This window comes from Pteronotus mesoamericanus, unplaced genomic scaffold (genome assembly GCF_021234165.1).
Source record: "Pteronotus mesoamericanus isolate MK-2021 breed Mesoamerican mustached bat unplaced genomic scaffold, CSHL_Meso_final scaffold_1135, whole genome shotgun sequence".
Classification (NCBI taxonomy): domain Eukaryota; kingdom Metazoa; phylum Chordata; class Mammalia; order Chiroptera; family Mormoopidae; genus Pteronotus; species Pteronotus mesoamericanus.
Window position 1 is genome coordinate 31,892 of NW_026555300.1, and position 56,314 is coordinate 88,205.

Below are 56,314 nucleotides of genomic sequence, written 5' to 3' on the forward strand. Positions count from 1 at the left end.
CTTCCCCAAAGGTAAACCAAGGCAGACCTAGCAGAGCCCTGGCCACGTGGCTCAGGTAGCTGGCGTGTCCACCAAACGGCTGCCGGTGGATTTCTGGTCACGGCACACAACAAGGTTGCGCGTTCCGTCCGCGGTCACAGTGCGTACCAGAGGCCACCGATGAATGTTTTTCTCTCTTCCTCTCTCTCTCAAATCAATAAAAATATCCTTGCATGAAGATTTTTTTTAAAGATTGGGAATTTTAAAATATGAGTAAACTGTAGAAAACGATGTCGCTTCAGCACTCAGTTCTCTCAGGGGGCGAGAGTAGGGCCTTCATGTGTGAGCTTAAGCAGAGCTGAACGCTGAAGTCAAAGGAGCTGCGTGTACACACCGACTTGATGGAGAGGCGAGGGCAGAGTCTCGGGGTGGAGCTTCCTGCGTTTGTTCTTAGTACCAACGGGGGACCCTGGCAGAGCACATCTGGGGTGGTCCCGGCTGGCACATGTGGATGTGGGTCAAGGGAGAGGAAGGGACCCAGGTTTTGAAGAGGGAACAGACCTGGCTGGGGCTCCCAAGTTTGTACTTCTGCTTGACTCCATCTGTTTCCTCACTCGCTCTTCATTAACTCATTCAACTACTCCTCATGCGTTCATTCTCACGACCAGGTATCCATTCCCCTCTTCGTTAATCAGTGAATCAATGCCTTGATCCACTGACCCATTTACTCATGTATTCAATATCCATCAATTGACCCATGTATTTCTCTATCCAATGTCTCAAAAATAGCAGTTTTCCCAGTGATTAGCACAAGACCAAGTGTTCAATGAACACTTATTGAGTGAACACTTATTGAGTGAACATAGTAGGGATTTCATTTTCTACTGCTGACCACGTGACCAGTCATTTTTGCCAGGCAATTCGCATGTTATTCCAAATCCTTTCTGACAGCCCTGTAAGAGTTTATCTAACCTGGAACATCAGGTTAGAGTTTGTGAGGTTAGATCACTGAGCGTCTCCCCCGCCCCTGCCTCTTCTGCCTAGCCCATGGCTTCCTCTTGAAAAAAAATCCCAACAAAACACCACCACCGCCTCTTCCAGTTTGCTGAATCAAGACTTGCGGATTTTACCGGCATTAGTTTCCTCTCTCACTTTCACTTTTATTTTTCTTCAATTTCAGTTGTCCCCATTTCTCCCCACTACTCTCCCCTGCCCTACCCACGCCCTCCCACATTCAACCCTACCTCCTCCTTGTTGTCTTTGTCCCTGGGTCCTTTATACACGTTGCTTGACTTGCCCCCTCCCCTTCCCTCCCCGTTACCCCCTCCCCCCTCCCCTCTGGTCACTGTCAGTTTGCTCTTTACGTCCCTGTCTCTGACTCCACTTTCATCTTTAAATGAGGAAGAGACAGGGGAATGTTTAACATTAAGAAATTGAGAAGCAATTTACAGTTTTCAAGGCAGTGGTTCCTTTTACTTGTCTCCTGGAAATGCTCAGAGTTCCTAAGATGCCCTAATGAGACTGTGATACAGTTGGCATGGTCTCTGTTTTTTGGGTTGTTTTTTTTTTTAATTTTTAGAATTGACTTGAGGCGGCAGGGAAGAGAGAGAGAAAGAAGCATTGATTTGTTGTTCCAGTTTTTCATCTACTTATTGGTTGCTTCTTGTATGTGCCCTGACTGGGGATTGAACCCACAACCTTGATGTAACAGGATGATGCTCTAACCGACCTACCCAGCCAGGGCCATGGCCTCTGCCTTCTATACCCTCTTGCCTTGCTAACTGTTCGCCCTTCAGGTCTCAGGTTAGATGCTGTTGTCCCTGCAAACGCTTGCCTCACCCACCTGTGCTTCCCTAGTGCTTTATCACACCCTCACTGGGTACTTGGTGCACTGTATCGTGATTCTCTCTCTCCGGGACCAGACCACAAGCGCCTCCCGAAGCACCAGGTTATTTTATCCCTACACCCCCAGGGCCTGGAACATGTCTTAGCAAACCTGCCCTGTGTGACTGCATGAGCTCACCACGCTGAGGGTTACAAAGCAGGCTCCATACTCTTGCCCTTCAATGGTGGCCAGAAGGGCAGTTCACCTGAACCTGTGAATGTTAGACGTGGCAAAGGGATTTCCCAGGCGTGACGAAATCAAGAATCACGCCCTGGCCAGTTGGCTGAGTTGGCTGGAGCATCGTCCCATACACCAAAGGCTTTCAGGTTCGATTTCCAGTGCGGGCATACACCTCGGTTGCACATTCGGTCCCTGGTTGGGGTATGTACAAGAAGCAACCGATTGATGTTTCTCTTCCTCCCTCTCTCTCTCTCAATCAATAAATATATCTTCAGGTGAGGATTGAAAAAAATCATGAGATGGGGAGATTATCCTGGATTTTTTGGGTGGTTCAGTGTAATCACAAGCGTTCTTGTAAGAGCGAGGCACAAAGATCAGAGTTAGAGAAGACAACACGGATGGATCTTGAGACTATCATGCTAAGCAAAATAAGTGAGATGGAAAAAGTCAAGAACTACATGGTTTCACTCATGTGTGGGATATATGACTAAAACTGAAAACAACACAAAAACCAACAATACAAACAAGTGAAAACTCTGACACACAGACAGCAGTGTGGTGGTTACCAGAGGGGAAGGGACACTGGGTGCGGCAGAGAAGGGTGAATGGGGCCACATAGCTGGTGACGGAAAGAAGCTTGACTTTGGGTGATGAGCACACAATGCAACGTACAGGTGATTTATTATACATCTATACACTTGAAACCCATATAACATTATTAACAAATATCACTCCAACAAACTTAGTATTAATTTAAAAATGTGGAAAAGTCCTGGCCAGGTGGCTCACTTGGTGGGAGCACACCAAAAGGTTGCGGGTTCAATTCCTGGTCAGGGCGTGCACTGGAGGCAGATAATCCATCTCCCCCCCACTTCCTCCCTCCCTTCCCCTCATTCTAAAATCAATTAAAAATTAAAATTAGAGAAAGAAAGGTGGAAGCTGAGGTCAGTGTGATGTAGGGTCCCAGGCCAAGGAATACAGGTGGCTCCAGAAGCTGAAAAAGACTAGAAATTGGATTTTCCTCCAGAGCCTCCAAAAGAATCCAGCCTCCCGACCCCTTTGGGACTTCCGAACTCCAGCATGGAAAGATAAAACATTTATGTTGTTTTAGGCCACTTAGTTTGTGACAGCTTGTTACAAACCCAGGCATCCTCACCCTTGGGACTTCCATTTTTGTCCTGTACCTCCTCCCCTCCATGTGCCAAGCACCATGCCACAGGCTGGGGACATTGTGTGGAGTGATAGCGGACAAACACCCCATCTCGTGAAGCTCACAGAGAAGCCATAGCAGCAACCAAATTGCTCCTCACTGTATCGATTAAGGAGCACTCTAAGCTGCTGTAACAAAGACATCCAAGAAAAACTATGTATATAATTTCATTTCTCCCTCACTTAACAGTGTATAGTTGAACAGTTTAGGGTTGCTTATTAACAGGTTTGCTTAAAAAAAATATTTTTTTTCTTTAGAGAGAAAGGGAGGAAGGGGGAGAGAAAAACATTCATTTGTTGTTCTAATTATTCACGCATTCATTGGCTGATTCTTTTGAGTGCTCTGATCAGGGATCAAACCCACAACCTTGGTGTATCAGGACAATGCTCTAACCCACTGAGCTACTGACCCAGGGCTCAACAGCTTTTATTCTATAAAAAAAACACAGCTTTGACATATGTTTCTGAGACACTAGGAAAGGAGGGGGGTGGGGGCGGGAGAGAGAGAGAGAGAGAGCGCTCACACAATATTTTTTAAGAGCAGGACCCAGAATTTGAATCTGTCTTCTGCTCATATCCCATGGGGCAGAACTTAGCCCATGGCCAGGCATAGCAGCAAAAGCGGCTGTGGACATATGGGCTCTAGCGTGTGGCCTTCCAAATATGGGAAGGGGTGTTCTGTTACCTAAAGGAAGAAAGGGAATTTGAATGCCGGGAAACCATCAGCTATGTTCACCACTGCAACAAACCTTCAGTACAATGCTGAATAAAAGTAGTAAAAGCAAACTCTTCTGTTTCTAACTGTGGGGAAATAGCACCCGATCATGCATCATTAAGTATGTTGCCTGATGTAGGTTTTTTGCAGATTTTTAAAATCAGGTTAATACAATTACTTTCTAATCCTAGTTTGCTCAGAATTTTTATTATGCATGGATGTGAGGTTCTGCTAAATATTTTTGCTGCATCTACTGAGATGTTCATAATGTTTGTTAATTTGTGAACTACACTGACATTCTGAAATGTTACTCAACTGTTTTAAATCTTGTTGAATTCAATTTACTAAAACTTTCATTAAAAAGAGAGAGCAAGCCCTGGCTGGTGTGGCTCAGTGGATTGAGCACCAGCTTGCAAACAGAAGAGTTGCTGATTCGATTCCCAGTCAGGGCACATGCCTGGGTTGCAGGCCAGATCCCCAGTAGGGGGAGCGGGAAATGCAACCACACATGGATGTTTCTCTCCCTCTCTTTCTCCCTCCCTTCCCCTTTGTCTAAAAAAATAAATAAAATCTTTTTTTTTAAAAGCGAGAGAGGTTTGATCTAATGAAGGAGATCTCTGATGGCTTAGCTTAAGAAGTGATGTAAGACTTGAAAGTTGAGCGGATGTGAACTAGGTGAAGAGGGGCTGGAAGAGTGTTCTAGGCAGAGGGAACAGCATGGACAAACGTCTTGCAGACAAGGACGGCAAGCGACTGTGCCGAAGGACTGAAAGTTGTGCGCTACTGCCACCTAGTGGCCACATCTTTCCCCCAGATCAGGGCGGAAATTCTGAACTCGCAGCACGTGTGCACTGGGACGATGGTCAGTGTGGCTGAAAAGGTGAGTGTAATGGTGAGAGAAACGTAGGAAGATGGGGCTCAGGCATCGGTCAGTTGCGTTATAATGACGCCTGTGTTGGGCATTTGTTATTCAGAGGGACTCTCTCAAGGAGATTAATCCAAGAAGCATTTTCTGCAAAAGCCTTAGATGAAATTCTCTGCATAGTTTCACATGCCCATTAACTTGCATTAACTATTTATTTGCTCAGCTTTTCTCTAAGCGGCAAATATGGCAATAAAATATCGTGAACACTGTTCTTAAATAAGTCCCATGAAAATAAGTCCCAGGTTTGCTCCCCGATCAGGGTACATATCTAGGTTGAGGGTTCGATCTCGGGTCGGGGCACATACAGGAGACAACCAACCAATATTTCCCTCTCACGTGGATGTTTCTCTCTCTCTGCCTCCCTCCCTCTCTGTCTAAAGTTGATAAACACTCCCTTATTAAAAATGTTAAAAATAATAAACTAAACTGGGTAGAGCGTGCCCGCTTTGCACACCCCACGGAGTCGCACCTGAGAGCCGCCGGGTACAGGTGCGCCTGTGACAGGCAAGCCTTGGGAGTGACTGTGTGTTTCGGCCAGTGCGCCGCACACGCTCCTAAACATGCAACACCTATTTAGTCAGGGGCACTGATCTCTTTTTCCCTTAGATTGTCAAACTGAGAAATGACAACAGCCAACACAACAAGAGCCGTCCAGTGTGAATGCCCCGTCTTGAACCATAGATGTGAAGGTCATATAACAGAGTTGCGTTTTACTGGCTGTGTAGCATAATAAGGTTGCATCTGATTGGTTAATTCTTGGTACCAGAAATCCTTATATACAAGTATAGGAACCTTATTCTTTTTTTTTTAAAGAAGTCACTTCGGAGCAAAAAACGGTAGGTAATTACTATTTTTTGTTGGAAACTGATCAGTTATGTACTTTTTTCAGGTTGGCAAAAAAAATTTTTTTCAGGGTGACGCAGAATTGTGTACTGCAGTTATGAATGCATGAGTGCTGGAGCTCAGTACAGCCAGTACTAATAATGCTGGAGCTTAATACTGTTGGAGCTCAAAACTGCTAGTACTAATACTACTGGAGCTCAATACTGCTAATACTAGTACTGCTGGAGCTCATACTCCTAATAACAACACTATTAGGACTAACTGCTGGAGCTTAATACCACTATTTCTGGAGTTTAATACTGTAGAGCATAGTACTGCTAGTACTGAATACTACAGGAACTTAATACTACTAGTGATAAAAGTTCTGGAACTCAACAGTGCAAGTTAATATTGCTGGAGCTCAATACTGCTCATACTGATTATGGTAGAAATTAATACTGCAGGAACCCAAGACTTCTAGTACTGGAGTAGATTAATAATGAAGATTTTAGTAATGCTAGTACTTAATACTTCTGGTACTAAAGACTGTGGTACTCAGTACTTATTAAGCTTTACAGGCTAGGAAGAAACACACACTTCACAGTTATCCCCCAAAGGTCAAGGGAGCTGAAGTATTTATGCATCAGCTCCTGGCAGATGCTGCCCAATGGCTGCTTCCAGGTCATGAAGTCCTCAGCGTTTCCCCCGATGGGCACAGCAGGGATTTTAGCCACCCCTCCGGTAGACACATATATCCAGAGGCACCAACATCAGACTCTACTCACGTGGACCTGCTCTGCCTTCCCTCCCCACAATCCTAGGGTTAGTGGCTGCAAGGGAAATTTTGTGTTAGCTCTTCAAGAGCGTGGCTGCCATCTCTAGCCATCTCTCCCTGGGGGCCAGAAGTCCTGCTGCTTCTCACAGCTGGATGTTATGTGGGCGCCTTGCCCAGTTCTGGTGCTCTAGGCTGGGGAGCCCGGCTTGGGATTTAGACCCCACGCTTCTCAGGGACAACACCCCCAGCCGCTGAACTCTCTCTCCGGAACTTCATCTGCTGCCCGCAGAGCCCAGCCAGGCCTCTCACGCCTCTGTACTTCCTCCCAGTCCTCATGTGGTTTCTTCCTAAGCCTTCGGTTATGAGGCTTCTCTTGAGCTAGCGCTCCGTTGGTTTTCAGGATGACTGCTGTCTGATTTGGTTGTAGCTCCAGCGGGGTCCTGGGCAGGATGTCAGTGTAGCTGCCACCTGGCCCACTGCCATCTTGGATCCCCGCCCCTACAACTTCTCAACTCGTCCTCATCAGCTCTGTACCCGCTCCCACCCTCCGATGCTCCCGAAGGCGTAACCCAGAATTTGTGCACATCACTGCCACTCACATCCTCTTGACCAGAGAGACCGACTCCGTCAGAGAGAACTGTAGTTGTGCCTCTGATTGTCCTGGGTCCAGCTGAATTCTGTCACCGTGTAGAAGGGGGCAATGGCTGTAAAATTTGATGAGCCATTTCTCACGTATTGTGCATATTTGTGAACATGTCTTCGCTTTGGGCGATGTGAACTCTGGGCTCAGTTCAGTCCCGAGGAAGTGACTTGAGAGGAGTTGCAATCAACAGGCATCATTTCCTGATTGTGACTGGGAGACAGAGCTGCGGGTGTGCCACAGTGGAGATAAAAACGGAACAAAGCCGTCACAGCATATCCTGGAGTCAAGAGAGCATTTTGACGTACCACAAACAGCAAAGTTCAAGGAAGATCCAGAAGAGAGGCTCAGGGGGCCGTGATGATCCTGCCGTCCCTGGCCCTGCTCTGTGTTGGTAAGTACGGGGTAGGGGAGGGGGCCGCGGAGGGTGGTGGCCAGGCAGGCCATGCAGGCAGCTGGAGTTGCTATGACTTGTGGGGTAGGTAGGTAATGGCATGGGAGGGAGAAGCTAAGAACAGAAACTTTTATTTCTCTTTTAATTTTAAAAAGATATTTATTTTTTAGAGAGAAGGGAAGAGATGGAGGAGAGGGAGAGAAACGTCAATGTGGGAGACAGACACAGATCAGTCGTCTCTTGCACGCCCCTAACCGAGGCCCGGGCCTGCAACTCAGGCATGTGTCCAGATTGGGAATCAAACCGGTGACCTCTTTTGGTTCACAGGCCGGCACTCAGTCCACTGAACCACACCAGGCAGGGCTGTTTTTTAATTTTAAAAGAAATTTCAAAATCCTTACCCAAGGATGTGCTTACTGATTTTAGAGAGACAAGAAAGGAAGAGGGAGAGAGAGAAAACATCAATGTGAGAGAGAAACATGGCATCGGTTGCCTCCTATTTGTGCCCTGACTGGGGACTGAACCCACAACCTTTGGTGTACGGGACGACGCTCCAACCAACGGAACCACCTGGCCAGGGCAAAAACTTTCATTTCTTGAATACCTATTACATACCAGAAGTGTGTTGGGTGCTTTACATACATTTTCCTTTATCCATGTGTTTCCTAAATTCAGTCGTTCCTGAACTTCCCAAGGGCATTTTGCCAGATGTATGTGATGTCTGTGTTCTTTCATAAGTGATATTCTTCACATTGCTTTGGGTTTTTATATCATTATTTTTTATGCTCAACGCTATTTTAAAAGATCTGTAGACACTTGTATTCATGGAAAATCAGTATCACTCATCCAACTACAACATAGTCGTCACTATAGTGCAAGCAGGGGAGGTCATACGATTAAGTTCCGGGAGCTACTGCTGCCTGACTGCAGGCACTGGGCCGCATTCCCGCCCCGGCCCTGCTCTTCTCCCTCAGAGACGGGCGTGGGTGCGAGGGGCTGGAGCCCTGGCTGGGCGGCTCTGCTGGGTACAGCATCGTCCGGATACACCAGGGTTGTGGGTTTGGTCTCCAATCAGGGCACATACAAGGATCAACCAGTGAATGCATCAACAGGCGGAACAAAAAAACGGTGTCTGTCGTCTGTCTCTTCTTTCTCTCTCTCATGGCCCCTCCTTCTCAAAAATCAACACATGAAGAGAAAAGGGTTGGCAACTAGCACCCGGCTCTAGTATTCGGTTGTGACACAGACAGAGAAGAGAATGACTTTCTCACGAAGTCAACATTACTTAGTCAATATTACTTAATCCTGTGTCTTTGGGTGACTTCAAGTTATGTCACGTCTTAGAAAACTTCTGCCAAAGAGTCACATCCCCAGATGGCCTGTGAGGAACTTGAGTTGGACAGCTGATGTGACACAGAAAGCCACCGGGCTCCTGAGTGAAGCTGAATTCAAATTCTGGTCTGCACACTTCCACTGGCCCTAATTTTCCAGAGGCATCCTGGGAAATTTAAGAGGTCCGAATCTGGGGGAACTTGGAGAGGAAATGATTGGAGGGTGAATGAAGGGAGTCACAGCTGGGAAAACCTTGGGGAAGGAAGCAAACAGTGAATCCCGTGATCTCAGCCTGTGTCGGCCACTCACTGACAGTCAGCTAGGCTCAGTGGGCTGCCAGTCCCATTTCTTGTTAGAACGGCCACCATCAAGGAGACAGGACAAGTGTTGGAGAAGATGTGGAGAAAAGAAAATGTAAATGGACGCAGCCACTTAACGGTTGTTTCTCCAAAAGTTAAAAATAGAGTGATCATGTGACTCAGCCATTGTACTTCTGGGCATATATCTGAAGGAAATGAAAACACTATCTTAAAGAGCTGTTGCTCTGGCCGGGTGGCTGAGTTGGTTGGAGCATGGTTCTGTACACCAAGAGGTTGTAGGTTTGGTTCCAGGTCAGGGCACATACCTAGGCTGCTAGTTTGATCCTCGGTCAGGGTGCATACGGGAGGCAACTGATTGATGTTTCTCTCTCACATTGATATTTCTTCTATCTCTGTCTCCCTCTTCCCTTCCCCCCGCCCCCCCGCCGCCACTCCCTGTCTCTCTAAAATCAGTAAGCATACCCTCAGGCAAGGATTTTTAGAAAAGAGATATATCTACACTCTCATGTTTATTGCAGCATATTTACAATAGTGAAAATAAGAAAACAGCCTAAGTGTCCATCAACGAATGCGTGGCTAAACAAGATGTGATATCTACCTACCTACCTACCTACCTACTGTAATATTGTTTAGCCTTGGGAAAGAAGGCTATCCGGCCACGTGCAACAATGTGGATGGATCTTGAGGGCATTATGCTAGGAGAGATAAGTCAGGCGCAGAAATAAAATACTGCATGTTCTCCTATTTGGAATCTAAAAATGTTGAACCCATAAAAACAAAAAGAATGGTGGTTACTAAGGGCTGGGGTGGGGGGTGTGTGGGGAGAAATGGGGAAATGTTGGGCAGAGGGTACACGCGTCAAGGTGTATAATGAGGATGTTCTGGAGATCTCATGTACGGCACGGTCACGGTAGCTGGCAATCCTCTACCATGTACTTGCAGGCTGCTGAACAGAAAGTCTCCAGATGTCCCCTGTAGACAATCGCTCTTACAATCTAATCAAACTAGACCCCCTGCTTTGATGTCCAGAAACACGTTTCCTGGAGCCAGGTGAATCTAGGCTACCAGCTGGGAAAGGTGTGGGGCATGTGCTTCACCCTTTCAAGTCGGCTCAGTGTGGGATTTCTGAGATGTTCTCTGGAGCACCAAGGAGGTTACTCACGGCCAACTGTCATGTCAGAGATGCATTCCGGCCGTTCTCTGGGAGCAGAAATACCTTACGGCAAAGAACTAAGTTTTCCACTCTAGGTGCCCCTTGGCACGGGACTGGGGTCTCCCCACCTCTTTCTCCCACTCTCGGTCTGTGTGGATCAGTGCAGAGGTGTGCTGAGAGGGGATTTTGAGAAATCCTTCTTCTCTATGGATCATCAAAAACCTTGGCAAACGGCTCTCTCTGTGCATTAGACTTCAACTCAGTCAGCACATACTGATCGAACATTTGCCAAAATCAAAGCACTGTCCTACGCACCAGGGGTGTCTTCTCTGTCCTCAAGGGGCTTAAATTCTGCTGATTCCAGATTTCCTCTCAGCTTTCCCAACAACAGGAGAAATAATAGGTGTCATTAAAATCAAAGTGCTTTTTCCAGACAAATGGCTTTTGTCACCATTGATGTCCCTTACACTCTAGAACCCATGATGCCAGGGGAAGGGATGGATCCTATGCCCTCCCTCTATAATGCTGACACACTCAGGAGACACCTGAGTGACACACTTACGGCGCTACAGATGTTCAGGGGTGGTCCAGTGTCCCTTGTCCTCCCCTCCACCATGAAATCTAGAGACAACATCGCAGGCTTTGTAGAATAAGATGGGTAAAGGATGGATGATGGGGAGAAATGGGTAAGTTCTGAGGAGCACTGTGAGACGAGAGGAACCTGGGACGGAGAAGTGGAACAAGTGAGCAGGTAGAGACGCTGGGTGGTAGTCTCCTTGGAGGTGTCCACGTCCTGACTCCTGGACTCTGGGAATGCGGGGCTTTACATGGCAAAGGACAACTCAGGTGGCAGACGGACCTAAAGCTGCTAATCAGTTGACCTTAGAGAGATGATCTTGAATTATCTGGTTGATCCCAATGGAATCACAAGATCTTTAAAGTAGTAAAGAGGGGCAAAAGAAGTAGTTAGACTCCACTAATCATTGCTGTGGAAAGGCCAGGGAAGAGGCCCCAGCTGGTGTGGCTCAGCTGGTTGGAGTGTCATCCCGTACATCAAAAGACTGTGGGTTTGATTCCCAGTCAGGGCGCGTACCTGGGGCGCAGATTCGATCTCCAGTTGGGATGTGTATGGGAGGGAACCAAACAATGTTGCTCTCTCTCCCTTCCTTTCTGTAAAATCAATAAACATATTTTTAATAGATTTTATTTATTTTTAGAGAGAGAGGAAGGGAGAGAGAAAGAGAGTGAGACCAACTTCAATGGGTAGTTGTCTCTCGCATGCGCCCACTGGGGACCTGGCCTGCAACCCAGGGATGTGCCCTGAATGGGAATCAAACCAGCAACCCTTTGGTTCAAAGTCCAGTGCTCAGTCCACTGAGCCACACCAGCCAGGGCTCAATAAACATTTTTTAAAAGTATTTTTAAAAAGGATGGGAGAAGACACCACAGGCCAAGGAATGCAAGCACTTCTACAAGCTGGGAAAGGCAGGGGAGAGATGCTCCCCAAAGCCTCCAGAAGAAACGCAGTCTTGCCGACACCTAGATTTTAGCCAGTGAGATGTGCGATGATGGATGTCTCTCATGAACCAAATATACATTTGGGTCGTTATGGGCCAGAAACTGTGTGGTAATTTTTACCCCAGCTCTAGGAAAGTAGTGTAAACTGCAAATTGACGCTGATGCCACTGGGTTCTTGGGGGAGGGGCTGGCGCTGCTCGGGAGTATCATAAAGAGGGGCTCATTCTCAGCAAAAGCCCTGGATCGTCGCCCAGGGACCAGGGCAGGGTGACGGCCTGGGCTCCAGGCAGGTGCCTGGGTCTCATGGTCGATTCCTTTGCAGGGCTGTGTGTTGGCCAAGGAGAGTGGACAATAGATGGTGAGTGTTTCTACACTGAAACCTTCCACCCCCTTCACTCCAACTTCCCTTAGCCCTTCTCTTTCTGTAAAAGCACAGGTCAGTGTATCGAATCCAGCCCTGCTCTCTGCTTCCTTCCAGAGTCACTCCTCAGGCCCTCCATCAGTGCCAGGCCCAGCTCGGTGGTTCCTGCTCAGAGTAACGTGACACTGCGATGCTCAGCTCCTGCCAGGGGGGTCCAGTTTGTTTTCTTGAAGGGAAAGTATTCGGTGGACACCTTGGGATTTGCTAATTCCCCGGAGGTCCTGGAGGAACTTCGTCTCACTGATGTACCAGCCAGTGCTGCTGGGGAGTACACCTGTCAGTATTACAGAAGAGTGAGCCCCAGCAGAAGGTCACCACCCAGTGATGTCCTTCTGCTACTGGTGACAGGTGAGGATGGGGTGCTCAAAATGACACATGCTCTTCCTAGGACAGGGGTGACAGAGCACCCAGAGGAAGAGAGTGGGGCAGGGGTTCTCATCGCCAGTGTAGACGGGGAGCGGGAGACGGAGAAAGACAGGAACAGAGGTGAGGACCATGGCTTCATCCAGGGCTTGTAGGAGGGGAGCCTCCTTCCGGGGGTCAGAGCAGAAAGAGGGGGAGATGAGGTGCCCGTCGCTTCCCACGCTCCCTACGAACCCCGCAAGGACACAACACTGATGGGGGACCCAAGGCTTCTCCCATGACTTCTATGCCTTCTTTCTCTTACAGGATGTTCACCTAAACCTTCCCTCCAAGCCCACCATGGGGGCAATGTGACTGCAGGGGCAAACGTGAGTCTTCAGTGCCAGCAGCCGAGACATGCGACTGACTTTAACATGTTTGCTCTACTGAAGAAAGGCACTCCTATGCCCACACAGCTCCGGAGTCAAGAAGGGAGGCAGACAGACTTCACCCTTCAAAGTGTGACTGTCGGTGACACTGGGAACTACAGCTGTGTGTACTACCAAGCAAAGGCTCCTTTCTGGGCCTCAGAGCCCAGTGATCAGCTTGAGATCTGGGTGACAGGTAAGGTTTTTACCATGAGGAGGACAAGACCTGCCACCCTGGAGTATGTCAGAGGGAAGCTCTGTCCCTTCCAAACTTTGGAGCTTGGGAAAAAAAATCACTTGGGAATAAGGAAGTTAGGGCTAGGACCCTGTGGTAGAGTTGACAAGATCTTCTGCTAACAGACAGAATGTGAGTGGTGGGCACTCACAGGAAAGGAGGCTGGGGGGCATTTGTAATAGCTGACCCCATTAGGAAAATAAGATCTAGCCACAAAGTCATTGCCTACCTCCTGGCAGGGCACCATTCATTTAGACTAAAGTGTGAATGACATCTCATGGAGTTATACCATAGGAACTTTCTTACCTTCTCCAGACAGACTCCAGAAAGGTGTTTTATGTTCATCATCTACCATTCATGCCTTTTAGCTCAACCAAGTGGAGGTCTTATTTTCCTGCCTAGACTTCTTTTTTAAGGGATGATTTTTTAAAATGTGGTAAAAAGGCATAATATAAAATTTACCATTTTAGCCGCTTTTTAAAAAAGATTTTTAGACAGAGGGAAGGGAAGAAGAGAGAGAGAAATGTCCACGTGTGGTTGCCTCTCACATACACCCCCTACTGGGAACCTGGCCTGCAGCCCAGACAGGTACCCTGCCTGGGAATCAAACCGGCGATTCTGGTTTGCAGGCCTGCACTCAATCCAGTGAGCCACACCAGCCAGGGCCCATTTCAGCCGCTTTTACGTGCACAGTTCAGTGGTGTTAAGTACATACATTCACACTGTTGTGCTGCAGTCACCACCATCCATCCAAAGGACTCTCTTCACCTTTAAAACTGAAACTCTGGCCCCATTCAACCACCCCCTCCCTTTCTCCCTCCCCCAGCCCCTGGCACCCACCGTTCTTCTTTCCGTCTCTATGAATCTGACCCGCCTAGACACCTCCACGAAGTGGAATCACACAGTGTTTGTATTTCTCTGGCTGGCTTCTTTCACTGAGCATAATGTCCTCAGGGTCCAACTATGTTGTAGCACGTCAGGATTTCCTTTTTTGTTTAAGGCTGAATAATGTTTGATCACACGGCCAGACCACCCTTTGTTGCTCCATTAACTCACTGATGCCCCACTTGGGTTGCTTCTTTCAGCTGTTGTGAATGCTGCTGCTATGGACACAGGTGTGCAAATATTTGTTTGAGGCCCTGCTTTTAATTTTTCTCAATACCCAGAAACAGAGTTGCTGGATCATAGGTAATTGTTTTTACCTTTCTGAGGGACCTCCACGCCGAGTGAGTATGTTGAGACCCCAGTGCCCGGATGCGGTGATACGGGGGCGGCGGGGCTCTGGGAGCTGAGCAGGCCCTGAGGGTGAGCCGCCAGGACCAGGGCTAGAGCCCTTATAGAAGGGCCCGGGGAGCTCCCTGGCCCTCCGGTCATGTTCTCCAGGACACCTGTACTGCTCTGTGGTCCACTTACTGACTCCATTCTGTTTTCCAGGTCAGTGTGCAGGTAGTCAATGTTCCCTCTAGGGACAGATAATTGGGGGGAAAACATTCAAACAACCGGAACCATCTGAGCAAGAAAGAAGCACCCATCACTTGGGTAGATGGTTCCATGGTCTGGAAGGGTATGAAGGGAGTTTTGTTTTGCAAGTAATTACAACCATTTGGATTTTAGTTGGGCCCAGTAATTAATAACACATTTTCCCACAGATTACTTAGCCTCTGTCTCAGTTTCCTCATCTGCTAAATGGGTTTGATAGTCAGTAGCATCTACACAGTGGATTTGCAGTGAGATTCTCATGAGTCACTTTACCAAAATCCTTTCCCAATCGTGTCCGGTGCATAGTAAATACCACATAAAATATGCTGTTACTTTCATTATGAACACCCAAAACTTCTCCCTCTGAGTTCCAAAACTGTTTTTTTAAGATTTTATTTATTTTTCAGAGAGGGGAAGGGAGGGAGATAGAGAGGAAGAAAAGAGGAAGAGAAACATCAATGTGTGGTTGCACCTTGTGTGCCCCTACTGGGGACCTGGCCCACAACCCAGGTGTGTGCCCTATATTAGGAGTCAAACCAGTGACCCTTTGGTTCACAGGCCAGCGCTCAGTCCACTGAGCCCCACCAGCCAGGGCCCAAAACAGTTTTATCAAGAACTGCATTCCTGACCCTGGCCGGGTAGCTCAGTTGGTTAGAGCATTGTCCCGATACATCAAAGTTGCAGGTTCAATGCCCAATCAGGGCACTTATAAGAAGCAAACAATAAATGCATCAACAAGTAGAACAACAAATCCATGTTTCTCTCTCTTAAAAAAAAGTGTATCCCTCTCAATAATGGTGAGTATTCTTATCATTACTAATAATTACAAAGATTGGTGGGAAATTATATGATATCTAAGGTCTTCCAGGTTCTAAAAAGGCCAGGGATGTGTCTCTCTTTAACTCAGTTTAATCACATGTGACAAAGTCAAGCACAGGTGAAGTGGCCTTTTCCAAAAGTGATGATAAACAGAGAGGCAAAATGGGAAGACAGACATAATAAGCTGGACCTGCTCTCCATAGAAAAGGGAACTTTTATTTAATTTTTGGATTATTCAACAACTGGTGATTAATAGATTTTCCCATTCTTCTATTTGTTCTTGGCATATGAGGGGCCTTATGGGTTTCTTACTCGACGTTTGTAATTACTGCTGCTTCCGACGTGAATATGCAGATACAACAGGTGCCCAGCCAAGTGTTACCAAGCCCAACCTAGACCTTTCCTGTCATCCTTCAGCCATGACCCAAGTCCTGGCAACTGCTACCAGGGGCCACCGACTGAGGAACAGAGGAGGATGTCAGGGCAGTGTGCTTGGAGGGCAGATGACAGGGTGCCAGTGCACGGATGGATTACTAGAAGCAGCCTCGGAGTTCCCCTTGGTGTGTTACCACAGCCTTTTATAAACCCTCAGTTTTACGCAGCTGTTGTAGGACCAGACCTTTGAACCTGTTGCCATACCGGTGTGTTGAGCTTGCAGAGATGTGAGGGTTATCTCATCGGCCAAGACAAGAGGTAGAGAAAGCCAGATGGGTGGCAGTAATCCTGACAGAAGGAAAGAGAAGTAATTGAGCTTAACGTCATTCCTTCTTTTCCTTAGACCACTGGCTCTCACCTCGGTGACAGATGGCAATGTCTGGAGATACTTCTGGGGGCCACAGCTGGGGATGTGGGGATGCTCCTGGCATCTAGGAGGCAGAGCCCAGAGGTGCTGCAAAACATCTTATGATGCACAGGACCCTCTCCCCACAAAGAATTATCTGGCCCCACGTGTCAATAGTGCAAACATTGAGAAATCCTGCCAGAAACCCATTGTCTAGTTCCCAGTTAGACACCAGAGTTCTTGGCAGGCACTTTAGGGGTAGACAACATACTCTCCTCCGATCCCTGCAGCCTCTAATCATTTAAAATATATGTCCCAAACCAGGGGCTATTCAAGAAATATTTGCCACCAAACTTGGCCTCATCCGTCTTCAAGGCCACTTTATTCCCAAGTTCAATTTGTCTCGTTTTCCAGTTATTCATTATTTCTGAATTTGAACAAGTTTAATGCGGCCCCTGGTTCCACAGAAAAGAGAACGCAGCGGGAGGGGTGGGCCGAGCTGACAGGAGGAAGTTAAGACAAGCAGCACCCCACTTCCTGACGGCGCCTGAGATGGAAACCAAGCCGCGTAGGGCAGAGAAGTGAAGAACCAGAGGCAGGGGTCACAGGAAACAGAGGAAATACATGCTTGAGAGTAAACTGTGAACGCCCCGTGGCAGCTCCCTTCTCTGAAGTAAGAGCTGAAGGAGGGGAGCTGCCGGGGCTCAGGGTGCACTTTGTCTCCTTCGGTCAACCCCAGGGCAGGGATGCCGCAGGTGTGGGTGGCGAAGCACTGCAGAGCGATGTGGCGAGTGTCACCTCAGCAGAGCTAGCAAAGCCTGTATGTGCTCCCAGCCACATTGTGTTACTCACAGGTGTGTGACCCCGTGCAACTCAAGTAAGTGCTCTGAGCTTTAGTTAATGTTTAAAAAAACAAAACCCACTCTTCCTCTATCCTCTCAGTGCAACAGGATTACAAAACAGCTGTGCGGCTATGAGGAAGAAGAAAGATTAGGCACTCAAAACATGTTAGGGTGGGTTTTTTACTATTTAGTCCTCAAAAGCACGATGGAAAATGGGCAAAATACTCCCTTTACCCTGAGAACCACAGTCATAACTGACTTAAGAGAATTCTGTCCAGCTGTTTTTGCCCAGGTTCTCCAGAGAAATATACCCAATAGTACATAATATGTTATATATATATATATATATATTTAAGAGCTTCCTTTTGAGAAAATTGAAAAATACTACCCAACAGAATAGAAATAATGTAACGGATAGTCATGCATCACTGCCCAAGATTATACTTGTCCACATTTGGTGATATTTGCCACATGCTGTTTTCTTCCCACAAACCAAGTCCTTTTTTTCTTTCCCCTCCAGTAGAAACTTCACCCTGACCTTAGCAGTATCGTTTCTGTGCATGTTTTTATATGTTTACAATATAGGTGCACATCTAAGACTATACTTTCAGGGATCATTTCCATAGTTCATTACAATATAGGTACACACCTTCAAGTAGTAGTGTTTTTAAAATTATGCATTAATAGTACACTACTGTGACGATTGTTCTGCAACTTGAATTCTGTCTTCTAGATAAAACAGAGCCTCCCAGGACAGCAGGAAGAACACTAGGTAAGAGGAGAGAGCCTCCTGGGATACAGAGCCCTTCAAACATGGGATGAGGCTCCCAGAGAGCTGTGTGTTGCTGGGAATGTCCTCAGGGATATTTCTGTATCAGTGATGCCAGTATATGGGGGTTTAATGCAATGTCTTTTGAGGTGGGTGGGGTTGGAGTCTGGCCCTGCCTACTCAGTAGTTGGGTGCCTTTGGAAAGCTTTCAACTCCCAGACCCTCAGCTTGTACCTCTATAAAATGGGTATCACGCTATGTCCCTTCTGGGATACTTGTGTGAGAAAAATGTAACGAGTTTCCAGCACATCACGGAAACCCAGCCCATGGTAGACATACATGGGCATCAGAACAGGTCTTGGGAAGCTGCCTGGGCCTCACCCCTGCTCCCCCCTCGTCAGGGACCACTGAAATCATCCTCATTGCCGCCTTCGCCGCACTCTTCCTCCTCGCAGCCTTCCTCATCTGCAAATGGATCTGCTGTGGTGAGTTCAGGAGAAAGGTGGATGAATCCTCTGAAGGAAACAGAGAAACATACCAACCAAGCTAACATCACAGGTTTAATCCATCCCCTTCTCTTTTTCCACCCCCAGGGGCAGCTCTAAACAAGAAGACAAAACGGTAGGCCACTCACGGACCCCGTCAGCCAACACTGAACTCGTCCTCCGCCCTTTCCGGGATGACTTACCCTTCTTTGTTAACTCATGTGCCCCAGACCAGCTCCCACGACCACCCCAGGTCTCTCTCCATGTTCTCTCTTCTTCCAACCATCCTCCACTTCTCGCTCCATGTCCTTTCCTGGATTCTTTCCCCCAACCACTTCCTTCTCTTTGCCTCCAAGGCTCTCCTGAGTACAGGATGACTTGGAGACCTGAGGGTGAGGTGTCCAAGCTGGGAGTGAGTGGAGAGACTGGGGTGGGTGACCTTGCTTTTCTCTTCCCAACCTCCTTGATCTCCAGTGCTTCACTCTGTTTCTCTCTCAGCTCCTGCTCTTCTAAGAAACCTGAAGAAGTTGTGACAGGTAATCAACCCGGGAAAGAAAGTGGTGGCGTGGCGTCCATGTGTAAATGTGTTTTGAGTATATGATGCATGTGTGTGTGCTGTGTGCACACATGGGTGTTGTGCACGGGAGTCTGCACATGTAGGGAAGTGGCTACATATACATGTGAATATGTACACACATATATTCAGTGCAAGCACATGTTGGTGAGTGTTGTGTGCACACACGCATCACTGCATGTGTGTGTGCATTATGTGTGAGTATATGTGTGCATGTGTAGACCTGACACCTGGAACCTGGGCATGAACCAATGGCAGATTCTTCTCTCTTCCAGATGCGTCTACAGCTATGATGAGCCGCTCTCCTGCCCTGGTGAGTTTCCCATCAGCGCCTTGCTCAGTCGAGGCTCTCCACTGCTCCCTTTTTAGTTCTGTCCATGGTTTGGACTTCTGCTTTCCTCCGCTCCAACCCTTCCTCTACATTTCAGGAGAACCTGGTCTGGATTCATCTATGTTCCTCTGGCCATGGGACCTTCCTCCCGTGACACCTTTGTGAGGACACTTCCCATTCCCTAAATGCGTTGAAGTTCCTCATAGGAGTAATGGGATGGCTTAATGGGCTCACAGCCACGGAAAGATCAGTGAAATGCCAGGTGTGGCATAAGCACTCAGTACCTTGAAGCTATTGTTATTATAACTACCTGTGGGACCCCAGGCAAGTGACGTTCCCACCCTGAGCCTCAGTTGCCTCGTCTGGACAATGACAATGATAATCCTACCCCTTGGTAAAAACATAGTTAAGATCCCCCTTTAAAGCACCTGACTCACTGTACACCACACAGCAGACCCTGCATCAGTTTTTGTAGCAATGTTCATAGTAGCCCTTCCTTTTTCCCTTTCTAATTCAATTTTTGAACAATTGTGTCAATCCCTGGCTGACTGGCCTAGTCAGTTGGAAAGTTGTCCCGTACACCAAAAAGGTTGTGAGTTCGATCCCCAGTTGGGTTGCGTATAGGAGGCAACTGATTGGTGTTTCTGACATTGATCTTTCTCACCCCCTTTCCTCTCTCTCTCAAAATCAATGAACATATCCTTGGGTGGGAATTTAATACATATTAAAAATTGCACCAAAATGCACATAAAATTCACCGTTGTAACGTGTTTGATTCGGCAACATTTGGCACCTTGAAGTGTTGTGCCACAATCCCCATTATCTAGTTCAAGACGTCATCGCCCCGAGAGGAAGTCCCACACCCTTTTAGCAGTCGCTCCCCAGTCCCTCCCCCGCCCCTCAGCCCCTGGCAGTAACTAATATGCCTTCTGTCCCTATGGATTTACTCAGCCTGGATGTTTCCTACTAACACTCATTTTGGTAACTGTTTGTGTAAGTTTTCTATTGCTGTGTAACAAGTCATCCCTAAATGTGCCGGCCTCGGGCAATATTTGTTGTCTCGTGCTTGCAGGCCAGCTCTGGAGTGGCTGAGCTGGGTCCCTCACTCTGGGCCTCACAAAGCTGTGATGAAGGTGCCGGCCAGGGCCTATCAGGGCGTGGCTAGGAGAGGATTTGCTCCCATGCTCACTCGGCTCGTTGTCGGCAGGATCCAGTTCCTTGCTGGCTGTTGGCCGGACACCATGCTAGTCCAATGGGCCTCTCCAAAGGGCAGCCGATGACGTGGCAGTGGGCTTCATCGGTGTGAGCGAGCCGGGGGACAATAGAGAAGCAGGCATCATGGAAGGCATTGTCCTTCATGACCTCATCTTGGACATGACCTCCCTCCTTTCTTGGTGTGCTTTTGTGTTTGCTCTATTCCTTTGACAGAGGAAAGATGCTGGGTCCCCCCTAACCCTTAGGAGGGGTGCTGACCCTGCAAAGGTTTGAGGACTCGCAGGCCCGGCCGTGGGCGCCTGGAGAGCCGTCTACAGCGCTGTCGTTATGACTGCTCCGTTGTTACCACGCAACACTCCTCCCTGGGAGACTGATTCTCTTCTCCTCACTCACCCTCAGGATGAAGGATCTCAGGAGTCAAGAGCTGAGGAACCTCACGGAGTGACATATGCTGAGCTGAATGCCAAAGCCCTGAGGGAGGGCCCTTCCAGCCTGGTGACGCAGCCTCTGGAAACCTGTGTGTACTCAACCCTTAAGACACAGCCAGGAGGAGATCTGGATCCGGGAGGAACCTCCAACAAGGGCCTGGACAATGGGGCAGAAGCCCCTTGGGCGACTAGACAAATGGGGATGCCTTTCCTCAAATCTCCAATGTAGACTTGTTTTCTTCTTCTAAAAAGATAAAATGTGTATCTTTTTAGTTAAGATTTATTTTTAGAGTGAGGGGAAGGGAGGGAGGGTAACACCGATGTGAGAGAGAAACATCAATCAGTTGCCTCTCGCATACGTCCCCACTGGGGATTGAACCCACAACCCCGGCATGTGCCCTGACTAGGAGTTCAACCAGCAGCCTTTAGGTTTGTGGGATGATGCCCTACCCACTGAGCTGCACCGGCCAGGGCTATTTTTTTTTTTTCAGTGTAAGGTATCGTTTACAGAGTGATATGCCAAGAGATGACTCGGGATGGGGGGAGGACGGTGGCGCTGGCCATGCCAGGAGGACCAACCACATGATTAGGGTGCTGGGGGTTTGAGCCAGGGGCTATCAGCCCAACCCCTGGGGACAGAGGAAGCCTGGAGACAGGCTCAGTCACGTGGGCAGTAATTCAATCGGCCGCACCTGTTCATGAAACTGCGCTAAAAATGCTGGATACTGAGGTTGGGGACGCTTCCTGGTTGGTGACACATCTTCATGTGCCTGGAGGGTGGACATGTCCTGAAGATATCGGAAGCTTTGCTTTGGGACCCTCCAAGACCTCATCATGTGTGTCTCTTCATTGAGCCAGTACTGATTTATTTTCTTTATAATCAAAGTGTAACTCTAAGCCTAGCACTTCCTTTGTATTCTTAGGGTGGCTCTAGAAAATTATTGGTTATGAGTGGGGATGGGGGGGGGGACTCCAAAATTCTCGGCTGTTGGTCAGGGTGGCCTGAGGACACCAGAACTTCCAGCTGGTGTCTGAAGTGAGGGCAGTCTTGTGGGCACTGCCCCTTTACCCTGTGAGGGCTGTGCTAACTCTGGGTAGTGAGGGCTGGAATTATACTGCAGCACCAAAGTGGATCCTTCCCCAGACCGGCTTTCAGATTAGACCTCAGCCCTGGCCGACACAGTGAATACAGCCCCTGAGGATCTTGATGGTTGTGCCTTTTTTCTGGCCCTCAGAACTAGGAGAGAATAGGATGTGTGTGTTGCTTAATGCCGCTAAGTCTGTGGTAATATTGTAACACAGCACTAGATAACTAACATGCTTACTCAGACCTGTGCGCCCTTCCATAGAACAGTGCCTGAGACAATGAAACGCTTCACCACTGGGGGGTGAGATAGGGAAGCTTTGAATGATTTTATGGAACAGGATATGAATGTGCTTTTGAGACTGAGCTGGGTTCCAATTTTTGCACCCGTCTCTCCCACTTCTGTGTCTTTGAGCAAGTGAACCTGCTTTCCTGTGCCTCAGTTTACCTATCCAGTTAATGAGGCCCAAAGGAATTGTGTCAAATACAACTCGGCAGGAAGCTCACAGAATCACCTGTATGGTGAAGTTCACAAATTGGTCAAGATGAAGGTAAATTGGGATTTACACTTTTAAGTGACAGAGGCACAAATATTTTCCAACAGTGACAAAAAGCAGTGAAGGTGGCTTGCTAAGTGGATAGAGAAGAAAAGCTGCCGTTTCAGACTTTCTGATAATTTCATTTTGGGGGGACCCACTGGCTCACACCCACATGTTTTCTAGGCATGTAAGTTTTCTTTTATCATCACCTGAGGACATGCTTATTGATTTTAGACAGAGGGGAAAGGAGGGAGAGTGGGAGAGAAACACTGATCAGTTGCCTCTCACATGCTGCCTGACCAGGGACTGGACCTGCAACCTCGGCATGTGCCCTGACCAGGACCTTGCGGTCCATGGGATGACACTCCAACCGAGCCACACTGGCCAGGCCTCAAAGATGCTTTTAAGTACAGAGAGCATGACCTCACGAAGTCACTGTGAACCCCAGACAATGGCGGTGCAGTACACAAACCCCATGTGTCCTGGAGGACTGGGCAGTGAAGACGGATGGAGCACGAAATGGCCTGAGCCACTCTGCTGATGGAACAACGCCCCTCTGATGTCAGAACCTGGCCATACAGTCAAGCACACCGATTAACAGCATTGCTCTGTCACGCTGCGTCCCTGGAGCTCTAGGGAGGTTTGAACCAGCTTGTCAGCATTACTTACTGGCAATTGTGGAAGTGACATTATACAGTGGGTCCTGTGGGACACCCAGGGGGCTGTGCCACCCAGTCCGGGAATGCAGCAAGAGTATGCCCACGTGCCTACCACGCAGTGGAAACCCCAGCCAAGGACTCACTCTGGGTTCCTGGTTCTGAGGGGCCTTATGAACAAGGCAACAGTTTCTGTTCCAAGAGAAAGAGCATCCACAGAGCCCTTGGAATGGGGAGAAAACGAGGACTCATGCTTGCTGAGTGGGGATCCTTTGCCTGGGATGCCAATCCTCTGTCTGTTTGTTTTTTAATCCTCACCTGAGGGTCTGTTTTATTGATTTGGGGGCAGTTGGGCGGGGGCAGGGAAGAGAGAAAGAGAAAGAGAGACATTGATGTGAGACCAAAACATTGGCTGCCTCCTGCACGTGCCCCAACCAGGAATTGAACCCAAGACCTAGGTACGTGTTTTGACTGGGAATCAAACTCTCAACCTTTTCATGCGCAAGACGATACTCCAACCAACTGAGCAGCCCAGCCAACGGCACTGATCCTCATTTTAATGCTGTATATGACACTGCTCTACTGTATCCTTTTCCTGCACTACACCGTAGGCTCATCGGCGTGGCCACATGGTTCTGCTGCTCTTCTGTGGCAACTGAATCTGCCTGCCAGTTAGTGAGAACTACTTGGCCCAAGTCCTCAGTTCCGTGACTGTGTACAACGTTTAGCAATGTGAATGTTTGCCCAGGATCTCCAATATTTTCAAGCAAAGTGCCTTCATTTCCTCAGGAGGGATCCCGCAAGCTCAAGTTTTAGGCATTTGAGAGGCTGCCTGAAATCCGATGGAGACACAGGAGGGCCTCCTGTGAGTGACACTCTGGAAGACCAGTGTGGCAGGGACATGTCGCAATCGATGGCAACACCGTGTTTCAGGAAGCTGGCTGTGGAGGAGGGAACTGAGAGGTTCAGAAAAACATCGTAACTGCCCACACTCTTGACTCAGGGGCGATGCTGTGCCCATCCCACATTTTCTCCCTTCCTCAGACGGCAAAACTGAAGGACGGCCTTCGGACAGGCTGATGTGACGCTATGATCTATAAACTGCTCCCCCTCCTCTGTTTCAGTAAGTCTGGTGTGGCCGGGAATGGGGACCATAGAAAACAATATAGCTGGTGAGGAGGTTTCAATTGGGGGTGGAAAAGAAATAATAACATCAGCTGTGGTTTACTGAGCGCCATGTATCGGACATCTTGCCAAGATACATACATTGCCTCTAAACCAGTGCTTTCCAAATTGCAATGAGTCTTGCTCCAACTTCATGGTTTTTGCTGAATATCTGGTAGTTTTCTTATCAACTGAGATGTTTTGCTTAAATAGAAGTGTTTAACATAGAAATTTTGTATCAATACTATGAATAAAAGTCCAGTGTCCAACAGAAGGGAACTATGAAATTCACTGAAAAGGAAACAATGTTACAATATTTTAACTATGCACTTATGGAGCTTCCAAGAAGGAAACCTGCTATTTGTTTGCTATAAAGACAGTTAGCCACGATGGAGATGTATCAGAGGCTAGCTCCAAATAGAACTTCCTGTCGATACAGTCAAAGGCACTATAAGAGTGATTTAATCCTTTCTTCTGCCTGAAATCAGCACATGACACCAAAGGATATATTCCACATTTTGGAAACATCACTGCCACCCTTCCAAAACCAACAAAAAAACCACCACCCTGGAAGAGAGAACTAGGTCAATTTTTATAGGTGGGGAATCAAATCTGAGTTTGCAAACTGAACTGGTCTTAGAGTGCACATGTGGTATGTAGGAAGTGAAATTTCAACCCAGAACTGCCCAGCTCCAAAAATCTTTCCTCCCAGCCATGATGTTACCTAAAGAAGTATGCATATATCCTAGGAATGTTTGAAAGGACTCGGGGTTGCTGAAAGCTAGAGGACATAAAGACAAGAGGTTCAGAATGCCCCTGGTATGGGGCTAGGATGCAACCCAAAATGTTTTCAAAAACCAATAGAGCTTCATATCCACACCAAAAAAAAAAAAAAAATCAGGAGAGCCCTGGCCTAGTGGCTCAGTTGGCTGGAGCATCATCCTACACACCAAAAGGCTGCAGGGTGCATATGGGAGGCAACTGAGTGAAGTTTCTCTCTCACATCAGTTTCTCTCTCTCTCCCTCCCTTCCTAAGATCAATAAATGTGTCCTTGGTGAGGATTTCTTTTAAAAATCAGGAGAGGAGAACCTTTCCTGGCGTGGCCCTTTGCACTTGCCTTTCTCCTGCTGCCACAATTTTTGGATCCCAAGTCTTTAGGCTACTCCACAGAGCATCCCTTCCCTCTGAGGTTTGTCTCAGAGAGACACAGGTGGGGAGGCAGTGAAGATGGCACGTGGTCTGGGGACTCAGCTCTTGCACACGCACCTGTGGGGCTCTGGGAAACACATCGTCGCTGAAGAGTCTCCTCACCTTTCAGGGTCAGCTTCACTGTGAGGTCCACGTACACATGACACATACTAAGGCACACAGTTCATGCTCGATAAATGGTATTTTTTGTGTTTATCATTCCTTTTATCATTGTTTTCCTCTTTTTCTGTGGTCAGGCACTGATTTTACTAGCAATTCCTTCCATAAATCTTCCCTGGACATGTGTATGAAAAATTGCATTCCTTTTTTATGGCTGAGTATTCCACTTATCTAATTGTGTATCTATTCTATTTATGCATAGAGCACGTTTTGTTTAGCCATCCTTCCGTTGACAGGCAGCGGGTCCTTTCCACTTTGTGGCTACTCATTATCTTCCTCCCTTCAATGAAGGTAACTCTTCTCATTTTGTCTTTGAGAGATAGTGAGTCTCTTAACAGACTTCCTATGGCTCCCCCAAGCAATGAGGTCTCTGAGCAGATTTTGGCTGTTACTTGGGTATGTCCTGCTAAAGACAGAGCTAAGGTCAGGTGACATGTTCTGGGGCCTGGGAGTGTAGGATAAATGTCACATGTCACACAGGCTGACCACTATCAAGCTCAACAAGGCTGTTAACCTCCTTCGAGCTAACAGAGCACAGCAGACCACTGTGGTGCACCTGTTCTCCCTCAAAGGTGCTCAGGCCCCAAGGGCCTTGAGGAGTGCAGGAGGGGTTGATGCAGAAGATGCCAGTATTGCAAAGACTGACTTTGCAGACCCCAGAATGTTCCATGAGCTGAGAGACAGCACATTCTAACTTTATAGGGTCGGAATCACAATCCCCTCAGAAGTTGTTTCACAACACCTAGCATATATTTGCCTTAATTTTAAGTCAGATTGATCCCCACTCTCTCAGGGCAGCTCATTCAGCCTCTAGAGTTTCTAAGTCCTTCAGACTTGAAAATCTCTTGCAGAGAAGTACCTGGGTTCTTGCCATCCACTTTGCCTGCTGCCGTGGAAGCAGGCTGGTGTTCAGCAGTGGCCTCTGATGTGCTATGCGGAGAGCAGAAAGAGCACCCACATGCCTGCCCAGCATGATCCGCTAGAAAAGATCACTGCTGTGGGCTCCACCTCCTCTTTGCAAAGCAGGGCCAAAGGACAAAGGTCCGGGCTCCAGGGTTTCGATGCTCAGAGGCCAGGCTCTCTCTCCACAGCTGGGGTCATGCCGTTTCCCAGGTGCAGCTTCTAGTGAGTTTGGTTGTCCATAGGCATCTCTCACCTCTTTACTTTTTTCCGCTCCCTGTGGATTCACTGAATATAAGAAATTTCTTTTCAATACATTAAACACACCCGTTATGTTCCTTTTTTCCTACGGTGGTAAAATATATGTAAATATTTATCCTTTTAACCATTTGTGAGTGTACAGTTCAGTGGCATTTAATTCCACATTTTTCTTTTTTTTTATAGTTGTTGGAGAATGTCCTTTTTTTAAAGATTTTATTTATTTTTAGACAGAGGGGAAGGAAGAGAGAGGAAGAAACATCAGTGTGTGGTTGCCTCTCATGCGCCCCCTACTGGGGACCTGGCCAGCAACCCCAGCATGTGCTCTGATTGGGAACCAAACCAGCGACACTGTGGTTCACAGGCCAGTGCTCAGTCCACTGAGCCACACAGGCCAGGGCAAATTAAACACATTCAGAATGTCATGCAACCAACATCACCCAAAACTTTCTCATCGTACCAAACATTAACTCTGTATCCATTGACCAATAACTTGTTTTCTCCTTCTCTCCCAAACTCTTAGTAACTAACATCTATTCTGCTTTCTCTATGAATTTGCCTGTCCTAGGTACTTTGTGTAAGTGGAATCATACAATGTTTGTCCTTTCGTGTCTTGCTAATTTCATGTGCACAATGTTCTCAAGATCCAGCCGCGTTACAGCCTATGTCAGACTTTCATTCATTTTTACAGCCGAAGAGTAGTCCATCGTCTGTATAGACCATACTTTATATATCCATTTAGCCTTTGATGGACACTTCAGTCTTTTCACTTTGTGTCTCTTTATTACTTTTGTCTACCAAAACATGAACTGCACTATTTTTGGTCCATGCAATTTTAGCACAAAGCCCTGGCAACGTCCCCCTTTTCACTACTGAGACACAAAACCGTCTAGTGTACACAGGGGAAAAGAGGAAATCTCTTACAAACACAGGCCTAACCGGTATCCACTGAGTTAGATGAATCTGTTTCTTATAATAATGTCCATAAACAGATTTCATATCAATTTTAAAGAGCTCTCAGGCAAAGTATACTCAGGCAAAACTGTACCAACCACACCAAGCAGGATGTATGTAAATGGGCTGAGTCGTACATAACCGCCTCCCCTTGGAAGCTTCTTCCCAAGCCCGCTGATTTTGAGTATCTATGCTCCCATCTCGATAACGAAGCAGGGCTCTCCATCTCAGCTCAGCGTCTGCGTCGCCCAGGAGATTCTGAAAGCTTGCCACCTGACACCTATTCCAAGGGATTCTGACGCAGTGCTGTTGTGGTCTGGCCTGCCCACCGCAATTTCTTCATTGAATTTATTGGGGTGACACTGGTTAATAAAATCACACAGGTTTCAGGGGTACGATTCTATACTGCATCATCTCTATGTTACACTGTTCATCACCCACAGTCAAGCCGCCTTTCAGCACTGTTTAGCCTGGTCTTTGCCCTCTCCTACCTCCCCCTACCCCCCTTGCCCTCTGGAAATCACCATATACTATCGTCTGAGTTCTGAGGCAGGGCTTTTTTTGCTTAATCCCTTCACCTTTTCCAGCCAGCCCCCTATCCCCACCCCTCTGACAGCTGTCAGTGTGTTCTCTGTATCTATGAGTCTGTGTCTATTTTGTTCATTAGATTCCACAGGTAAGTGAAATCATATGGTATTTGTCTTTCTCTGACTGGCTTATTTCACTTAGCATAATAATCTCCAGCTCCATCCATGCTGCCAAAAAAGGTAAGATTTTCTTCTGTTTTTAGAGCCACATAGTATTCCACTGTGTGACTATACCACAGCTCCACTCATCTACTGATGGGCCCTTGGGCTGTTTTCAAATCTTGGCTATTGTAAATAAATGCAATGAACACAGGGGTGCATATGTTGTTTTGAATTAGTGTTTCTCTGGACATATTCCCAGAAATTCAACTCCTGGGTCAAAAGGCAGTTCCATTTTTAATTTTTTGGGGTAACTCCCTACTGTTTCCACAGTGGCTGCACCCCTTGGCATCCACTGCCATGTTCAACAGCCCTCCGGCCCCCAGGGGAGCTCAGTGTGTAGCAACATAAAGAACAACTGGGCTGCAGCCTCTTACAAATGCAGCTGAATGTGCCACAGGGGAGGGACGTGAAGTCCTCCCCTTTCTGGAGGACCCGCTGGGATTCTGAGGCTTGTTTCAGGGTGCCAAGCAGCAATCCTCATCCTCTTTTGAGAATCAGAAGATGAAGAGAGATGATGAAGAAAGGATCAGAAACCTTTCCTATATGAGGCTGAGGTTGACTTAACCAGCCCTTTCCAATGATAGGGTTCACTGCATCTCTGAGTCAACCCTTACTCACCAAATAGATATTGGTGATGATGGCGAGGTTTGGGAAGTAGAGTTATGGCGAACCTACTGTATCTTTTCATCTCTTTGTAAAATCTCTCCACCATGTGCTTAAATTGGAGCACCTCACCAGTCAGTCCATGTGCATACGCTGAGGTCCTACTACATGCCAGGTCCTGTGTAGACATTGAGGGGAGGCTGAGGTGAACAGCACAGAGTCCTGCCTTCCAGCTGCTCAGACAGTGACATCTTGTGTCCTCCACAGTATGAGGTACATAGTCTTCTATGAATTCTCTTGAAAAATTACAAACATTTGGTTCTGTCTTAATTTATGTCACGTAAGGCACCAAGCAGCCTTTCTTATGGTGGTTCTTCCACGACAGATGAGACTGCCAATAGACTCAGAACTGCTCAGGGCCTCAGATAACATCAGAGGTGGGCTGGGGCCCCACTCATGTCCCACGTGTCCCCAGTGTCCCTCACGGTTTGTGCATCCTTCCTCAGAGTGGGGGATGAGGGAACTGGAAACTTACACAGCCTTTTAGTAGGAAAGGTAAGAAAGACTGAGAGCGGCTCAGGATAGAAGACAAGGACAGGAGGATTTGTGGAACCAAGGAAGACCCTGGTCATTCGGATCCCGCAGCAGCTGCAGCGGCTCTCACCGTGGCGTGGCTGTCTCCGATGGAGTCGTACAAGTGTTCAACGACACAAAGGTGCGCGTGTCCTTGACACTAGAGGAGGTGACGAAGCACAAAAAGGCAGAGGTCTTTCGCCTGAGTGAGGACAAGAACATCACTCCGGAGGAAGACGAGGAGCTCCTGGGAGATGGTGTGGGCCACATCGCCGACGGCCCCTACACCACCGTTGTCAAGATGCTGCTGGACAAAAATAAAAACCATGATGCAACCTATGAGACCAGAGAGAGCAAGGAGGAGAACACGGTGTTTATCTTCAGGGTCCCTGAATCTGCACCCCAAGAAAGCAAAGGGATCTACACCAGCTCCAAGGATGCCATCAAAAAGCTGACAGGGATCAAGCATGAATCACAAGCAACCGCTCTGAGGCGATCAAGGACTGCTGCACTGCAGCAAGGAAGATGTGGGGCCAGCTGTCATCTCCCTAGAGGGCAAGCCTTCGTGAGCCCCCTCCAGCCCCCTGCCTGGAGCATCTGGCAGCCCCAGGCCTGCCCGTGGGGGTTGCAGGCTGCCCTCTCCCAGCCAGACAAGAGGAGCTGGGGGACCCCAGCAAGGGAAGGGCAATCCCTTCATCCAGTAGCCAAAGAGCCCCCACTACCCCCTGGACTTTCCTCCCCACCGCCCCTCCCCTGAAAGTTCTGGCCTTCCCAAACTGCTTTTGATCTGCTGATTCCTCTTTGGCTGGAGCAGACCAAGTTCCCCCACGGGACCCCTGTTTGGGGGAGACCATATTTTTTAAACAACATCCCAACTCCCCTCACCTTCTTTCCCTTACTCATGCTGCCAGTTTCTGCGGGCAACACTGATATGCTTGTCTGTTTCTTTCTGTATCTAAATGTAGAGCCCAACCTTCCCCATGCCATGTGGTTCTCTTCCTCTTTTCTACCTGCTCATGGCCACACACAAAGTAGGCCCAATACGGGGCCTTCAACTTAAAAACACACAACAATAAAAAAAGAAATGGCCTCCAGCCTTGGGAGATGAGGGCAGCACAGAGAACCTCCGTGAGATATGACGAAGGGACTGGGACCAGAGCCGAAGCCAGAGTCCAACTCAGGGAAAACAGAAATCCCCAAAGCACAACCTCTGGGGGTCTTTCCTCACCAAGAGCCCCTGAGATGGTCCCTTGGGGACCAGGGCAGGGTGACGGCCTGGGCTCCAGGCAGGTGCTTATGTCGCATGCACGATTCCTTTGCAGGGCTGTGTGTTGGCTATGGAGACTGGATAGATGGTGAGTGTTTCTAAATTGAAACTTTCCTTCTCCTTCACTCGTCATTCCCCTTAACCCTTCCCTTTCTTTAAAAGAGCAAGTGAGTGTATCAAAGCCAGCCCTGGACTCTGCTTCCTTCCAGTGTCACTCCCCAGGCCCTCCATCAGTGCCTGGCCCAGCTGGATGGTGCCTGTCAACAGTAATGTGACACTGCGCTGCTTGACTCCTATCAGGGAGGTCAAGATTCTTCTCAGAAAACTAGGACATAAGGAGTACTTGCCATCTTCTGATTCCCCAGAGGGCATGGCAGAATTTTACTTCCCTGATGTAAAAACCAGAAATGCTGGAAAGTACACCTGTGAATATTACAGAAGATTGAGCCCCAACATAAGTTCGCTGTCCAGTGATACCCTGCTACTAGTGGTCACAGGTGAGGATGGGGTGCTCAGAATAATACCCGTTCTTTGTGTCACAGGGATGAGGGGGAATCCAGAGAATGGGAGTAGGGCAGGGAGTCTCATCGCCAGTGTAGAAGGCAAGGGAGAGACAGGGAAAGACAGGAACAGAGGTGAGGACCGTGGCTTCATCCAGGGCTTGTAGGAGGGGAGCCTCCCTCCTGGGGTCAGAGCAGAAAGAGGATGAGATGAGGGGCCTGTCACTTCCCACGCTCACTACGAACCCCACAAGGACAACAATGCTGAGGGGGAACCAAGGCTTCTCCCATGACTTCTACGCCTTCTTTCTCTTACAGGGAATCTACCTAAACCTTCCCTCCAAGCCCACCATGGAGGCAACGTGACCGCAGGGGCAAACGTGACTCTGCAGTGCCAGAAGCCCGGCCATGTGACTGAGTTTAGCATGTTTGCTCTACTGAAGAAAGGATCTTCAATGCCCACACAGCTCCGGAGTCCAGTTGGGAGGGAGACAGACTTCTCCCTGCAACGTGTGACTGTCGGTGACACTGGGAACTACAGCTGTGTGTACTACCACACAAGGGCGCCTTTCTGGGCCTCAGAGCCCAGTGATCAGCTTGCGCTCTGGGTGACAGGTAAGGTTTCTGCAAGATTTTGAGGACCTTTTTAAAAATTTGGTAGTTACAAAATAGTCACAGATATGTAAAGCACAGCATAGGGAACACAATCAATAATACTGTAATAACTATGTATACCGACAGGTGGGTATTGGGAAACCAGGGGAAACACTTTATCTAACCACTATGCTGTACAGCTAAAACTAATACAAATATTGAATGTAAATTGTAAGAGAAAAATGAATTTAAAAACATAAATAGCTCATCTGATTCTTCTGATTCTCACTTCCTAATTTCCACCCCTTTGTCTTTGCTTTGTATTCTTGGATCATTTCTCTTGCTGTTCTTCAAAATTATCTATCCTGACATCGTCACAATTCCTTTCACCATTCTCTGCATCTCTTAGTTTTGGTGGGTCTTGATAGAAATTTCTTCCCAACACCTCTCATTTGTTCTGAGAATGTGGCATTCCCAGCCTCATGCAGGTGATGGGTGTTTTAGGGGGGTAGGTGCAATGTCTTTTTTTAATCTCACAGCACTTAAGGGTAGAATTCGTCCGATTATCTTGTTTCCTGCCACAACACACTGTGCTTCAGCTCCCTACATCCTGTTTTTGGCCACTCAGTTTTCCCATGTGGTCAGTGAGTATCTTATAATTAGAGCAAGGTCTGTATGGCCAGCCAAGAAGTAGAGAGAGCTCTCCAACTTCTGGGAAGAAGGATAATTACCCATTTGTCCCCATGGATTTGGCCTTCAGGGATCATTGCTGTTGATGGGTTTAGAGATGGGCCTTGCACAAATTGGGAATTGTTACCAAATATGGACCCATTGGGAGGGGGGAGCAGATGCTATTACCAAAACAACACCCTCCCTTCCCCAAGGTCCCTCTGTTCTAGGTTCTTTGCCCACTGCCCTTGGAAATTATGGCTCTCAATGGCAGTGTGGTGAAAAGGAAAGGAACTATTTATTCAAAAGTTATACAGGTTTTGAATAATGGCTAAATGTTGCCATTTAATCTCAAAATCCCTTAAAACACCCACCAACACACACAGTCCTGCCTTTCCCCGCTTTGTCCCGTCAGGCCAGTCAGGGGTACCGTCCTTCAGAAGAAAAAGAACACAAGTCTGGAGCTCGGCTAAGCAGGCCTCTCACGGTTCCCGGCACCTTAATCTAAAACCACGTGACACCTTCTCATGGTCCACTAGCAAGAGTCCTTTCTCCCCTTTCCTCCCTACATGGCTTCACATTGTCCCCAACCTCTGCGTCCAGTTCTCTCTCACTCAGGCCCTGTAACTCCTTCCCAGCTACATCCTGCGTTAAAGTAAAGCAAACCTTCCTTGTTAGTCTTGTTATGCAAAATAACCATCTTTGCATGTGACAGTTTGAAGCAATCCTGCTCTTATTGACATGCAAAATGACTCTCAATGGCCCTGCTCCATGTCAGGTATGAAGCTGGCCTGTTATTGATACTCAAAACTCTTAATGGCCCTGCTCCACACCCCCATCCCCTACAGCACCCAGATTTGTGGGGGGTGGGGATGGGAGAATATCCCAAATCTTTTCCTTGGACACCCCAACTTCTGGACCCTGATACAAACTCCTGCTTTGGGGAGGCCCTGGATGGACCCCATTACAGGATGACTGAGGTGGGGCAGCACATATGCAGGCTTCTCTTGAGGAACCAGGACCAATGGTGAGGCTGAGCCATTTGGGACTGAAGCCAAATACATAATGGTCAAGTTGATTAGCTACTAAACTCAAAATTACCTACGCTCGCTGCCAGCATAAAGTTTTGTGCTATGAGGACAGATTCCGAAGCAGCCGCTGAATTTCAGTGCTCTGTGAGGACTGCTGGCTCTTTGTGTTGTTCAGACACAAATCCTAACATATAAAAGAAAAAGGGAAAAGAAAATGCAAGAAGCTGGAACTGCAAGAGGAAATAAATGAAGAGGGGTAAGATAGAGAATATAAAGATGACGACCAAAGAACCACTACCACTTGCTTTAAATTTTTGTTTCCATATTTTGTTTCTGGTGATTAAAACTTTAATGAATGTATAGCTGACCACTGCTCAGGAAACACAGGTGGGCACGTGAAGGTCACCTTTGGTAGATTCCCTGAGACACAGGGATGTCAGTGGTGATCCTCTTCTTTATCTCAGGTTCCCCAGGCGCCACAGCAAGAGATATCACCGTGGGTGACCTCGTCCGACTGGGTCTGTCTGCCGTAATTCTGGTTCTGATGGGGGCTTTCCTGGTGGAAGCCTGGTGGAGTCAGAAGGGGCCTCCACGTTAATTCAGGTAAAACGCTGAGCACTCCTCTCTTTGATGGGCTGTTCTGGCCAACCTGCACCATTAGGATTTTTGCTTTGCGTTATGGGCATGGATGGAATTTTAGGCAGCATTTTTCTTCACCAGATGAAACTGTTTAGTTCACAGTAAGAGCATATAGTATCTCTTCTCTTTTCCTATTAAGCAGCCATTAGAGCCTCGATCATTGTGGAAGAAGAAAAGAAGCAGGTACTACCCACAATACCTCTTGAAACATCCCATTTCGGGGAGGATGGAAAGAAAGGTCGGATCTTCCTGTTTGAGAACTTGCATTTGGGGGCTGCAAGAAAGGTTATCTTCCTGTCCTGGCCAGTGTGGCTCAGTTGGTTGGAATGTCATCCTGTAACCAAAAGGTTGTGGGTTCTGTTCCTGATCAGGGCACGTACCTGGGTTGTGCTTTGATTCCCAGTGTAGGCGTGTACGAGAGGAAACCAGTTGATGTTTTTCTCTCACATCAGTGTTTTTTCTCTCCTTTCCTCTCCCTCTAAACACAATAAAAAAAATGTCCCTGGGTAAGGATAAAAAAAACAAACTCCCCTTCTGTTCCTCCCTTGATGTCAGGTCTGTCCTTCTCCACCTCAGGGCCCGCAGCTGCCTGGGTTGCAGGGCATGACGAGCGCCTGATCCGGCCAACCTGCCGAACCCTAACAGCTCTGTGGGACCTGCATTCTCGGCCCGTCCAGGACAAGGCAACGATTTTCCTCTTCCTGTGCTTTTCACCTGGAGCAGATGGCCAGACTGAGCAGAAAGAATCGCCTCACGCATTTTGGGTGACTCAGAAAAATACTTAAATCTTCAGGCTGGCTGCGTAGCACACACAGCCTCCCATGCAGGATCTTTTTCCTTTGAAAAGGGAAGGGAAGATGACTTCCCTATTACTTCCCCTCTGTTCTGTTTTGTGCTCTTGACCAGCAATTGTCCAAATGTTGAAATATTCTGTATTTATCAGATCTTTTAAATTTTATGTCACATATTCCCACCACTTTAATTTGAAGGAATTCCAATTTATATCATAGTATCAATTTGCTCTTGAGTTGTTGCCAGTATTCCTGGTGCAGGTGTGAAATGTCATCCATTGTATTTTCATTTTCTAGAAGATCTGTTGTTTCTTGTCCATACATTCTTTTTCATAAATGCTTATTCTTAGTTTAGATTCTATCCTCTCCTGTAACTCCTGATATATGCTTCTGAAAATTACATTCTGATCATAATAAAAACGATTCTCTGCGACGTAAGTCCTCTGTTTCATTTGCTCCTTTCACTGTGTTGAGCCCATCAGATCGTGGATGAGTCTTGTTCCCTATCACCATTACAGCTCCAACGCTCCTTTCACGGCTGCAGCATTGTGGGTATGATGCGGGAAGGGAGCCTATTTTGTACACCGCTCTTCTCGGGGTGCTGGGAGATGACTGGGGCTCTTTCTGGGCTGTTTACCTGTTGCTGAACTTCTCAGTGTAGGGGCTCAAAGTATCCCCAGGCTCCAAATTTTTGTCCCTCCCTCTCAATTACTAAAACTCATGGCTCCTGCTGTCAATACGCCCCTCTGGCTACTGTCTGGCAAAGTGCACTCAAAACAAACTGAAGTCTCTCTGACGATTAGTGACACTGAGCATTTCTGCATGTCTATTGGCCACTATATGCTTTCCTCAGAGAAATGTCTACTCGATTCCTTCCCCATTTTTAAAATTGGATTGTCTGTCTTCCTGGCTTTGAGTTGTAAAATTCTCTATACATTTTGGAAATTAACACCTTATCAGGTGCATCATTGGCTAGTATGTTCTCCCATACAGTGGGTTCCCTTTCCATTTTGTTGATGGTTTCTTTTGTGGTGCGGAAGCTTTTAAGTTTGAGGTAGTCCCATTTGTTTATTTTCCTTGTCCTGAGAGACACATTGTCAAAGATACTGCTGTGAGAGATGTCGGAGATTTTACTGCCTCTGTTTTCTTCTAGGATTTTTATGATTACATGACATATATTTAAGTCTTGTAACCATTTTGAGTTTATTCTTGTGTATGGTGTAAGCTGGTGGCCTAGTTTCAATTTTTTTTGCATGTACCTGTCAAATTTTCCCAACACCATTTACTGATGCAAATCAAAACCTCAATGAGATATCACCTCACAATCGCGAGACTGGCTACCATCAATAAACCAACAATCAACAAGTGTTGGCGAGGATGTGGACAAAAGGGAACCCTTGTGCACTGTTGGAGGGAACGCAGATTGGTGCAACCACTGTGGAAAACAGTATCGTGTTTCCTCAAAAAGTTAAAAATGATCGTATTTATTGCCTTTTGACCCAGTGATCCCACTTCTCTGAATTATCCCCAAACCCCGAAACACCAGTCAGAACGAACATATGCACCCTCATTTTCACAGTAGCATTATCTAGAATAGCCAAAATCTGCCAACCGCCTAAATGCCCCTCAGTGGGGTTAATGCCCACCACGGGATTAATCCACCCTCCTGAACTCATTTAAACCTAATTAGCTCCCAAAGGCCCCACCTCTCTCCACCATCACCTTGGGGGTTAGGGGCTTCCATATAGGAACTGGAGGCTGAAGACAGCCCTCTAGCCCATAACTGAAATCTTCTGGAGATCTTGTGTCCATTGCTCATTTTGCATAACTATGGAAAATTCAGGCCACTGTAAGGCTTCCTGAAAACCTTTCACATATCCACAGAGAGGCGTGGACTGCCACTAACCTCAGTCTCAGCAGGTGTCTCGAGATCTCCCTGCAGCCTGAGAACTCGAGTGTTTCTCACAGGGCTGGTATGAGCTTATCGCCCACTCACCCTATCGACCCTGGAGGGCTGTCATGAGACAGGGTCTCACTGCCTCTTGGGTTCTGATGAGGTGTGAGGCTTTCTGCCCAGTTCCCCTGTGACTGGAGGTGACAAATAAGTATATGCTTCACTACGGGCTAGATTTGGCTCTTGTGGTATCACAGACTTGGTTCCCAGCATGGATTTCCTGAGTGATGGGATGACAGAAGCATCTTTGTTCTAACGACCCCACCTTTGGTGGCCCCTAGGTAGTTTCAGGATGCGTAATGGTCGTCAGAAAAACCAAAGCTTGAATAGAAAATCAGAGCTTTCAGCAACTGCCCCCGACCGACCTCAGGAGAGGGGAGAGGAGAGAGAAGGGATCGAGACTGTTAATCCACAAGACCAGTCATTCAATCAACTGTGGCTCTAGAGTGGAACCGCCATTAGAACCTCGGTTGAAACCTCCATTCAGGAAACAGTACACTTCAACTGAGCCCTGGTCAGGTGGCTCAGCTGATTAGAGTATTGTCCCCATATGCTAAGGGTGTGGATTCAATTCCTGGACAGGGCACATACAAGAATCAACCAATGAATGCAAAAATGAGTGGAACAACAAACCAATGTCTGTCTCTCTCTCACAAATCAATACATTTTTAAAAACTCTACAGGAATGACAAAGATCTGAGTCAGAATATTAATTCAGAGATCTGATTAAAGTGCTGAGTTGAAAGCATTTCCAAAAATATTGGTCTTGTTTTCTGGTGGAACATAGACAATTAGGTGAATATTCATGACACTTACTAAGTTGTTTTCTATTGAAATAAATCTACACACAGAAGTGTTATTGAGACAGTAGGGTCTTGTAAGAGTCTCAAGACTTTAAAAATCACAACCACAGCCTTTGAAAGTAACCTTCAAAGAAACACCTTTAATTGTAATGGGTTTTCCTTAGGTAAGTGGTGGCTTTGTTGACTTTTCTGCATTTTTAAACAGTAAGACAAGCCAGCCCCATCCAAACAACAGGAGCACATGGCTCTTCTTCCAAATGAATGTTGGAAAAGTAATAAAAACCGATGGCTCAGCTGGGTTCTTATTTTAGCAGAGAGATTGAGAATTTTGTCATATTTCAATCTATCAAATGCAGTTCACAGACGTCCATTTTGAGGATGTGGATTCTGATTTTAAAAAAACTGATAGGCAGCTTCGAAGATTACTGTGGAAATTTGAATACTGCCTGAATAACACTATCAAGGAAGTGCTGCTTTTGTGTTGTGATACTGCTGTTGTATATTTTTCAAAAGTTATCATATGATAAAGGTAGCGATATAATGAAATACTTTGGGATTGAAAAGATGAGTTCACAAGTGGAAACAGTCAGTACACTTCAACTATTACTTCAATACTACTATTCTAACTACAGAATGTCAGGCATCAGCACAGTCCTGAAAGACTTCCTTCCCAACAAAGGTAAACCTAGGCTGGTGCAAGTCCACTTCTGAACCTGACACTGCAGAACTGGGCCCAGCCTGAGTTTCTCAGGCACTCTGGGGGTCTTCGCTTGGGTTCCCCTAGAATCAGACCCCAAGACAAGGATTCAAACTCAAGTTGTTTATTCAGGAAACACTTCACTGAGAATAGAAAAGTTCCAAAGCCAGATTCTGCTGTGGACCACTGGAGCTTCATACTGCTGGGGCTCATACTGCTAGTTCTAGCATTGCTGGAGCTTAATACTGTTAACTCCAAAACTGCTGGAGCTTAACAGTACTAGCATGAATACTGCTGGAGCTTAATACTAACACTTCTGGAGCTTAATACCGTACAGCATAGTACTGTCAGTAGTGAATACTCTCGGAGCTGAATAGTGCCAGTACAATGTTGCTGGAGCGCAGTATTGCTAGTACTAATACTGCTGAAGCCCAAGACTGCTAGTACTGAGGTAGATTAATAATGAAGATTTTAGTAATGCTAGTACTTAATACTTCTGGTACTAAAGACTGTGGTACTCAGTACTTATTAAGCTTTACAGGCTAGGAAGAAACACACACTTCACAGTTATCCCCCAAAGGTCAAGGGAGCTGAAGTATTTATGCATCAGCTCCTGGCAGATGCTGCCCAATGGCTGCTTCCAGGTCATGAAGTCCTCAGCGTTTCCCCCGATGGGCACAGCAGGGATTTTAGCCACCCCTCCGGTAGACACATATATCCAGAGGCACCAACATCAGACTCTACTCACGTGGACCTGCTCTGCCTTCCCTCCCCACAATCCTAGGGTTAGTGGCTGCAAGGGAAATTTTGTGTTAGCTCTTCAAGAGCGTGGCTGCCATCTCTAGCCATCTCTCCCTGGGGGCCAGAAGTCCTGCTGCTTCTCACAGCTGGATGTTATGTGGGCGCCTTGCCCAGTTCTGGTGCTCTAGGCTGGGGAGCCCGGCTTGGGATTTAGACCCCACGCTTCTCAGGGACAACACCCCCAGCCGCTGAACTCTCTCTCCGGAACTTCATCTGCTGCCCGCAGAGCCCAGCCAGGCCTCTCACGCCTCTGTACTTCCTCCCAGTCCTCATGTGGTTTCTTCCTAAGCCTTCGGTTATGAGGCTTCTCTTGAGCTAGCGCTCCGTTGGTTTTCAGGATGACTGCTGTCTGATTTGGTTGTAGCTCCAGCGGGGTCCTGGGCAGGATGTCAGTGTAGCTGCCACCTGGCCCACTGCCATCTTGGATCCCCGCCCCTACAACTTCTCAACTCGTCCTCATCAGCTCTGTACCCGCTCCCACCCTCCGATGCTCCCGAAGGCGTAACCCAGAATTTGTGCACATCACTGCCACTCACATCCTCTTGACCAGAGAGACCGACTCCGTCAGAGAGAACTGTAGTTGTGCCTCTGATTGTCCTGGGTCCAGCTGAATTCTGTCACCGTGTAGAAGGGGGCAATGGCTGTAAAATTTGATGAGCCATTTCTCACGTATTGTGCATATTTGTGAATATGTCTTCGCTTTGGGCGATATGAACTCTGGGCTCAGTCCAGTCCCGGGGAAGTGACTTGAGAGGAGTTGCAATCAACAGGCATCATTTCCTGATTGTGCCTGGGAGACAGAGCTGCGGGTGTGCCACAGTGGAGATAAAAACGGAACAAAGCCGTCACAGCATATCCTGGAGTCAAGAGAGCATTTTGACGTACCACAAACAGCAAAGTTCAAGGAAGATCCAGGAGAGAGGCTTAGGGGGCCGTGATGATCCTTCCGTCCCTGGCCCTGCTCTGTGTTGGTAAGTACGGGGTAGGGGAGGGGGCCGCGGAGGGTGGTGGACAGGCAGGCCATGCAGGCAGCTGGAGTTGCTATGACTTGGGTAGATAGATAATGGCATGGGAGGAAGAAGCTAAAAACAGAAACTTTTATTTCTCTTTTAATTTTAAAAAGATATTTATTCTTTAGAGAGAAGGGAAGAGATGGAGAAGAGGGAGAGAAACGTCAATGTGGGAGACAGACATAGATCAGTCGTTTCTCACATGCCCCTAACTGAGGACCAGGCCCGCAACCCAGGCATGTGTCCTGACGAGAATGAAACCGGTGACTTTTTTTGATTCACAGGCTGGCGCTCAGCCCACTGAACCACACACCAGTCATACACTAAATTCAGTTATTCCTGAACTTCCCAAGGGCATTTTGCCAGATGTATGTGATGTCTGTGTTCTTTCATAAGTGATATTCTTCACATTGCTTTGGGTTTTTATATCATTATTTTTTATGCTCAACGCTATTTTAAAAGATCTGTAGACACTTGTATTCATGGAAAATCAGTATCATTCATCCAACTACAACATAGTCGTCACTATAGTGCAAGCCGGGGAGGTCATACGATTAAGTTCCGGGAGCTACTGCTGCCTGACTGCAGGCACTGGGCCGCATTCCCGCCCCGGCCCTGCTCTTCTCCCTCAGAGACGGGCGTGGGTGCGAGGGGCTGGAGCCCTGGCTGGGCGGCTCTGCTGGGTACAGCATCATCCGGATACACCAGGGTTGTGGGTTTGGTCTCCAATCAGGGCACATACAAGGATCAACCAGTGAATGCATCAACAGGCGGAACAAAAAAACGGTCTGTCGTCTGTCTCTTCTTTCTCTCTCTCATGTCCCCTCCTTCTCAAAAATCAACACACAAAGAGAAAAGGGTTGGCAACTAGCACCCAGCTCTAGTATTCGGTTGTGACACAGACACAGAATGAGAAGAGAATGACTTTCTCACGAAGTCAACATTACTTAGTCACTATTACTTAATCTTGTGTCTTTGGGTGACTTCAAGTTATGTCACATCCCCAGATGGCCTGTGAGGAACTTGAGTTGGACAGCTGATGTGACACAGAAAGCCACCGGGCTCCTGAGTGAAGCTGAATTCAAATTCTGGTCTGCACACTTCCACTGGCCCTAATTTTCCAGAGGCATCCTGGGAAATTTAAGAGGTCCGAATCTGGGGGAACTTGGAGAGGAAATGATTGGAGGGTGAATGAAGGGAGTCACAGCTGGGAAAACCTTGAGAAGGGAGATAAACAGTGAATCCCATGATCTCAGCCTGTGTTGACCACTTGTTATGTAGAGGGTCCCCCATTGGAGAACTGGCCCAAAACCCAGGGATGTGCCCTGAATGGGAATCAAACCAGCAACCCTTTGGTTCAAAGTCCAGTGCTCAATCCACTGAGCTGCGTCAGCCGGGGATCAATAAACATCTTTTTAAAAATGAAAAAAAAATGATGGGAGAAGAGGCCACAGGCCAAGGAATGCAAGCACTTCTACAAGCTGGGAAAGGCAGGGGAGAGATGCTCCCTAAAGCCTCCAGAAGAAACGCAGTCTTGCCGACACCTAGATTTTAGCCAGTGAGATGTGCGATGATGGATGTCTCTCATGAACCAAATATACATTTGGGTCGTTATGGGCCAGAAACTGTGTGGTAATTTTTACCCCAGCTCTAGGAAAGTAGTGTAAACTGCAAATTGACGCTGATGCCACTGGGTTCTTGGGGGAGGGGCTGGCACTGCTCGGGAGTATCATAAAGAGGGGCTCATTCTCAGCGAAAGCCCTGGATGGTCGCCCAGGGACCAGGGCAGGGTGACGGCCTGGGCTCCAGGCAGGTGCCTGGATCTCATGGTCAATTCCTTTGCAGGGCTGTGTGTTGGCCAAAGAGAGTGGACAATAGATGGTGAGTGTTTCTACACTGAAACCTTCCACCCCCTTCACTCCAACTTCCCTTAGCCCTTCTCTTTCTGTAAAAGCACAGGTCAGTGTATCGAATCCAGCCCTGCTCTCTGCTTCCTTCCAGAGTCACTCCCCAGGCCCTCCATCAGTGCCAGGCCCAGCTCGGTGGTTCCTGCTCAGAATAACGTGACACTGCGATGCTCAGCTCCTGCCAGGGGGGTCCGGTTTGTTTTCTTGAAGGGAAAGTATTCGGGGGACACCTTGGGATTTGCTAATTCCCCAAAGGTCCAGGAGGAACTTCGTCTCACTGATGTATCACCCAGTGCTGCTGGGGAGTACACCTGTCAGTATTACAGAAGAGCGAGCCCCAGCAGAAGGTCACCACCCAGTGATGTCCTTCTGCTACTGGTGACAGGTGAGGATGGGGTGCTCAAAATGACACATGCTCTTCCTAGGACAGGGGTGACAGAGCACCCAGAGGAAGAGAGTGGGGCAGGGGTTCTCATCGCCAGTGTAGACGGGGAGCGGGAGACGGAGAAAGACAGGAACAGAGGCTGTGAGGACCATGGCTTCATCCAGGGCTTGTAGGAGGGGAGCCTCCTTCCGGGGGTCAGTGCAGAAAGAGGATGAGATGAGGTGCCCATCGCTTCCCACGCTCCCTACGAACCCCGCAAGGACACAACACTGACGGGGGACCCAAGGCTTCTCCCATGACTTCTACGCCTTCTTTCTCTTACAGGACGTTCACCTAAACCTTCCCTCCAAGCCCACCACGGGGGCAACGTGACTGCAGGGGCAAACGTGAGTCTTCAGTGCCAGCAGCCCAGCCATGCGACTGACTTTAACATGTTTGCTCTACTGAAGAAAGGCACTCCTATGCCCACACAGCTCCGGAGTCAAGAAGGGGGGGAGACAGACTTCACCCTTCAAAGTGTGACTGTCGGTGACACTGGGAACTACAGCTGTGTGTACTACCAAGCAAAGGCTCCTTTCTGGGCCTCAGAGCCCAGTGATCAGCTTGAGATCTGGGTGACAGGTAAGGTTTCTGCAAGATCTTGAAGGCCTTTTTAAAAATTTAAGACTGGGCCTGGCTGGTGTGGCTCAGTGGATTTAGGGCCAGCCTGTGGACCAAAAGGTTGCCAGTTCAATTCCCAGTCAGGGCACATGCCTGGGTTATGAGCCAGGTCCCCAGTTGGGGGTGTGAGAGAGGCAAATGCAGTTTCTCTTGCAAGTTTCATGTTTCTCTCCCTCTTTCTCCTTCTTCTCCCATCTTCCTAAAAATAAAATCTTTTTAGCTCTGGCTGGTGTTGCTCAGTGGATTGAGCGCCGGCCTGCAATCCAAAGGGTCGCTCGTTCGATTTCCAGTGTAGGGCACATGCCTGGGTTGCAGGCCACGTCCCCAGCAGGGGGATCGGGAAATGCAACCACACACTGATGTTTCTCTCCCTCTCTTTCTCCCTCCCTTCCCCTCTCTAAAAATAAATATTTAAAAAAAAATAAAAAATAAAATCTTTTGAAAATTAAGATTGGTGGTTACAAAACAGTGATGGGGATGTACAGTATAATGAATATAACTAAAGTACTATAATAACTATGCACGGTGCCAGGTGCATGATGGAAAGACCAGGGGATACACTTTGTCTAAGCACTACGCTCTACACCTACAACTAATACAAAGTAGTACTGAATGTAAAGTGTAAGAGAAAAATGAATTTAAAAACATAAATAGCTCATCTGATTCTCACTTCTTAATATCCGTGTATTCTTAGAAAATTTCTCTTCCTCTTCATCAAAAGTATCTATCCTGCCCTCATCACAATTCCTTCCACCACTGTCTGTATCTCTTAGTTTTGGTGGGTCTTGATAGCAATTTCTTCCCAACACCTCTCTTTTGCTCTCTGAATGTGGCATTTCACAGCCTCCTGCTTTAGGGGATGGGTGCAGTATCTTTTTCTAACCTCCCAGCACTTAGAGGTCGAATTTATCTGAGATTATCTTGTTTCCTGCCACGACACACTGTGCTTCAGCTCTCTACATCCTGTTTTTGGTCGCTGAGTCTTTCCATGTGGTCAGTGAGTGTCTTATAATTAGAGCAAGGTCTGTATGGCCAACCCTGACAGGTGGAGAAGGCTCCCTCACCACTGGAAAAAGGGCCATTACCCATTTGTCCCCATGGATTCAGCCTCCAGGGATCATTGTTGTTGATCGGTTTAGAGATGAACTTTAGCATGATTTGGGATGACTGAGATGGGGTGATACATTTAAACGCAGGCTTTTCTTCAGGAACCAGGGCCAATTAACAAGGCTGAGCCATTCATTTTTGAAGCTACATATATAATGATCAAGATGATTAGGCACTAAGCTCAAATTTTCCTATACTTGTTCCTCAAGTAAAGTTTTGTGCCAATACAACAAATTCTGATGTAGCTGCTGGATTTCAGTGCTCTGTGGAGCACCACTGGCTCTTCGTGTTGTTTAGACACAAGTTTTAATGTATAAAGGGACAAAGGAAAAGGAAATGCAAGAGGCTGAAACAGAGAAAAAGCAAATAAATCAAGGGAGGTAAGAGAATATAAAGAAAATGATGAAAGAACCACCACAAACTCTCATAAGACTCCACACTGTTTCCAGTGACTAAAACTTTAGTGGAATTGCAGGTGACCACTGCCCAGGAAACACATGTGGGCACGTGAGAGCCACCTTTGGTAGATTCTTCGAGAAGCAGGGATGTCAGGGGTGACCCTTGTCTCTATCTTAGAGTCCTCAGGCACCATAGAAAGAGGTATCACCGTGGGTAACCTCATCCGACTGGGTCTGTCTGCTATAATGCTGGTTCTTATGGGAGCTTTCCTGGTGGAAGCCTGGTGTAGTCAGAAGAGGTTGCCACGTGAATTCAGGTAAAACACTAAGCACCTCTTTCCATTATGGGCAATTGTAATTACGCAGGGTTTTAAAACACCAACCTGTGCTATAGGGAGTTAAGTTTTGCAATATGGGCACAAATGGAATTTTATGTGGGATTTTTCTTCACTAGGTGTGACTATTCTGTTAACACATTGTACGAACATCGAGCATCTTTTTCTTTCCTATTAAAAAGCAGTGAAACCCCAGTCATTGTGGAAGAAGTAGGTACTATCCATAATACCTTTTCAAACATCCCTACATGGGGAGGATAGGAAGAAGGGGTGGTTCTTTCGGGTCAAGTATCTGTATGTGAAGACTGTGGGAAAGAATATTCTTTGCCTCCCCACCTTGATCTCAGGCCTGTCCTCTACCCACAGGTCCCAGAGCTGCTGAAAAACAACAGGGGCTTGATCCAGCCAGATGTGCTGAATTATGAGCTCTGTGAATCCTGCATTCTGAGCCAGTTCAGGACAAGATGATTACTTTCTTCGCGTGCTGTTCACCTGGGGCAGATGGCAGGGCTGAGCAGACTCACAACACATTCTGGATGACTTGAAAAATACAAAGTGGGGAAGGACTGAGGGTGGGAGGTGGGGGTGGGTGGATTAGAGGCAAGTGGTGGTGGGAAAATAGAGACAACTATACTTGAATAAAAAAAATTAAAAATAAATTTTTTAAAAATCTAAAAGTTCACCAAAATTTATGAAGTAGATCATAAAGGTTCAGAAACATGATAGCCGAAAAGTCAACAAAACTAAATAATTTTTAGCTATATTCTAGTTAATATTTTAAAAACAGAAACATCAATAAAACAATTTCTACTGAAAAAATTAATGGTATTATATTACTATAAAAAATACTTAAAACTTCAGTGTCCAGCTGGGTAGCATGTATAGTGTCACGTGCAGAGGCTGTGCAACCTCGGAAAGTGGCGAGAAGATAGGTTCCTGTATAATAATTTTGATTTCCCCTCCACTCTATTTTTGTGCTCTCAACGAGCAATTGGTGAAATGTAAAAAGTTCTCTATCACATGTATTTAAAATTTTACTTCATACTTTCCCACCATTCTACCTAATTTGGGAGAATTCCAGTCTATGTCATAGTATCAATTTGCTCTCAAGTTGTCCCCAGTATTCCTGGTGGAGGTATAAAAGGTTATCTTGAAGACCTATTGTTGTTTCTTGGTCATACTAATTCTTAATTAGTGTGAAGAATACTAATTTTTTATTTTATTTTTAATATATAGTTTATTGATTATGCTATTGCAGTTGTCCCATTTTTTTCCTTCCCTTTATTCCCCTCCACCCTGCACCACCCCTCCCCCTTCATTCACGTCCATGGGTCATACATGTAAGTTCTTTGGCTTCTCCATTTCCTATACTATTCTTAACCTCCCCCTGCCTATTCTGTACCTACTATTTATGCTGCTTATTCCCTGTACCTTTTCCCCCATTCTTCCCCCTCCACTCTGTTTTACTGTTCATAGTTTTTGACCTTTTCTTAGGTAAGTCCCTTTAACATCTCATATAATAAGGGCTTGGTGATGATGAACTCCTTTAACTTGACCTTATCTGGAAGCACGTTATCTACCCTTCCATGCTGAATGATAGCTTTGCTGGATAGAGTCATCTTGCATGCAGGTACTTGCCTTTCATGATTTTGAATGCTTCTTTCCAGCTCCTTCTTGCCTGTCAGGTTTCTTTTAAGAAATCAGCTCATGGTCTTATAGGAACTCCTTTGTAGGTAACTGTCTCCTTCTCTCTTGCTGCTTTTAAGATTCTCTCATCTGCCGCGACCAGCATGGAGTAGAGGTCCCTAAGGGGGGACGACAGAAGATTGAGAAAGACACAACACAACACAGTTTAAGGGAAAGCAGGGGCCAGGTGGAGCATTGTCCTCGGGTGGAGAGACAATGACCCTGAACCTGGTTACCGCGTTTATTTTAGAGGGCTGGTTACACATAAAGCTCAAGGAAGTTTTGCAGACTCAAGGACGCGCTGCAGGCAAAGATTGTTCCGTTCCCAGGCTATGTAAACGATAAAATATTTCTTCTGCAAAAGTTACAGTCACGTTCAGCTGAAGCGTGCAGTTATCTATCTCCTTCTCAACCCCCACGGGTCCTGGCGGCCGTCAGCTGCTGGCCTGCTCTGCTTTGCAGATGCGAGCGGTCAACAGGGCCTTGCCAGCACTTAACCTGAGCTTTGACGTCAGCCCTCACTGTCCTCCATGCTTATCTTTAATTTTGGGTAATTATGATGGGCCTCGGTGTGTGCTTCCTTGGGTCCAACTTCTTTGGGACTTTGAGCTTCCTGGAAGTCTTATTTCCTTCGCCAATCAAGGAAATTTTCCTTCATTATTTTTTCAAGTAAGCTTTCAATTTCCTGCTCTTCCTCTTCTCTTTTTGGCACCCCTATGATTAGGATGTTGGAACATTTAAAAGTTGTGCCAGAGGTTCCTAAGCCTCTCATTCTTTTCAATTCTTGTTTCTTCATTCTATTCTGGTTCAATGTTTTATCTCTTCCTTCTGCTCCAAATTGTTGATCTGAGTTCTGGTTTCCTTCCCTTCACTGTTGGTTCCCCATATATTTTTATTTCACTTTGCATAGCCTTCACTTTTCCCCCTACTTTGCAACCATGCTCAACCAGTTCTGTGGGCATCCTGACTACCAATGTTTTTTGAGCTCTGCATCAGATAGGTTGGCTACCTCCTTGTAATTTAGTTCTACTTTTGGAGTTTTGATCTGTCCTTTCAGAGACATATTTCTTTGTCTCAGTGCACTGGTTACATTTTAAGGGGAGACTTCACTATTTGCCAGGGCAGGGCAGCCATTGTTGTGGTGCTATATGTGGGAGGGGGTCAAAAAGGGAACAGTGCTGCTTGCTCAGCTCTCACCCTGCTTTCAGTCACTTCCCCCGCTACCCACAAGTGAATTGGGCCCTTCTAGTGCTGATTCCCAGGTGGGTGGGTTTGTGTATGTTCTAGGACCCTGAGGTCCCTCCAACAGACCTCCTGTGAGACTGGCAATTTCTCCCACTGCCACAAACCCCACAGATTTTTACAGCCATAGGTTTTGAGGCTTTATTTCCCTGGGCTGGATACCTGGGGTTGTGTGGTCTGTCTTGCTCCCCAGTTGTTCCTCCTAGTTTACCAACACACAAATGTGAGACCACCCAGTCCACCAGCAACCACCTTGCCACATGTCCTTTCCACCCTGCCTGCCCATCTCCACCCCTCCTACCAGCCCGGATGAATGTTTCTTCTTTAGCTCCTTAGTTGTCGGACTTGCATACAGTTTGATTTTCTGGAAGTTCTGGTTGTTTTTTGTTTTTAAATTGTTCCAATTTTGGTTGTGTGACAAAGCAAAGCATATCTACCTATGCCTCCATCTTGACCAGAAGTCTGTATGCCATTTTATCATGTTTAGGTTCATGTGGCTACCAACACAGTCCACATACTTTTATCAGCAAGGAAAGACTGTCACCACCCCTTAAGTCCATGATGCTCCTTTATTATTTAGGAAGAATGGATGGGGTTCCCCTTGTTAACTTGCATCCATAAGATTGTGGGACATGTTTCTGCAAATACTGCCAGAGAGAAGCCTCTCTCTGATGTTCACCAGCCAGTGAAATCCTTCTTGTGATCATAGGTAAGAAGAAAGTATTGAATACAGAGTCTTTTCTGACCCATCTATCTCTCCCATATAAGAGGATGAGTGAGAGGACATTACATGGTCTCTTCTCCAATAAGTGGCTTAAGGAATGCACAAAAAGTCTCAGAACATTGGTTTTGTCATAGCTTAATGAAAGAGAAATCCTGATTCTTTTATGAGACTGCCCAGAGTTGGGCAAAGATGGGCCTGTGTCTTTGGTTCACACATTCTAGAAAACACTCTTGAGGAGACCAGGAAAGAGAAAACTGAGCGTCTCCTCATTACTTCGACCCTCTTTGTCTTTAGGTAAATTAGGATATTTACCTAAACCTACCTTCCTGGCTCAGATGAGGCCTGAGGTGGCATCAGGAGAAAACATGACTCTGCAGTGCCAGAAGAAAGACCATGTGATTGCATTTATATCTGCTCTGATGAGGGATGGGATTCCAGAGCATATAGACATCCAGAGACTATCAGGGAACATGGCTCAAATGTGAGCACCCAGGACGGTGGCAACTACAGATGTGTGTCCTACCAAAATGAAAATCTTTTCTGGGCCTCGAACCTCAGTGATAGCTTAGCACTATATGTGAAAGGTAAGATCTAAATAGTTTTATAATTTGAAAAATTTCTAATTCTTCCTTCCTATTCTTTGTGTCACTGCTGTCCATTTCATTTACAAAGAAGCAGACATAAGCACACATAACTGAATGCACTGTTGCTATTATTTCCAAGTGTTATTTTAGCACTTAAGAATAAAAAAGAAAGAATAAAAGTTTTTATTTTGTCTTTACTTATTGCTTCTCCAATTCTCTTCCTGTCTCTACATAGATCTGAATGTGCTCTGTGACCTCATTTCTCTCGTTGAGTCTAAGCACAGCTGCTATTCTATCACTTCTTTCAGATTTTGACTCATTGTTAGGATGGACTGGCAACTTTTAATCTTACATGCTCAACCAGTCACTGGAAGTAAACATTTTATAATATTGATCTGGGAAAACCACCATGAGTTTCAGAGACTGAGTATTATACAAATATCATGGATTCACTCATGTTCAGACAGCAGGGACTTGGTCTTCTGCAGGGACCAGGACTTGGTTTGTACAGGAACAAGGGACCCAGTGTCAGAGATACGAAAATCATTCTTGTACAAAGATCAACGACTTGGTTTTATACAGAGACCAGAGACTGTCTAAAAAGAGATCAGAGACTTGGGCTGCACAGAGATCAGGGACTTGCTCTTGCAGAGAGATCGGAAACTTGGTCCTACACAAGAAACAAAGACATGGTCTGTTTATACAGAGATCATGAACTTGGTCTGTACAAGGATCAGGCAGTGTTCTGTAGAGTGATAAACTCAGTATTACACAAGGAAAAAGAACTTGCTCTGGTACAGAGATCAGGGAATTGGTCTGTACAAGGATAAGCAACTTGGCCTGTATATTGACCAGAAAGTTGGTCTTGTACAAATATCAGAAACTTAATCTGTGCAGAGACCCAACATTGGTCATCAGGACCTCAGTATGCACAAAGATTGGGGACTTGGTCTTATACAGAGATTGGGGATTTGGTTTCATACAAGAATCAGGGAACTGGTCTGTACTGAGATCAGGGGCATGTTGCTGAACAAAGATAAGGGGCTTGGAATATAGAGGGATCAGGCACTCCCTGTATAAGATTAAGAAGTCACTCTTATACATATATCAGGGACTTGTCTGTACCCAGGTTAGCAACTCAAATCTATATAGTTCAGGAACTCGGTCTGTACAGAAATAAAAAACTCAGTTATACGGAGATTAGGAACTCAATCTCGTACAAAGATTAAGCACATGATAAGCAGAAGGATCAGGGACTTGGTCTGTAACACAGGAGAAGGACCCAGTGTATACAGAAGTTCAGGAATATAATCTCTACAGAGATGGGAGACTTGATCTTGTACAGGATCAGGTACTCATTCTTGTGCAAAGATTTAGGAACACTACAGAGGAATCAAGGGATCATTGTGTACAGAGATCAGGGATGTGGTCTACACAAAGATCAGGGGCTCATTCTGTAAAGAGAGGAGGGACTTCTCTTGTACAGGGGACATGGGACATGGTCTGGGCATATCAAGAACTTTGTCTGTACAGAGACCAGGGACTCAGTCTGTACAGGAATCAGGGAATAGTGTGTACAGAGGTGAGGGACTTAGGGTTACACAGATAATAAGGACTCACTCTGCTACAGGAATCAGGAACTTGGTCTGTACAGGGACCAGGGACATGGTCTCATACAGAGATCAGCAGCTTGGTCTGTACAGAGATCAGGAAACTGGCATTTGCAAAGATTAGAAACTCAGTCTGCACAAAGATTAGGAAACCGGTCTGTACAGGCAAGAGAGACTGAGTTTGTACAGACATCAGGGAGATGGTCTTATACAGAGACCAGGGACTTGGTCTGTATAGAATCAGGGATTAGGCCTTGTACAGAGATCAGGTGTTTTGTCTGAACAGGGATCAATACTAGGCCTGTACAGAAATCAGGGACATGCTGTTGAACAAAAACAAGGGACTTGGGCTGTAGGGAATCGAAGACTCTCTCCTGCACATAGATTAGGGACATGTTCTATAGAGGGATCGAGATATCAATCTGTACACCGATCAGGGACTTGGTCCTATACAGGGATTGTGGTATGGTCTGTGCAAGGCCAGGAATTTGCTCTTACACAGAGACAGGGATTTGGTCTTATATTGAGTTTAGGGACTTTGTACAGAGATCAGGAACTTTGTTTGTTCACAAACCAGGGACTATACCTATACAGCAATCAGTGACTTGGTCTGTACAGGGATCGGCAACCTGGTCTGTACAGAGGAAAGGGAACTGGCTTGCCCAGGGATCAGTAACTACACCTGTATAGAAATCAGAGACTCAGTCTGCACAAGGATGAGCACTCTGTACAGGGGTTAGGAACTTGATGTGTATAAGGACCAGAGGGGAGAAATCAGGGACTTGATCTCACAGAGATCAGGGTTTGTACACACAGCAGGGAATAGGTTTGTGTAGAGAGTAGAGACTCCCTCTTATAGAGAGATCAGGGACTCTAGTACAGGTTTTCTACCAATGAATTCTCTTGATTTTTGTTTTCCTGGGAAGAGCCTGTATTTTGCCTTCATTTTTGAAAGGCATATCATGAAAACATTAATTTTAAAAAGGGTAAGTGGCTATGTTGATATCAGGTAAAGGAGACGTCAGAGCAAAGAAAATAACCAGGGACAAAAAGGAACATTACATAATGATAAAGATATGGATACACCAATGAACAGATTTTTTAAAACTTAAAAGAGGAAACAAACAAATCCACACACTTCTCCTAGTTAACTGAGAGAACTACAGTAAAATGACATTTAATAAAACCAATTTTATCATTAATTGATATAAACAACAGCTAAAATCTTATAGCATCTCATCAATGTTAAAATGACGCTGAACAAAATGATGTTATTCAAGGACTAGACATACTCAGCAGAAAAATGAACAAAAATATAAAAGAACAAACACAATGAACGAACAGGCTGTAAATGACATCTGTAAAACACTCCAATATGACAGTAGAATACACATTCTTTTCAAGTGTCCATGAAGTCTTTACCAAGGTATACCACATCCTGGGTCATAAAACAAACCTCTGATGGGAGGCCGCACGTTGGGTGCCAGATGATGGGGGTATCCCGTTCCCACAGAGTCCCTCCGGGTCACTGTGGACGGTGAAAATAAGTCGTTCCAGACACTTTTTGGTCTGCCAGGAAAACTGGGTGGCGAGTCCCTCTAGTGGAGAATGCCCTGAGCTCTTCTTTTGAAGTGGCTTTTACTGAGAAGATATGTGCAGGGGTATAGAGCATGCATGCAAAGCTCATCAATCAATGTCAAAAGGCTATGTTTACAGAAAACAAATAGAGATCACAGGTAACAACTGAAGGAACACAGGGATTTGCCTCAAGGCAGGGTCTGGTAGACAGGGTGGCACCCATTTGGCCCTGAAACCTGGGAAACTGATCACATTCTATGCTGGACCCCAAACATCAGTACTCATTAACTGGAGGAGGGCATTCTTAGCAGAGTTTCATAGGATTTAATGCATTCCTTTTCCAGGCCTAATTGTCCCCAGGAACCGCCTGATCCCGTTTAGAGCTGTACCTGCCTTTAGTTTCGAGCCTGAGCCAGGAGGGTGGAGCAGAGCAGCCAAGAGATAAGGAGACTCCTTTCAGAATGAATGAGGACTCTGGCCCTGACAAAGCCAAGGGTGAGGGTCTTTTGCTCCTTCTCCATGTCCCCCAAGTCTTTCCCTGATGGCCCCTATGTGACTGTGCCTGTCTTAGGTTGCCCTGCCATCAAGGGGTCTTACCTGTCATTGACTAACCACCATCCTCTGGGGCCAAGCAGGGTGATGTGACTGCCAGGGGGACAGGTTTTGTCTCCTCAGCGGCCTATTTTCCCAAGACCTCCTCACTCAGCTCCAGCCTTGGGGCCCTCTCGCCTGTCAGCAAGGCTACAGTCCCTGAAACCTCAACAAATTTATCTTTATATTTAGAGAAAAGGGAAGGCGAGGAGTAAGACAGGACGAAAAACATCGATGTGAGAGAGAAACATCGATTGGCTGCCTTCTGCACATGCCCCAGGGGACCGAACCTGTAACCCAGGCAGGTGCCCTGACCAGGAGTCACAACGGAGACCTTTTGGGTCATGGGACGATGCTCAACCAAGTGAGCTGCACCGGCGGAGCCAAACCTCAACAAATTTATATGTGGTTTTTTTTTTTATAATGTTGGCTGTAGGTTTTTCATATATGGCCTCAACAAACGTAAAAGAACTAACACTGAGAGTGTTCTTCAACCATGTGGAATCACAATAGAAATTAGTAACAGAAAGGTAACAGGAACATCTCCAAACACTTGCAAATTAAACAATATACACCTATATAATCCACGGATCAAGAGAGAAAGTCTTAAAAATCTTTAAAATGCAGTGAACAGAGTTATAAAAAAAATACATAAAAATTGGGAAATACGAATGAATAAATCAGTGAACATTTATTGCTCACATTAGGAAGAAGAAAAGTTTTTTTCTTAAGCTTACACCTTAAGGAAAAAATAATGAATATAACATCAAAAACTAATGAAGCTGAAACAGAAAAATACAGCAAAATCAAGAAAACAAAAACCTAATCATTTTAAAAGTTCAAAAATATTGATAGACCTCTAACAAGATGGTCAAAGATAAACCTAAGACACAAATTACCAACATTAGGCATAAAACAGGGTATTTCCACAGATCCTGCAGCCATTCAGTGGGTAACAAGGGACTCCTACAAACAGCTCTAGACATAAGTTCAACAAGTTAGATGAAATGCACTAGTTCCTTGAAACCCACAAGCAACCAAGATTACTCAGTATGTAATAACCTGACTCGTTATACAGCGAATTTTTGAAAATTGAATTCGGAATTTAAAAGATTCTGAAAATTCCACAGAGGCAGTTTTGTCACTTCTGTGCACAGGAATTTTTAACTATTTTTAACTCCACGGGAGCCCTGGAGTCAAAATGAGAGGACAAACATGAAAACAGTTGCGTTGGAGGACCCTGCTGCTATGGCCATGACGGTCACAGGTTGGAAGCCTAACCCCGCTGGGAGGTGGGGCCTTTGGGAGACAGCTAGGTCCTAAGAGTGGGGCTCACGTGAGTGGGATTCGTGCCCTTATAAGAAGGGACACAAGACACAGGACCTCTTTTTGCCATGTGGGGATACAGAGGGAAGGCAGCTGTCCATATACTAGGAAAAATGCCCTCACTAAGAACCTCACTGGGCTGGCACCCAGGGCTCTCCAACCTCCAGCACTGTGAGAAAGAAACGGTTGCTCGTTAAGCCACCAGTCTACAGCATTCTGCTACAGCAGCCCAGGGTGACAAGGACATCTACATACGTAGCTATATGTGGGACAGGGGAGGGATACAATGTTTTCCCTTTCCTGCAATATCCACTTCAACTTTGAGGTTTGTTTTAGGGTGACAAGTAGTGAACCTTATCCTGTTTGAAGCATCAAAGAATGAGAAGAGAGGAGGGAAAAGACTGGTAGAGAAAGCTTTCAAGACCATAGCTAAGTGACAAATGCAGTTCTTTCCCATGACAGGGCTTTCTCTGTCCTGAAGCCCAAGCTTACCCCATCAAATGGATGTGGGTAACTATGGTGTGGTCTTGGAAATGATGTTTACTTGGTTGGAGAAAGACAGGAAGTTATGGGGAGGTTATGACTTTTCAAACCCTTGAAAAAGCTTTGGGACCCATACTCAAACAAGAGCATTTCATCAGTCAGTCAACGTGCATTTGTTAAGGTCCTGCCATGCGCCAGGGACACAAGGGATACTGAGATGAACGGCACAGAGGCTCTGCCTTCCACACTAGTGACATCTGTGTCTCCCGTGAATAAGTGTACATTTGTAACCTCTCTTAAGATTTTACAACAAGAGTGATGTCAGCATAAATGTTCCTTTTTCCCCGCTCCCCTTCAACTAACTGCTTTACAATGAATGGGGCATCCATAACCTAACAAAAGCACCTACGCACAGCACACTAAGATACCCACTTGTGCACTCAGAGGAGGGTGCCCAGGATCTTGGGAGAGGCTGCGGAGTCAACGGAATTGTGGCACCGGGGGTGTGGATCAAAGAATTCAACGTGAGACCTGATACCATAAAACTCCCAGAAGAAAATGTAGGGAAAAAGCTCATTAATATTGGTCTCGTCGATGATTTTTTTTGGATATGATGCCAAAGCACACACAAAAAAGCAAAAATCAACAAATGGGACTACAGCCAACTGAAAAGCTTCTGCATGACAAAAAAAAAATTAACAAAATGGAAAAACAACCTACGAATGGGAGGTTTTCGCAAATCATTTATCAGATAACGAGTTAATATTCAAAATATATGAAGAACTCATACAAACCTCCCCCCCCAAACAATCCAATTAAAAAGTGGGCAGAACTAAATAACTGTTTTTTTCAAAGAGGACATCAAAATGGCCAACAGGCAGGTAGATAGTCAACTTCACTCATCAGGGAGATGCAACTCGAAACCACAATGAACTATCACCTCCCACCTGTTGGAAAGTCTACTACTAAAACAAGAGATAGCAAGTGTTGGAGAGGGTGTGGACAAACACTTGTACACTGTTGGTGGGAATGTACGCTGGTGTGGCCACTTGGAGAAACCTCAAAAAATTAAAAATAGATAATCACAGGATCGGGCA

The 56,314-nt window shown here is 46.6% G+C and overlaps 3 protein-coding genes and 1 pseudogene across 3 annotated transcripts; all 4 read left to right on the forward strand.

The window, feature by feature from the left end:
* The first annotated feature begins 7,306 nt into the window (after window positions 1-7,306).
* On the forward strand, window positions 7,307-21,225 carry LOC129081596 (T-cell-interacting, activating receptor on myeloid cells protein 1-like). The gene is made up of 10 exons (XM_054587267.1): window positions 7,307-7,524; window positions 12,170-12,205; window positions 12,326-12,616; window positions 12,938-13,234; window positions 17,928-17,966; window positions 18,365-18,448; window positions 18,557-18,584; window positions 18,947-18,984; window positions 19,298-19,335; window positions 20,968-21,225. The coding sequence occupies exons 1-10, from the start codon at window positions 7,491-7,493 to the stop codon at window positions 21,223-21,225; spliced, it is 1,143 nt and encodes a 380-aa protein (XP_054443242.1). The 5' UTR covers window positions 7,307-7,490.
* Window positions 21,226-24,211: 2,986 nt separating this feature from the next.
* Window positions 24,212-35,453, forward strand: TARM1 (T cell-interacting, activating receptor on myeloid cells 1). The gene is made up of 6 exons (XM_054587246.1): window positions 24,212-24,398; window positions 31,168-31,200; window positions 31,322-31,609; window positions 31,931-32,227; window positions 34,371-34,509; window positions 35,122-35,453. Exons 1-5 carry the CDS (start codon window positions 24,365-24,367, stop codon window positions 34,502-34,504), a joined length of 786 nt encoding a protein of 261 aa, XP_054443221.1. The 5' UTR covers window positions 24,212-24,364; the 3' UTR covers window positions 34,505-34,509; window positions 35,122-35,453.
* LOC129081578 (cofilin-1-like) lies at window positions 29,307-30,414 on the forward strand (annotated as a pseudogene).
* A 4,965-nt stretch (window positions 35,454-40,418) lies between the features above and the next one.
* On the forward strand, window positions 40,419-49,530 carry LOC129081597 (T-cell-interacting, activating receptor on myeloid cells protein 1-like). Its single transcript, XM_054587268.1, has 7 exons — window positions 40,419-40,562; window positions 42,447-42,482; window positions 42,603-42,893; window positions 43,218-43,514; window positions 45,237-45,344; window positions 48,237-48,254; window positions 49,340-49,530. The coding sequence occupies exons 1-7, from the start codon at window positions 40,529-40,531 to the stop codon at window positions 49,528-49,530; spliced, it is 975 nt and encodes a 324-aa protein (XP_054443243.1). The 5' UTR covers window positions 40,419-40,528.
* The last annotated feature ends 6,784 nt before the right edge of the window (window positions 49,531-56,314 follow it).

Coding starts and splice junctions, on each gene's coding strand:
- LOC129081596 (XM_054587267.1), top strand. CDS start 7,491: ATGATCCTGCCGTCCCTGGCCCTGCTCTGTGTTG. Junction 7,525..12,169: donor CCTGGCCCTGCTCTGTGTTG/GTAAGTACGGGG, acceptor ATTCCTTTGCAG/GGCTGTGTGTTGGCCAAGGA. Junction 13,235..17,927: donor GCTTGAGATCTGGGTGACAG/GTAAGGTTTTTA, acceptor TCTGTCTTCTAG/ATAAAACAGAGCCTCCCAGG.
- LOC129081597 (XM_054587268.1), top strand. CDS start 40,529: ATGATCCTTCCGTCCCTGGCCCTGCTCTGTGTTG. Junction 42,894..43,217: donor CCTTCTGCTACTGGTGACAG/GTGAGGATGGGG, acceptor TTTCTCTTACAG/GACGTTCACCTAAACCTTCC. Junction 43,515..45,236: donor GCTTGAGATCTGGGTGACAG/GTAAGGTTTCTG, acceptor TCTCTATCTTAG/AGTCCTCAGGCACCATAGAA.
- TARM1 (XM_054587246.1), top strand. CDS start 24,365: ATGATCTATAAACTGCTCCCCCTCCTCTGTTTCA. Junction 24,399..31,167: donor GCTCCCCCTCCTCTGTTTCA/GTAAGTCTGGTG, acceptor ATTCCTTTGCAG/GGCTGTGTGTTGGCTATGGA. Junction 31,201..31,321: donor CTATGGAGACTGGATAGATG/GTGAGTGTTTCT, acceptor GCTTCCTTCCAG/TGTCACTCCCCAGGCCCTCC.